We start from the raw sequence: 72,089 nt of genomic DNA on the forward strand, positions 1-72,089 counted from the left end.
CTATCGACTCATTGAGTATGGTGCCTGGGTTAGGGCGCATGCACGTGCGTGCACACACACACACACACATGTCACTTCTATATGTGGCTTACTGTTCTGAGTGTTGCAATTAGGGTTACAGAGAAACACACACAGCTTGGAGAAGACGAAGGAAGCTCAAGGCACACAATAGAGAGTGTGTTACTTAGTGTGCAATGGAAAGATGGATAGCCCTAGAGTGATGGGCGTATATACAATGCTCGGGGGAAATAACATCCTAAAGAGGGAAAAAATGCCCCGGCAGTCCTAGTGTGTTCACACACATCACTACCACATGTATATGGTAACAAATCCCCCCTGGAGTGATGCGGTGAACGAGAGCTGGCACATGAGTAAAGGGAAGTGCCATGCCCTGAGTACATGATCAGTCCACAAAGGGGAGTAAGCCGAAAGCTTTGCGGAAAGCTTCAAGCTTCTCACGAGACAATGCCTTGGTGAAAAGATCTGCAAGGTTGTCATGTGTTGGCACATAAGCCAAGCTGATCTCTCGTGCTGAGAGCCTCTCCCTGACATAGTGGTAATGTACCTCAATGTGCTTTGTGCGAGCATGAAAAACTGGGTTCCTTGCAATTGCCAATGCGCTCTAACTGTCAGTGTAGATAGTGTTGGCAGTGTCCTGTCCAACACCCAAATCATCCATAAGGCGTCTGAGACATACACACTCAACCGTAGCTGTGAAGACTGCCCTGTACTCAGCCTTACAACTCGAAGTGGCCACAGTAGGTTTCTTCTTGCTCAACCATGATATACATGAACTGCCAAGCATGAAACAAAAACCACTTGTGGACACTCGCGTGTCAAAACAACCAGCCCAATCTGAGTCCGAAAAAGCATGTAAGTCTGGCGGCAATGATCCCCCCTTGGGATAAAACAAGCCAAGATGTAAAGTGCCACTAAGGTAGCGGAAAATCCTCTTGACAGCCTGCCAATGCTTAGACCCTGGGCTATGCATAAATCTGTTGACCTGTGAGACTGCAAACTGAATATACCGGCCTCGTGTTGCATACATAAATGAGGTAGCCAACAGCAGTTTGGTAAAAAGTGACATCAGCAGGATCTCCGGCATCATGTAGACTCAACTTCAAACCTGTTTCCATGGGAGTGGCAATAGGTTTGCAATCCTCAAGTCCAAACTTACATAGCAATGTCTCTATGTAACTTTTCTGACACAAGGCAATACCACCATCACATTGCTTAAACTGTATGCCCAAATAATGATGCAACAATCCCAAATCTTTCATCTTGAAAGTAGCATTCAAATCAGCCTTAAATTCAGCAATATGTCTCTCATTTGGTCCAATGATCAGTAAATCATGGACATAAAGAACCACAATGAGAAGTACATCACCCTCACGCTTTATATACAATGTGCTTTCTGTTGGACTGTTACGAAAGCCTTGTTTGACCAAATGAGTGTTAGCTTACTCATACCAAGCACGAGGAGATTGCTTCAACCCATACAAAGCCTTCTTACATGTGCACACTTTGTCCTCTTACCCTTTTATGACAAAACCGCGAGGCTGCGTTACATAAACTTCCTCAAATATGTCACCATTGAAGAAGGCAGTAACAATGTCTGATTGATGTACATCCCAACCAAAATGAGCTGCCAATGCACATAGAAAATGCACAGTAGTCATACGACAACTGGGAGCAAAGGTCTCTTCATAATCTATGCCTTTTTGTTGTCCATAACCCTTTGCAACAAGTCGACCCTTATGGCGATCAATCTCACCATCTGGCTTGCGTTTCAACTTGTAAACCCACTTTGTACCAATGGCCTTTTTGTCAGGAGGCAAATCACATAAAGTCCATGTATCATTTTCTATAAGTGCATCATATTCTGATTGCATGATGGCAGCCATCCAATTTTCTGAATTTTGTGCTTCATCAAAAGACAGAGGCTCCTCAACATCATGTAAGCTAGACACAGCCAAAGCATAACAATCTGATGCATAAGATGCATGGCGAGAGCCTGAACGAGTACGACTAGACAGAGGTGCATCCAATTTACTATCATGCAAAGTGTGCACCAGCCATTTTGGCATACCTCTAGCCTGCTCATTTTCAGGCCTTTCCTCATCAAGTACATCATGTACATATGCATCAGTAATAGGCTGATCTGTAACATTTTCAGAAACCCCCATAGACTGTACATTTGCCTCATTGGAATTTACATTCGTATTTCCACCCCACTGAAAAGAGGCAACAAAGTGTCATAAATGTCCTGTGAGCTTACATTACTGTCTCTAGTACATGACAGCAAAGGCTGAAATGAATCTTCCACAAACACTACATCCCGTGAAACCAGAATACGTTTTGTTTGCGGATGATACAACCTTTAACCTTTGCTTTCAGCACTATAACCAACAAAAATACATTTGACAGCCTTATCATCCAATTTTTTGCGATGTGTTTGTGGCACCAAAGCATATGCCAAACAGCCAAAAACACGCATGTGCTCAATAGAAGGCTTTCTATCATGCCATGCTTCATATGGAGTAATAGACTGCAAAGCTTTTGTAGGACACCTGTTAAGTACATAAGTGGCACACATGATGGCCTCAAGCCAAAAAGAATGCGGCAAAGCTTGACTTTTGACCATACATCATGCCATTTCCATCAGTGACCTGTTTTTCCTCTCAGCAACACCATTTTGCTGAGGTGTATAAGGCACTGTACATTGGTGTTTTATCCAACGACTAGCCAGAAATGCATTAAATTCATGAGACATATACTCCCCCCCTTGATCGGAACGGAGGGTGCCCATAGTACATTTCGAGACATTTTCAGCCATAGACAAAAATTGTTTGAAGCACATAAAAACTTCGGACTTCGCTTTAAGCGGAAATACCCATGCATTCCTGGAGTAATCATCAATGAAAGTCACGAAGTACAGGTACTTGCCCAAGGACGGATTTTGCATGGGCCCACAAACATCACTATGCACAAGCTGCAACCTGCATGTGGCCCGGACTGAACCATCCTTTGGAAACTTAGAACGCTGCATCTTACCTAAAATACAACCTTCACAAACATGTTTGACAGGTGCTTCAAGAGGCAGCAAAGAAGCAACCATATCAGATTTCTACAAACGTAGCAAACTGGAAAAATTCAGATGACCAAAACGTGCATGCCAAAGTTTTGCATCTGAAATAGCCCTTGAATCTGCAACAACATTTGCAAAATTTTATCCACACTTGTCATACAAAGTGAGCTTATACAGCCCATGGCACAAAAGGCCAGATGCAACAATTTCATCACCAAAACTAAGATCATGAACTGTACATCTGTCATCCACAAATTTGACTACAAGTCCAAGTCTAGCAAGTGCGGATACAAACAAGAGATTCTTCTTGATCCCAGGTACATAAAGTGCATCAACAAGTGTGAAGGAACTGCCATTTGCAGCAGTAAGCACAATCTTTCCAACTCCCTGAACCGGATAAGAGGCATTGTTGGCACAAGTGACTGAATTTCCATGAGGGGCAGACTCGAGAGAGGTAAACAATTCACGATGTGAGGCAATGTGCTTTGTAGCACCACTGTCGAAATACTACACATGTGAATCTGCAGCAACTCACAAGCATGCATCATGGACAGCAGGATTGTAAGTGCAATATGCACTAAAAGCCCATTCTGCATCAACATTAGCATTACAGTCTCCTTTTATAGAAGACTCAACAATGGCTGCATTTGTAGTGGAACCAGCATTTGCAGTGGAACCACCATCTTTCTTCTTAGCCTCTTTGGCCTTCAACTTAGGACACGACTTGATTAAGTGATCATTAGCTTTACAATAATGGCAACGCATTTTCTTTTTTCCCTTATCACCAGAATTTCCAGACGAAGTGTTGCCAGCAGAAGCACTAGAACAGAATTTTTGCCACTTGCAGCAGAACCATAAGAAGTGGCTGCATTGCTGTTACCACCCTTTCTTTGAGAAGCAATAAAGCCTGTTCAACTGCACGCTGTCTAAACCTGTTTTTTCTAGAAAGTGACTTTTGCAACAGCAATGTGAATAATGCATCAAACTTGACAACTTATGGATTTCCTTGGGTCATAAGTCTCCAAGTACTAGCAAAAGTATGGTAAGAATCTGGTAAGGCATCAAGAACAATCTACACAAGGGAACTGTCTGAAATGACTTTACCTGCATAAATAAGTTGCTCATTGATAACCAGCAAGAAAAGTGTCCATATCATCTTCCTCATGCATAATCTTCGACTCTAGCTCTTTACGCAGCAAAGCAATTTTAGCCTCATTGCGACTTGCATAAATACCAACAAAAATATCCCAAGCCTGTTTTGCAGATTTTGCTGAACGGATGTGAGGAACGATGGTGCGCTTCACAGACAACGCAATCAATGCATGAGCCTGTGCATCCTTTACATCCCAACGAGCTTGTTCTGCCGCAGGCAAAACAACTCTAATAGCAGCAAGACCTGCAACATGCTCAACATCGCCTACATCCTCAGAACCAGGACGTACATCAATGCCTTGCACAATGTTCCAGATGCCCTTTGACACAAGAACATGTTGCATCATATAAGCCCACATAGGGTAGTTGTCCCCATCCAACCTGTCCTCAACAGCAAACATCTTGAACACATTTGTGTTGTTGTCAGCCATGGTAAATGCTGCACCTGATGTGAAAACTGCCCGAAAATAGGAGAAACGGAGTGGGAAAAACACGTGCTATATAACATAAATCGTAGAAGACTGTAAGGCACCTGTTATGCAGAAATCGACATTGACAGAAGTGCACAAAATGACGAAATTTCCTGTGCAGTCCTGCCTGTAGTGGAAACGGAGGTCGAAATGAGCCTGAATCAGAAATCTGAGCAGACTATGCTCTTTGAGCTCTCCCAAAATATTAGTCGACCTGCGAATGCTCGCCAAACCTCACTGTAATCGGAGAAAGTGAGTAGGCGTTTGTTGGAGCAGCTGGCGACTAAGCCCGGGAGGATGTAACCTGCTTTGATACCAATTGTTGGAATTAGGGTTGCAGAGAAACGCACACAGCTTGGAGAAGACGAAGGAAGCTATAGAGAGTGTGTTACTTAGTGTGAAATGGAAAGATGGATAGCCCTAGAGTGATGGGTGTATATATAACGCTCGGGGGAAAAAACCTCCTAAAGAGGGAAAAAATGCCACGGTGGTCCTAGTGTGTTCACACACATCACTACCACATGTATATGGTAACACTGAGAATGGATATTTCATGATATTTAACACTAGATGGATGGTAGGTATAAGCTAAAAAGGTTTTAAGTACCACATGGATAACAACTGATAGGTTTGTTGACACGTGTAATACGTATTCAAGGCTAACGAATCTGTTGTCTTGTTTATATGGATGCAGGTGAGGATTCTATCTTTACTTAGGATCTTTTTAGCTAAGCTGATGTCCATCACTGTGGAACCTAGCCTCTTTCACTTCAGAATAAGTTGTTCTTGACTATCTTATGTACAAAACACTAGAATGATACTTCATTCTCAGTATGATGTACAAAAATGAATCAAAGACTGAGTTGTTTTTGTGCTAATCATCATCCTTTGTCTAAAGCCAAATGTTTTTTGAATTGTTATGTTCTTTTTTGTATAAGAATAAGTCTAAAAATAGCAACACACACATACTCACACAGTAGGAACAAGAAACACTTACTATCTACCTGCACTCAAAGACGTGGACTCTTGCAATGGGCATTGGCAATGCTACATTTCAAGTGTCAAGCTCTATTAAGAAATGCGAGTGTAGGGGCAATAGGTGCGTTTGGTGGGGGTGCTAGTAATTGGTTGGTTGCATAGCTAATTGCGGTGCAATCAAGGTCCTCAATTATCGGGCTCATGTGTAGGTGTGTCAGACTGGTGCAGTTTGTTAAACTTAGCCCATTTGCGCAAAGTTGCACCACTATGCATGGTTAACCCCCATCCATCTGTGTGAAACCCTACCCAATTTATAAATGGGGGTCATCCTTGGCTTATGTGAAATGGGGCATGCATGCCCTTAAGAAACATATACTTGATGCTGTTACAACCCCATCATCAAATTTTCATGGTGAAATTGTTTGCCTTTTTGGCTTTCTATGCTCTATGAGTGCCATAAGTGTTCAAAAGAACATAAAACAATTTGGACCATTCTATTATTCATGCATTCCAAAAAAAAAAAGGATTCCTCTTTCCCCCGCCCCTTCCCTTCTATTTCCCCTCTCTATGTTCCTTCTCATGCGCTAATAATTCTACCAAGCAAAACATTTTTGGCTTGTAGAGATGTAAAGAGGAGGCGATAACATTGACAAAGAGGGCTCCCTTATAGGACTGCTAACAACGTCTTTGGAGGACAACATCTTTGTTGGGGGGTACTTCAACCATCCCCTACACAAGAGAAGCGCCATCTTATAGCTTGCAGACGGTTTGCAGCAAGTTAAATTTCCCACAAGTTGCGTTGCTATTGCCAGCTCATGGAAATCTTGTGCTGTTGCGTTGCTGTTGCCAACTCATAGAAACCTTGTGCAACGACCTACCATTGAGGAGTTTATGGGGGTCGGTGGTTTGTGTAGTTTAGGGCCCTCCAACATGGAGGGGGTATGGGGAGCCCTCAAAGTGGGGTGCATCTTTGAGTTTCTCAATCCGTGGGATGTTGACTGGCCGTTGTGAAATTGTGAGAGGAGCAAGTTCAAAGGGATTGGCTGAGTACTTGTCCTCCGTGATCCAGAACATGGGTTCGAGTGCGGCTAGGCGACCCTGGTAGTGCTTGTGGATGCTCTCTTGCAACATCACTGGGCGGGAATGCCCCTATTGCTACATATTTTTTTAAGAAAAAAAGGCGGCAAGAGTTAAGAAATGAATGATAGCGTGAATCATGACTTCATTTCAAATATTTCAAATGTTTGCAGTTTGATGAATGATCATGTCAAGTTTTTGAAGCCGCCCAACGTTTTAATCTATAAATGCTTTCACACTTTTCCTTTTCAAGAGCAGGTAGCGGAGGGGGATTCGAAAGCACAGTTTTAACCATCGCCAGCAGGTAGCTGCGAGAGGCGCTAACATACAAAGCATCCGACAATCCTCGAATACAAAAAAAATAATTTTAGAGGGAATCTTTTCCCTCCATTCAAAGACTCCGCCTTCCTGGACACTCATCAGCTTCATCGCAGGGAGCGAGAGCAGAGCGCCCCCAAAACACACACACACACACACACACACACACACACACACACACACACACACACACACACACACACACACACACACACAGACTGAACTTCAAGCTTCATAGCCTCTCCTTTGTCCCGCATTGCAGTGCGCGCCTTTTCCCTTTTCATCTCGGGGGCCTTCCGACCTCGGACCCATTTCCCCTCATGCATGCACACAACGTGGGTTTCTCTCTTCATCGATTTTCGGGGGCAGCAGATACGGACCTCCACAGCCAGAATTTCTTCACTTCTATGCTGGCGGTATGAAGCTGATTAGCGAGTGTATTACGTTGTTCAAGACGTAAAATGCTTCCCCAGTGAGCATGCTATTGCCAACAACTTTTCCATGTGAAAGTGCCGTTTACAACAAAGTTTGCATCTGCACTCGACTGAACTCTGGGCGGCGGGCCAACTCGTCTTCGTAATGTTTCTTTGAGAAGATGAATACCTCGGGCAGCAATATAGGTAAGATGGAATGATCCCGTTCTCGTAATTGTTAGTAAGCTTAGCAAAATCCACGTGATTGTAGAGCTTGGCTCAGACAAGGCCCTCATCACTTTATGAATCACTTGCTTTTGGTCACGCATAATTTTGCCCTTGTCTTTGAACATGATAGTATATGCATGGGCCATTTGTGAGAGTGTGTATCTACAGAACCGGAATTGTTTATGTGTATATGGTAAGAGTTGATTTCCATGTATCAGCATTTTGTAATTCCATTCTGAGTGTTCTCTTGGGTCTGTAAGCTGAGCAGATCCATATTTTTTATTATGAATTTAGGCTGGCTTCACATTCACATTGCCAGTCTCAGAAACCATAAACTAAATTTACTCAAAGACTGTATGCCACTTGATGTCGAGGTATGATGTTTTATGCAATTTTTGTTTGCTGTATGCGAAAGTGAACAGGTTAAAGTCATGCTAAAGGTGCCAATGTAATTCATGCATTTGTGGCTTGTTACAGATGCTGTCGACCCAGACATCGGAGATTTGGAAGATTTCTTAAAAAGGCTTGTAGATAGCAAGGCTCTGCATATGGAGTTGAAAAGCTGGCTGGAGGAAAGACTGTCAACCAAAGTATTTGATGAACCATTTAAATTGGAAGAACTTTACCAGTTTGATCATGCATTGGAGGGCACATCATTTTCTCAAGTCTTGAGGATGCCATCTGTTTTAAATTCAGATCCGTCTTTGGTAGCAGAGGCATGTCTTGCTGTTGAAGACTTCTTATATTCAGCTGCCCAAGGTCTATGGAGCACTTTCTGGCACAACGAAAACAATAATTTTCCGTTTTTTGTTGCTGGTACGCACAAGATAAATGGTCCACATGGAGGTCCTTACTGTGCCGCTCTGGTGGAAAGATCAGATGAAAAGGGAGATGACATGTTATGGGAGCATATTTATGAATTTGTGCTGGTAGGAGATGACATTGATGATGGTGCACTTTATGGAAGCTTTCCTTCTTCTACCCAAGTAAGCCAAGCAGTGTTCTATGCATTGCAGCTTTTGCTTTCAAAAAAGCTCTCTCAGCTAAGATCCCACACTACTTCAAATCAAAATGTTCTCACAGCTTTTGTTCTGCTTGTACACTTTCAAGGTGGAAGTGTTGTTAAAGTTAAGGGTGATGTAAGTAAATTGGAAACAACAAATGCTCAAGTGTATCATAGTGCAGCAACATGGGTACAGCAATATGCCAATCTCACGGTTTCTGCAATCGACAAAGTGTGGAATAAGTTTGGGAGTGTGAATTGGCATGATGTTGGGGCTCTTCAGATGGTTTTGGCCACATTTCATTGCATGGAACAGTGCAGAGCCCCAAAGACTTCCATTACTGAATTGTCTGCTCAGCACAGTTTTCGCTTGTTGCAAAGAGCTGAGCAAAGACGTTTGGAGATTAATGGAAGTGGTAACAACCCTGTTGCAGCAGCTTCAGTTAGTGAGATCCAGGAAGAAATTGAGGAGATACAAGAGGTTGATAGTGGGAGCACTACGAAGTTACTCACATTCTTGAAGATTGAACCAGGGACTGTTTTATGGCTGGAGGAATCTCATGAGAAAAAAGGCTTTGAGGTACATGAAGACCTCAGTGACAGCACACACTCTATTTACACTGCTGTTGCTTTGGATGATGAATCAAAGGAGCTTTTGAACGTCTATGTTGGAGCTCATCCTGGTCAGCTGGAGCCTTCTTGGGAGGACATGGGCACATGGTATCAAGTTCAACGCCAGGCGCGAGTGCTGAAGGTAATGAAGCAGAGAACACTCTCAAGCAAGTACATACATACATTAGTGCATTCTGGCGAGCTTCTACATCCAGGGTTATGCACAAAACAATCGCTGAAGGGGCGCTGTGATCACCCTTGGTGTGGAGTTCCTGTTCTCATCACCTCTCCAGTGGGGGAGTCTTTGCAAAGGATTTTCTCCAGGGATGGTATTCTTCCACCCATGGAACTTCTCAAATGTTGTCATGATTGCCTCTCAGCTTTACGAAGTGCTCAATTAGTTGGCATACAACATGCAAACATTTCTCCTGATCATGTTGTACGAGTGAAGGAAGCTAGTTGTGATAGCTATTATGTCTTGGTTGACTGGGGTCATGCTATTTTGGAAGAGAAGGACAGCCCTGGAACCAACTTGAAGTTTTCTTCGAGCGATGCTCTTCAAGAAGGAAGGACTTGTCCTGCCTCAGATATTGAGAGTCTAATATATGTGCTCTTCTACCTGTGTGGAGGCATTTTACCACAGTTTGATAGTATAGAGTCAGCTCTGCAATGGAGAGTGAGGGCATGGACTCGAAGGGCCATCCAACAGGTGTTAGGAGAAGCATCAATAGTTCTAAAAGCCTTTGCTGATTATGTGGATAATCTATGTGCCACACCATATTCCGTTGACTATGACATATGGTTGAGAAGGCTTAGCAGGGTTCTTGGAAGAGAAGGATCTAGTAGTCTTCAGCATGATTAGTAGTTTGGTCAACATCATATCACAAAATAATTCGTACACGTATTCAGAAGAATTATACCAATAAGCATGGAGCCATTCACACAACTAGCGGTGCAATCTTGTTCAAAGACCTCTGATTAAGGGTCAAAGCCATGAGGGATTGGGCCAAGATGGAGAAGTGGTGTGTGCTTCCGGCAATAATTTGAAACAGGGAAATAGAAAAATTAAAATATAATGAAGGGAGAGCTGTCGCAGGTATCAACCTTAGTCCTTTTGTTTAATTGACAATTTGTCTTCATATAACGTGCATTAATACTAAGAAGGGTAGTCGAGAAAACAGAAAGAGGAAATACATGAAGTGAAAAAGTCAGTTGCCATACATAAAGTCATGATATTAATATCTGATCTGATGGGTAGTGGGTGCATTAAGGTGGCTCTTTGCATTTGTGTCTTTATTATGACACTTTTGCAAGTAACATCTGTCCCTTACCAGTAACACAACAGTTTTCTGTTCCCAAAGATACTGAACTCACTGCTAGCGTGTACTTGTGTGAGACAATAGGTTTAAATATTGTTAAAGTTCTTGAAAGTAATACTATCAATCAACTTTTGAATGCGAAAAGATCATATAGATATCTGCATGTATAAGAAGACATATACCTACACGTAAGCATGTATGTGCGTGTTGGTCTGTGATCTCAAGATGTTATAATTAAAAGAAGAAAATTTCTATGTAAAAAAACGTTGTATCTGTTGTTTCACCTGATGTCCAGTAGTGGCTCCAGTATCTCTCAGAAGCAAGGTAGGGAGTGAAAGTTGTTTTGTGGCTGCGACCGGCCATCTTTGAGGTACACGTACCTGCATCAGGACTTTTGAGCCATGTATGTGCCCGGCCGGGTAGCTTGCTAGAGGCTGGACCCCTGTTCCGAAGTCTTTATTGGGCTAGAGTCTGTTTCTGCAATTTGTACATGTGTCATTTATGCTGATGTGGCATGAATGTCCCAAGTGACACATTAATGCTGAGGTGGCATACTTATATGCCACAGGGTATTTTGTTTTCTGGGGCCTCCCTTGATTATTGGGTCCTGGGGCTCTATGTGTGGGTTGAGCATGTAGATGGGCCAACCTTAAAAATTGTATTATCAGTTGTAGACTAGTATCAGTGTTTTGAGTCTCGCCCTTCCTCTCACACATGCTCTGTCCTCCCAACATTTACCCTCTCACTTTCTCTCTGCGTGATCTGTCTCTCTCCTCATTGTCCTCTCTGTATGATCTCCTTGTTGGCTGCATTTCATGCGTGCATGTGTGGGAGTATTTTCGCAGAGGTGATGGCTTATTGTGACCCGTCCATTCAGTCCTAGACAGATATCTTCAAGGTATAGGTGGCTGTCTATTGATGGGCCGATTTAGATTGAGATCCTTGATGAATTGTTTGTGCTCATATGGCTGTTCACATTGAGAGATGTTTGCCATCATCAATTGTTGCTGCGTTCATCATTCAATTCATCCTTTCTGCTGCCACTTTGACATGGTATTAGAGCCACGGTGTGCTCCGGAGTTAAATCATTGAGTGGAGCTTGTCGGAGGTGCTGAGTTTTTGTGACAAAGATGAGTGAATGCTTGTTGCTGTTTTTCACCTGTTCATGGGTCGATTCTCTGCTGTTATGGGCTGATTTGGAGTACCTCTTCATCTCTGCTGGTTCTAGCCTTTTCACATACCCAAATACTCTTGAATCTTTGGATCCAATAAATGGAAGATGTACATCAAAGCGGCAGATAAACCAATTAAAATTCCTACTCTTTTGCATCTTTGGATAGACAGACAAATGAATGGTGATGATTATGCTATATGGTGTTGACCATGATGACGTTCTTTGGTTCGTAGGAGCTTGGAGGCTTTGTTAATAGGTAGTTCAAGAGGCCGGTGGGCAGCATTGTGAAAGTGAGTCAATGCTCAAATCTAGGCATTTGTTATCCTCACTACTTACCATCTGAGAAGGATGCGAAGATGATTTGGAAACAACTTGCTTCCCTTGCTTCCCTAGACGATCGAGTCTCTTCACTGAGGCGGCTTGCTTTGGAGGGGTGTTTGGGGACCTTGGATGCATTGAAGGTATCCATGGCGGATCTCATTAAGAAGATGAAGCAGCTGCAAGAAAGATACTTCCTTGCGCAAGCAAATCAATTGGAGGATATGACCATCCTACTCTTGGCTCAATGGCCTACTACAATATCCACATTTTTGCTTGTCAATTGATTATGAGTGGGCATCTCAACATCTCAAGGGACAAGATTGTACTTGTGGTATTGGATGTCACGTGCGCATTGGTCTTGAGCCTCGTGGACATACTACTGCTACAGGTTAGTATCATTCCTAGTTAGGAAAAGCCTAGGGATCTAGCCTTGCACATTTGTGAGTCTCTCAAAGGACTTGCATGCCGAGAAAGATCATTAGAGTGCATACCCTCTCGCACAGAGCCATTCATTTAGGCATGTGAACAGTCTCTAAAGTCACTTAGTTCATTTATTACATAAAAAAACCCTTTTTTTAAGTGGAATCTTGAGGTCTAATGACTGCTTTACTCCCCCTTCGGACCCTATACACATCTGGTGTCATCTCTCTTTGCCTCTCTCTTTCATTGTGTTCAACTTCTCACAAGTGAAGTAAAGGAACCTTGTGTTGTGCAAAGTACTAGTTTTGAGTTGAAGTCCTTAAAAGATTCCATTGTACCTAATATTGGACCTCGAGGAGTTGTTCAATGTAGCAAAGAGGTCAAGGTTAGAAACCTTGATAGGTTTTGTCATAAACTACTGATGTGTCAAGCCATTGAATAACGGAGCCAACCTGCAGATCCCGGTTGAGGGGCCTAAACCCTAAGAAGAAGCATCAGAAGAAGCAGAAGAAGTTTTACCAACTTGCAAAGTCTTATCGAGTGGCCTATTTTCTAAGAGGAGCTCCCGTTCGATGGGGCTCAAGTGACCTAAGACATCAAACCAAAGGAGGACACACACATAAAAGGCTCGCGTAATAAAGTGATGACGTGGCAAAGGTTGTACGAAGTTTTTGGATTTTGCACTAACCTGATGACCGTGGCAGCTTGTACGGATTTTTGCGTTTTACGTCGATGATGTGGCAGCTGTATAGATTTCGGCAAAACATGTTGGTAGCTTTTGGTGCTAGTGATTTTGGGACCAGATGCTTTTGAGATGGAAGCTTTTCATGTAACTACTTTTGAGGTTGAAGCTTTTTATGTAACTACTTTTCATAGGCCAAGGGCTCATTCTTTGGCACGCTCCAGCATGGAAGTGCACAGGATGGAGTACCGGCGTTGTACTGAGTTCAAGCAATATAAAGAAATACTGAAAGGAATGCTAGCATTTGGGGCCAATGCTCTCTTGGGGTGGCACTCCGCCACTCCCCGTCTCGTGTGTCGTGCATCTCTTTTAGTTCAATGTTATTTGAAATGCTTAAAGTTGTTCAGCTTGTTCTTTTCCGTTGGCACGTGCTGCTCGTCCTCGTGACAGTGGTATCAGAGCTTCAGGCGTGTGCTTTTCTGAAAGCATACCGGTCTTACCAAAGAGCAGACAGAGCAAGACGAAGCTAAGGGATTTCACAGAATTTTTCCTTTAATAAAGAATCTTCGACTCTCGACCCTGGACTTATTAGCCATTGCCACCCTTACTCCATTGCACATCGGGCGTGCTCGTCTTCATCGCTCTGTCCTACAAAGCATTAGCCATAAAGATCACTTGCAAGAGAAGGATTAAGGATTTTTCAAGCTGTTGTTTTTCTCAGAGGCAGTGCCATGCAGTGGTGGATGTCTATAACTACCAAGCCGCGCACTCCAAGGACTTGGCAAGTTTTCAAGAAAATTTTTGCCCGATGTTACATGCCTTCAAACATCTTTCTTCAGAGTGCAGCTTTTGGCAGAGTGGGGTATCTTGTAATGCTTGCCACGGTAGGTGTCTCTTCTCGAGCTGATAACCTTGGAGACCTAGTGTGATTGCTATATCCTGGGACTACCACCGCCATAGGAATATTGTCTGTTGAGGCATGTTTCAACTATTCAAGATCTCCTGGACCAAGTTGTGGTTGGCTACAACCTTATGGAAGAAATCTAACCCTAATTTTGGTGCAGGTTTCAGGTCCGAAGCCCAATTGACTTTCGAGTGCAACCGACGTCGAGAATGCTTTTTCAGCAGTTCTCTAAGTTCTATTTGAGAACTTGTTTGGTGATCTTGTTTGAAATTTGTTTGAAATGTTGGACGAGATTGCCTGGGTATGTAATTTTAGTGTATCAAGACACCTGTTGGAAATCAACGCGGTTTGGGTGTGATGGCTAATTTTACTACGCTAGAAAATGAAGAGCTCCAATCTGGAATGAGACTCCTTATTGGATGAGATTTTTCTGGGAAGCGAACGACCCAGGATATCAAGAGCTCCAATTTGGATCGAGAAAATTGATTGTCCTTCGGATTGTCCCTCGAAATGACCCTCGGAAATTTTTTGAGCTAACTTGAGTTGTTTTGCAGGTATGTTGTAATCACGGACGATTACTTTCTTTCAAGAAGGGGGGATGTCACAAACTGCTGACGTGTCAAGCCACTGAAGAACGGAGCCAACCTGTAGATCCTGATCGAGGGGCCTAAACCCTAAGAAGAAGCATCAGAAGAAGCGGAAGTAGGAGAAGAAGTTTTACCAACTTGTAAAGTCTTGCCGAGTGGCTTATTTTTAAAGAGGAGCTCCCACCAACTTATGGGACCCCGTTTGATGGGGCTCAATTGACCTAAGACATCAAAACAAAGCAAGACACACATAAACGGCTCAGGTAATAAAGTGATGATGTCGTAGAGGTTGTACGGAGTTTCCAGATTTTGCGTTGACCTGATGACGTAGCAGCCTGTACGGGTTTCTGCAAAACGTGCTGGTTGATTTGGTGCTAATGATTTTGGGACCAGATGCTTTTGAGTTTGAAGCTTTTCATGTAACTGCTTTTCATAGGCCAAGGGCCTTAAATTATGAGCCAAGGGCTCATTCTCTGGCACGCTCCGGCATGGAGGTGCAGAGGATGGAGTACCGGTGCTTTATTGAGTTCAAGCAATATAAAGAAATACCGAAAGGGGTGCCAACGTTTGGGGCTAGTGCTCTCTTGGGGTGGAACTCCGCCACTCCTTGTCTCATGTGTCGTGCATCTCTTTCAATTCAGTGTTATTTGAAATGCTTAAAGTTGTTCAATTTGTTCTTTTCCATTGGCACATGGTGCCTGTCCCCGTGATTGGTTTAACAAAATGCAATTAGAAGGTTAAAGCAAAGAAAGGCAACAACAACAACAAGAAGGCAGATGTTGAGCGAGATGCTTAGAAAGCGGAGCGAGGTGTGTAATACGCGAGGTGTGTAAGCTGGACATGGAGGTGGTTTTTATGAAACATTAGTCTTTGTTTGAGACCTTAGTACCAACAAGGAGGTTAGAGGGGCAACATTGGATTAAGGAGCTCTACAAGCTCTGTGCTTTTCTTATGAGAGGCTCTTTGAAACCGGCGAGTCACTTGACAAATGCACAAAACACGGCAACATTATTGAACCGATCCTCAAGCAACAAACTGAACTTGGAATAAATGGCAGACAAGAGAGATAGAGGGGGCGGAGTTCCTTTCTAAGTACAGGTCCCTCACCCTCAGCAAGGTGGTTCGGGTGGTATTTCTTTATTTCATTGATGATTCCTCATGGCTACAAGTGTTTTGTGTGCTCAGACATTGTTGCTAAAATAGCTATAGCTTAAAATCAAATTCTGAATGAATTATAATTTTATGAATCATTAGATAAATGGATTCATAGATTGTGCGTCATTCGAAAGGAATGATTAGAGTACTGTAAAAGGGAGTATTTGTTGGACCACCTGAGACGGGTACTTCTGATACGTAAAATGGTGATAAGAGTATTGAGAAGGGGTATGTAACCTTCCGGAACGGACATTTTTGATGCGTCATGGGATGGGTGTCTGAGAGCATCGCTGTCATGTGCACATCTAACCCTATGTGCATGTGGACAAGGTGTACCTACTTCTAGGGTTTAGGTCAGCCTAGGAAGTGTTTTGGCACCCTTGTGAGCTTGTACGTAGGACATGTGTCCAGGCACTTAGAGTAGCTGCATACCCTCTAATTGCACAAACCATTAGTATTAGCATCAATATCCAACACCAAGCATAAGCATTTTCACCGCATGGAACTATTTTCCTGACCGCACGTGAACCACCTCATATAGGTGTTTTTTCAATTAAAATGACCTGTCAACTTCCCAAATCGTGGGGCTGCCCTTGTGCCTGCTTGACCTAACCTGTAGCACCTATTTAACCAGCCCCTTGGGTGCTTGAAGAAGCCAAAGGAGCAGGAAGAAGAGCCTCTTAGAACCAACAGTACCAAGTATCTGGTGATGGTCATCATCACCAGCGTTTTCTCAGCAAGTACCCCAGTGTTTCTGTTCAGCGTTTTCAGCAACATCAGCATTTTTGCCTTTCCCCTGGTGTCCCGCAGCAGTACCTCAGCGGACAGCCATAGCCTCGTTGCGGTCACCCTTCCCGTTGCGGCCAAGATAGCATTTTCAGTTTCCAGCCAGCCCTACAGTCAGCGTTTTTCAGTTTTCAGCCATTGTAGTCATCGACGACAATAGATCAGCCCTTAGCCTCGCCGCATTTGCAGTACCCCATCAGCATCTCTAGCGATTTCAGTTTTCAGCCCATTAACCTCGCAGTTTCAGCCTTGACCGCAAGTACCATCGTCGTCGTCAAGCATCTCAACATGTAGGACTATTGTATCAGCATTTGTGCAAGTAATAAAGAAAGTACTCGCTTTGGCACTAGAGCAAAGGGGCTCTTGAGGGTGGTTGGGACCCGACATGCCATGTCGTCTATCTTTTCTCTCTCTGCCTATCTCTCTCATTCATTGTCTTCATTTCAGTTCTCTTTTCAAGTGAAGTTAAGTAACCTTGTGTTTGTGCGGACTACTAGATCCGAGCTAAATCTTTAAACCCTTCCGTTGCACTTGACAGTTGCTAAGGATTTGTTTTGTAAGTTCCATAAGTAAGAGATTGAGCCATGAGTATTTCCATTGTGCCACAAGGTGGGTGACAAGAGCACCAAGACAGGATTATTCCATGTTCTTTAAGGTACATCGTCCTTGCTTGATTGGATGCATTGACATCCGTCAGCTGAGAGGCCTCACAATGAGCTTTGGGAAGAATGAGGTCATAATCTCTCACACCTCAAGATAGGGTAGGAGCTAGGCTACATTCACTCTTGCAAGAGCTTAGATGGAAGTGGTCACTTCATATGTATATCTTGGGGTACGTGTCTCTATGGGATCACTTGCCATGCGGCAATCCCACAAACAATGTCGTTGACTCTCCATAGGATGGCCATAGGCCGCACATGGTACCGAGAAGCCGCTGTGTACCAACCAACTCGCAACTGCTGTAGCCTTGTGCGCTACCAGCCATTGAAAAATAGTAACTCTCCTCGGTTGCCTGCTGTCCCACAATCGCTCCCAAAAAACTGACAGGAACTTAGCCGTGAGATCCTCCTCGTGCCAGTGAAGTGTAGTAGTTGTGCGAGCCTCTCTCTGTGATGTCAGAATGTGTCGCCCCAAACGAGCTGTGTACTAGAAAAAAGGAGTCCTTGGGGTGGTTGGTTGAAGAGAAAGGATCCCGCCAGAACCACTCTCCTGGGTCCCACTGCACTCGAGTCTCTTGTCAAAGGACGACTCTCCCACGCCCAAAGCCGCCAGTGTCCTGACTCAAGATCTACTAGGTCAGGATTGATGACGAGTCCTCCCACAGATGCACACAACTCTAATCCTGTGAAAATAGCACTTTGCAACTTGTGGTGCCTCTACTGAGACTTTGTGAAGCCGGTCCTCCCCCTGAATCTCGAAAAACATGGGGGGTTACTGTCTCCGAACAAAGCCCTAATTGCAATGAGGACCTCCAAGCGTGTGAAGGCCCCCATCCACCAAGGAGCTGCGGCCTCTAGAGGGGTGTGCCACTCAGATGGATTGACAATCTTTCTTCTACCACTTGGCATATCAAACAACACGCCTCTACTGTAGCCACTAAATTGTGAATGGAGCTTAGTGTACCCGCCGAGAGCTTGACTCCAATGGACATACCATCAATATTTATGATGAACAAGAAGACTCATTGTCGATGAACAAAGTCAACTACACCTCAAAATTTGATGTCGGCGATTACCCAATGAAACTCCCTGCAAATCACTGCTTACCAAAGTCTGGAGGCTATTTGGCTTACAACAACTTCTTGACATACCCATAAAGTCCACTACTTGTGCGTCTCTTTCAGTTGAAGACGCTAGGATAACTGATGTACAAAAAGAAAGGGTTTTTTTTGTGGGGGTGGGGAGCAATGTGAATCAATGGTACCCTTGTTGTTGGTAATTGGCAAACAAGTGCCTTTACTGTGCCAACTCGAATGGTATGAACCCAAATGCAAACCGGAGGGATGCTCGTAGTGCGGATAGATGGCTATGCCAACGTAGATGTCCATGAAGGTCATCTCTTAGAAACATGGGACGGGGAATAAGGATGGAGAAAAGGGTCGGGTTTGGGACGACAAAAGTCAGTGAATGGGGTCGATGCATGGAACAAAAAAAACAAAAACCACTTTTTTTGGTGAATTGTTTGAGCTACACAAATGTCACGTAGAGGTAACAACTCTTTAAACATTGAAGTACCAAAATAGATAGAAAACATGACTCATACTAGCAAAATACTCCAATAGTACGTTAATTGCATAATGACGGATACAAGTAGATTAATACATGCCTCGAGGGATCCAAATGATAAAGGGGCAAAAAAGGCTAAAGCCTAACTAGGGAGGGGGTGGGGGGACACAATGTTACAATGACACATCAAGCTCCAAAAGTGCTTGCCTCATCAGAAGGTGGAAGATGAATCTCAACATCCTTTTAGTCAAAGTCATCAAGGTTGAGATTAGGTTGTGCCTCTGTCGCGTCCTATGAATGCTCATGGGTGGAAGTGGCCTCATCCTGTGCCATCTCCCAATCAGTGAAGAAATCTGCCTTCTTTGTTAGGCTCTTGCAAAGCATGCACAAGTAAGCGCTCATAAATGCCATATCATTGGGCTGTGCACCCTAAGATGGTTCCGCTTCCTAGTGCTGTGTCTTTTCCTCTGTTTTTGTTTTTTGGCTGTTTTGTTTGGTTGGGTTGTTGGACGTTGGCTCGCTGTTCCCCTCTCTGTACTAGGTTCTCCATCCTTTTGGTGTGTCTTTCCCTCCTTTGTTTTTTGCTGTGGTTGTTTTGTTTGGTTGGGTTGTTGGTTGTTGGCTCGCTGCTCCAGGTTCTCCATAGTGGGTTGATAACATGATTGTCATCAGAGCCTCTTGCACTGTCTTCTTGGAGTTCCCTCCCTAGCTCTAGTTTTTGGGAGCCACCTTCAGCAAGTGGAATGAGCTCCTTGTCTGCCCAAGTGCAACATTTTGCTCGGCATCTTGTGGCCTCCTGCTGCAGTTTTCTTGGTGATGCCAGCTGCTCCTCTATCAATTCCATCTTTGACTGCTCCCTCCCCTATGTTTCTCCATAGCCTATACTTTCAGATGGTACCAATTGGTGGGCGTTTGCTCGAAGAGCTACCGCCATTTGCAGGTGTTCCTTGCTCCATATCACCAATGGTGGCTTTTCGGCATACAGTTGCAGAGTGAACTGCTGGTGGGAGTGCCTATCTTTCAAAGGCTTCTGCCACTTGGTTTGCCACGGCACTTTTTACTCCCTTTAGGAGAGGTTTTTCCTCTGGCCTTTCAGTTCTTACAGTTACTATAGTTTTTGCCCATGTGGCTCATTGATGATTGTATACAGGGTTTCAGTCGTCACATTCGGGCTTGCTTTGTAACAGTTTGTACTTGCCCTCAGAATCGGCACCACGTTTTGAGGGATTTTCAAATAATAAAAATCAGCGCCCCCCCCCCACCCCCTTCCCCCCTTCTTTTTTTTGGGGGAGAGAAATGAAATGAAATGTTATATTAACACGTCTTCAAAAGCCAAAATGACCTATGAGACCAATGTGTTACAAAATGGTGAATCTAGTACCATGTCTGGGTACAAAAGAACTAGAATAAAGATACTACTACTAGAATCCATCCTCATCTGCACTTTGGATGTCGAGAGAGTATGGCTCGAATCCTTTGCTATAGTCTCCATCGATGCTATGTAGCCCCTCTCCTCAATCGTGGCGGTGTGGATCTCCGTAGCTCTAGTGCTCGGTCGATGTGTGCGGGCCGAGCTCTGCAGTGACGACTGCTCCTCTCGCTCCTCTCTCTCTCTCTGGATGGAGAGAGAGAGAGAGAGAGAGAGAGAGAGAGAGAGAGAGAGAGAGAGAGAGAGAGAGAGAGAGAGAGAGAGAGAGAGAGAGAGAGAGAGAGAGAGAGAGAGAGAGAGAGAGAGAGAGAGAGAGAGAGAGAGAGAGAGATATGAAATGATATATTAACTGTTTTCAAAATGACCTATGAGACCATCAGATACAAAGTGGTGAATCTAATACAATGTCTAAAGTACAAGTACAAAAAGTACTGAATGTAAAAAATGAAAAATGAAAGTTGAAAATGAAATGTGAAATGTGAAAATGTAGAGTAGGCCCTCAATGACACTCTGAGTGTCGTGCTAGAATGCCTCTGATCCTTTGCTGGAGTCTCCGTCGATGGAGTGTTCTCGTGTGTCTCGGTCGTGGTCATCTCGATCTCCCGAGCTTAGTCGCCCTGTCAATGAGGGTGCCTCTGGTATGAATGTGGGTACAACCCTGTGCTAGTGGTTGGTCTCCTGGCTCCCTCGATCCAAAGAAGTCTGTGATCTGTCTCTATGATTGTCGTACTCCATGTCTCCTCAGCAGACTATCTCTATGTCGGTGTAGCTCAAGTAGATATAAGCCAAGTCATCTCTGATCCTGATACCTCATGACTCTATCTAGGGGTCCAAAAACCCTCCCTGAATAAGCAATGGAAGCGCTCTCGTATCTCACAATACACAGTGCAATGGCATATGTAGTGTAGCTTTGTCTCTGGCTCTCTATCGCATAGCTGGCATATCCTAGACTCCGGTGGTATCCCTCTGAATCTACCCGTCTCAATCCCCAGCTGGTGTGAGGATGTGAGAATCTGACCAATAGCACATCGCAGACCATGAGACAAATGAGTGTCCATGTAGCTTGGACGAATCACAAACCCATCTTCCGAAAGTTGGAGAAGATGCTCTTTGTAGAAAGCCATCTTCGTGCCCAACTCCTGCATCGGCTCTACCCATTTCCTCCTGGTGTCCAACTGTATAAGATCGTGACGAATGAGTCTAATGATCTCCGTGCGTGTGACTGGCAGGGAGGGTGCATCCAGGGAATACTGAAAAGGAGGCAATCTATCCATGTTGAAACCATGCCTCTGAAACCATGAGGTCATCTACGCATACCAACATGATGCGTCTCCTTGCATCGCTAACTGTCTAGGGGACTCAAGTGCCAATCTAGTATATTTTCCTCTATGTGTATCCCATAGACTGTGCATAAAGGACATTGATCTCGTAAGAGCCTCAATCTCAATAGGAGGGGCGGCTACCTCCGCTCGAATAATCGCATGTGGTACGGAGGCCTTGGCTCTAATCATCCGGGATATCATAAATACCAAGGGTCTCTCCATGCTCCTCCAATTGTCATGATTCACCGATGGTCCCCAAACCTTGACCCCATAAAGCATAGTTGAAGCAACCAAATTATCAAAGAGCCATAGCTTTGTTCGTGGTTCTTGAAACTCAACCTGCGAACACATCCTCTCTAGCCCTCCCAATGCCGCATAGGCTCTGGACAGTCTAGTCTCTGTTGCTCTCCTCAGAGTAAACCTCGGTCTTGTGAATACCACCCCCAGGTATGTATATTCATCTGTGTACTCCACAGTATCCTGACCATATACGAGTGTAGGTACCGATCTCTTGACCCACTGTGGTGTGGTGTTAAACACCATAACCTTGGTTTTACCAAGGTTCAAAGACAATCCACTATCCTCTGCAAAGCTGTGCAATGCATCCAACTGTCTCTGCATGCCCTCTGGTGACTCTGATATCAACACAATATCATCAGCATATAATAATAAAGGGATCCATGTCCCTGCTAGCTGAGCACCTTTGTTGCCCTCTCTGTCAATGTAGTTAGAGACCTCATCTACATACATACAAAAAAGTGTAGGGGACAAAGGACACCCTTGTTTCACTTCAATAGTGGAATGAACAATGTCAGAAATCCCCTCAAGAGTGCGTACTTGGCCAGTCACTGAGTTGTATAAAGCCATGATCCCCCATATGATCTGTGTGGGTACTCCCAACTTCAGTAGCCTACGCATCAATCTGGCCCTCGGCACTGTGTCAAATACTTTGCGGAAGTCCACAAAGCAACAATACATCCGTCTTACATGTGCCCTCATTTTTTGCCCATTTACTCGGTTGCATGGATGCATACAACCGTGCCAATGTGTGCCCTATCATAATAGTATGGTAGTTCCCTGGCACCGTGGGGTCCCCTGCCTTGAAGAGAGGTACAATAGTAGATAATCTCCAAGACTCGGGTAGTCCCTCACACATGACACGGTTAAACAACCGCGCAAGAACCTCTGACAGTAAATCTCTAGCATGTATCAAGTGCTTTGCCACCAAACCCTCATGATCATATGCTCTCCTAGTCCTCATCCTGTCAATGGCGTTCTTCACCATCTCAGTGGTAAAGAAGGTACTAGTGGTTGGACATGGCTCTAGAGGGTCTGGTAATGGTGGTTGCCCATGTACTGTATATAATGATGCTGCATATTGACCCCAAATATCGGGAGAAGTAATCATTGGAGGAGGTGAGTGTTCATGGAACAGACGCCAGGCCTCACTTGAATCTCGACTCAAAAAGAGTTGATACAAATCACGTTCCATCTGGGCTAAAAAGGCCCACTTCTTCCGTTGCACTAAACGTCGAAGGGCAATCTGAGACTGTCTGTATGTAATGACTCCAAGTATAAGCTTTCTCTGAATCTGAACTCTCATCTCTTTGCACTCCTCATCATACCAGCTATTTTGAGGCATGTTCCCAGAACGTCTTCTCTGATCTGGTTGAGTGTGTGGGTATGCCTCTGCTGTTGCCCCATGCAAGATCTTCGTCAATAGAGTGGTGATCTCCTCCACTGTATATACAGGCTCGGCTGCCCACATCCGCCTGTAAATCTCCTCCACATAGATTGAGTCAATCTCTGGTGTAAAAGTATACCGTGTGTGTGCAATCCTCCGTGGTGTCTGAAAGGCGCTATATTGGAAAGAGACTGAAAAAGTCAGGAGAGCATGGTCCACTGCTACTCCAACAGGTCTAGGTCCCACACTGAGATCTTGAATACTAGAGATGAAGCTCGGTGAAGTCATGACATAGTCCACTGTATTGGCCCCATGTCTGTGTGGAAAGCATGTGAATCCCCCAGACGAAGGAAAAATCTCTAGACATTAAGTATGGCCAAACCATGCGTAGTCGTCATCTCCATGAGATATCTCCCATACTCTGTGTGCTCTCTGTCCTGTGAGTGTCTGTCAAGCCCCATCTCCGATATATCCATCTCTCTAAGCATCTCCTCCGAGGTATCATAAAATACCGTTTGGGAGTTGGCCGTCCTGGCATTAAAGTCTCCCAAGAGAATGATATCTCCATCTCTAGAAAACTCCCATATGTCAACATCAAGTATAGAGAAAGGGGATTGCCCTCTAGGTGAGGTATAGACTGATGTGCTAGGGGGAAAGTAGCACACAACAATGTATAAGAATCTGCTTGTCTCAGCTCTCAGTCTCACCCACATGTATCTCGCCTGGTCATCTCTCCGGACAATTTGTAATAGCGGCTGCAACTCCTCCCTGAATAAGACTGCTACCCCTCTTGAACCTTGACTCCCATGTTGGGATCTAGTGTCTGGCCGACAAGCTGTCTCCCATGAATAACCAGTCACACTTGGCATCAACTGTCCAGATTTCTGATGTGTCTCTGAGTAAAAGACAATGTCTCTATCTCTGAAGCTATCCTCAAAGGCACCCACATCCAGCCTATATGATCCATTACAATTCCATGCTGCCATCCGGAGTGTGGTCCCATACGTCTCGCACCGTCATGTTGTGCGTCTTTCCAAAACCACTTACTTTCCCTTATAAAGGCAATTTTTCCCTTCTCCCTTGCTGCTTTAATCTCTGGCATCAACTCTTGCATATGTGCTATTTGTGCTAAAGTAAGGTCATCCCCCATAAATATCCCACTTTTCTTAAGTGCTGGTCTCTTCTTCAGGATTTCCTTCCTTGTTTCCAAAGTCGGGAAACACAAAATAAGTGCTTTCTCTTTGACGTTTCCCTTCTCATCTACTCCCTTCTTTCCTACTCTCCAAGCACCTGTGTGCATAGGTTCCGGGATGCCCATTCGCTGCAAGAGTTCCTTCACTTCTTCTTCTACATTTTTGGTGTCTTTGATACCAGTAATACGCACATGGAGGGCTCTATTCCTCCTCTTCTGTTCCTCCTCAATGGTCATATTGATGATGGTAGAAGTCTGTGCGGCTTCTGGCATCCGGGCCTTCCCTTTCTTTGCACCTTCAATCCATTTTTCTGCTTTGTCAACCTTTTCCTGAGTTTTAAAAAGGCGCTCCGCCCATGAGGAAGCCTCTTTCGAGTTTTGTTCCTCCCCTTCGCGCAGAGTTTTCACTTGCTCCTTAATTTCTTCGAGATCCTTTAGCATCGAGGGCTGATTTCCCCCCTCCATTTTGGGCATAATTTTGCAAGCTGCAAGTTCCCCTTTAAGCTCTTCAATCACTCTATCCTTTTCCTTCATGCACTTTTCCACATTGGTTTTCCAAGATTCAAAGCTTGCAATTGCCTCATCCAACTTTTTCTGCATAATACATTCCATTACATTCACTCCTGCCCGCATTAGAGCCTGCATCTCCCCTTTCACAGATAGATACATCTCATCATGATTACCAAGCATCGCTTTATCCAATTCTTTCCTCATATTTGCATACATAGAATTCTTATAACTCTCTGCGTTTGGGTACATCTCTTTCCTAATTTAATCATCACTTGAACCCTCTCCATCATTAAATCATCTTGGACTCTGACGGTTTTCCTTGCCCGTGGAGAGCTTGGCGAGAGTATACTATCTCTGTTCCTCCGCTTGAATGTCGCTTTCATTTTTTGTGGGGTGGTGAAGCCACTTGCATCACCATCCTCGACTGGTTGGTCCATCCGAGAGAGAAGAACAGAGCAAGCACTGAGTCAAGGCCCTCACCCGCTGCCACTGGTGTTGACGTGACAGAGCAATGTAAGTTGTTGCAGCCTCGCCTTGCAGAGGTCTCGCCCTCGCCCTGGTTGGCCTCGCCCTCGTCACCAAGCCCTCGTCCTCGCCCTGGCTGCCCTCGTCCTCGCCTTCGCCCTGATTGGCTCGCCCTCGCCCTCCTGGCTCGCCCTGGCTGGCTCGCCCTCGCCCTCGCCCTCGCCCTGGCTGGCTTGCCCTCGCCTTTGGCTGGCTCTACTCGCCCTCGCCCTTGGCTGGCTCTTCTCGTCCTCGCCCTGGCTGGCTTGCCCTCGCCTTTGGCTGGCTCTACTCGCCCTCGCCCTTGGCTGGCTCTTCTCGCCCTCGTCCTTGGCTGGCTCTTCTCGCCCTCGCCCTTGCTGGCTCGCCCTTGCCCCTCGCCCTCGCCCCTCAGTCAGAGAGAGACACTCTGTTGAACCAACCGTTCCGGACGCAATGACGTTGCCCATTTTGCCAAATTCAGAGAGAGAGAGAGAGAGAGAGAGAGAGAGAGAGAGAGATTTGATAGATTTTATTATCGTCCTCGGAGGTCAAATATGACCTATGGGACCAAAGTTACATGTGATGTAGTATGTGTATGGCTGATGAGTGACTCTCGATGCTCCAAAATTGTAGTGATGAGAGTCCCAATGGAGAGCCCACACTTTGGCTGGGAGAGGAAAGTGTGTAGGTCTAAGTTATGGCTGAAAATGTGAGAGAAGCAAGTTCGGATGTGATCAAAAGCTGAGCCTCTAGTAGTGTGTGGTACTCAGACTCTCGAACTTGCAGTGAGCATAATGTGCACAATCGATTTGACTCTTCTCCATTGCCCCAACGCCCTATCTCGCATCGAAGGAAATGGGAGATAAGCCGAATTGTTGCGATAGTGCGTATCGCGGACAAGGGAATAGGCTCAAGCATGTAAGTGTGAGTACGGTTTCCTCTCTCAGCGAAGAACATGGTTTTGTAGTTGGGGGCAATATAGGTGGTGTAATGTATGAAGCGTGACCCACCGGATTTCTCCCAAGCCGTAATACATTGGCGTTGTAGAAAAGCTTCATTCACTTGAGAGTCAATTGAAGCATCATGTAGCAAGTGTAATGCATCCCATCTCCCAAACCACTTCTTTATGTCTTGCATCCATCCCGTGCTCAAGATCTTGCTTTTATGCGTCTTTTGAACTTTTTTGCTTGCTTCCCATGCAATTGTAGGAAGTCGATGGGAGGGGTTTTGACGCATCTTTATCATGTACTCCACAACCCTTTCCATGCCCATAACCTCAATTGGAAGAGATCCCGACTCAAGAAGTAGGAGCATATATGGTGTTTGTGTCTTAACTTGGAGAAAGTTTGTAAGAAAACGCTTTTGGACATTCTCAAACTCTTTCCAAGTAGACTTTGAGATGCTCCCGCCCCACACTTCAACTCCATAAAGAAGAACCGGTGTCACCAATGCATCAAAAAGATACTTCTTGAGAACCCAACACTTGATGTTTCCCGCATTACACATGTTCTCAAATGCATAATATGCTCTCTTTCCAACTTCCAAACGACGCATAGCACATTCATGCCGCTTGTGATTGGATGGAACCTCAAGGCCAAGGTACTTAAGCTCTCAACAACTTCAAGTGTCTCGTTGTTGTACACAATGCATGGCTTCTCCTTATGGTTGGTTTTCACAAGCATAACCTTTGTTTGGATTCATTTACAATCAGCCCACTATGCAAGCAAAAGTTCTCAAGGACAACCATAAGTTTTTGTGCATCTTCTAAAGTGTGTGCTAGAAGCACTACATCATCCGCATACAACAAAAGCATGATTACCGCATTGCAAATAGTGACCTCTTCAATGCCTTCTTCTTGCATAAAGTCAAGTACCATTTGTTCCAATTGATCGATGCATAGACCAAAGAGAGTTGGTGACAATGGACATCCTTGTTTAACCCCAATAGTGCTTACAAAAATTTCTGAAATTTCTCTTCCCATGCGCAATTGACAAATCACCTTCTCATAGATTCGAGAAACCGCAAGCATAAACTCACTTGGCACTTGGAGTTCTTCCATCCTTCTCCACAAATTGTTACGTGGAATCATATCAAAGGCTTTCTTAAAGTCCACAAAACAACAATACAATCGCTTGCCTTTCAACCGACTTTCCTCCATGAGAACACGAAGAGTGACAAGATGATCAATGGTGCTATGGCATCGACGAAAACCCGCTTGTCCCTTTGCACGCTTGTCATTCTCTTCAGCCCAATCACTCAATTTCATCTCCATTATGCACCCAAACAACTTTGCCATAAGAGACCCAATCATTATAGTCCGGTAGTTGCTTACATTCTTTACATCCCCTCCTTTATGCAAAGGCTTAACCCAATTAGTACTCCAATCGTAAGGCATACCATGTTGAAGTGCAAGGTTGAACATATCACACATCCACTTATGGGTAAAATCTCCTGTCCATTTGATCATCTCCGGCTTGATACCTTGAAGATCTCCCGCTTTGCGAGTGGCCAACTTTTCAAGCCCACCGCATACATCCTCAATAGTAAAAAAAGACGGCATACATGGGAGTGAACCATAAAATGGCATTTTTTCAGTATTTTCTTGCTCATATAATTGCCTACAATGTGTGTACATATCCACTAGACTCAAGTTACCAAAATTCTCAACCCGCTTGCCTCTCAAGTTTTTCCAAAATCTTCCACATGCATGTGCCTTTTCTTGGACTTGAAATTCTTGTTGCTTTACTTCCCATCTTCTTCTCTTCTTTTGAATCAATGCCTTGTATGTATGCAAATGACTTTGATAGTTGTCTTTGTCCATAGTTCCATCAAGCTTTATCAAGGACTTTCGAGCATCTTGACATTCTTTATCAAACCACCTTTTGCGTGATCTATCTTTGTTGATACCATGGAGATGCTTTATGGCAAAGCATTCTTTCGCACAAGAACAAATAGCTTTCTTGAAAGCTTCCCATTTAGTTTCCAATGGTGCATCACATTGAAGCTTTGTCATCCATAATTTTTGCTCAACCATTTCAATGTACATTGGTGCCCGTTTGAAATCCATACATAGTGATAACTTCTCTTTCCTTTGGCTGAGATTATCATGCTTAGTTGCTTCTCCACATGAAAGGTCAATACATAAGGTGCGATGGTCGGATTCCGGGGTCCATTGACCAAACATAAAACTCTTTATGCGATACATGATGGCTTCAGAGAGTAGCATATAGTCAATCACACTATCCCCATTATGTCTTCTACATGTAAATCCATTGATTCCACTCCACAAAGATACACCATTGGCAATGAGCATACCCGTGCTATTACACATGTGTAAAAGTAACTTTCCATAGTGATCCGACTCTTTCTCATCCATTGAAGTACGATCATACAAGTGAACTTTCTCCAACTCCCTTGAAATGTATGGCATATCAAATTGTTGAGTATCGTGTTGCAATGTTTTTGTGCGAGCATTCATATCCCCAAATACAATAACATCACCTTCACCTTTGAAATAAGCAATGTCCTCTTCCAAATCAGAAAATGGTTGATCTCTATCCATGCAAGCATAAAAGGGAGAATCATGATGAGAAATGTAGCAACCGGCTACAAAAATAGGTGCTCTCTTTGGTGTCATAATTTTCAGCCATACATAACGTTTGTACTTGTCATCTTTCACAATTGATACAAAATCTTCCAATCCTTTCTTAACCATACATGCTAACCCTCCTTGTCCTCTTCGTTGCTTGAGATTCTTTGACCACATCAATGAATGTACATTGTAATCCTCCAAGCCGTTAATCCTTTGTGTATCATGCTCCCAAGTCATGGTGCATACAATTGGTCGTTCTCCTGAGCGAGGAGCTCCTTGCTTCCCCACTCTATGTGCTCCATAGACCATAACTCCGGACACGCCAAAGTGGGTTTTGAAGAAATCTTCAATAACAATGGCAAGAGAAGGAGGTGTCTCTAACTTCTCTTCGGGAATTCCACGAATAACAATGTTCTTGGAACGTCGCTCCCGTTCCTTCAACTCCTCCACATCCACATTCTCAACATTCTTTGTTTGAACCATAGCTTGCATGAGTGAGGAATTAGAAACCACATTGCTACCACATACATCAGCCCAAGACTTGTTTGTGCATACATTTTTCATGTCGCATACATCTCGGCTCATAGTGTCAAATTTCTCCTCTTTCAATACATGGTCATGCTCTACTTTGCTCATCCGCTCCTTCAAAGCATTCAAGTCCACAAGAGAGCGTTTACATTCCTTGACTTCCTCTTCAAGTTGCATCAAACGTGTTGTTTGCATCTCAAGTGTCCTCTTGAGATTCTCATTCTCAACCACAAGTACCCTTAGTGTGCCATTCTCCATTGCAAGTGCTCGTAAGTCTTCGCCTTGTTTGTTTACGGTCTCTTGCAATGATACCAAGTACGCCATGATCATGGTCTCCGATGTCGTTGGTTGGGTGGTTGTGTTGCTATCTCCACACTTAGGAGATTTTGGATCATTTTCCACAATGGTTGTGGACCTTGTTGAAGAAGAAGAACCCTTGCGAGCGCCGGAAGACATTGTATGTAAAATAGGAGATGAGAATCAATTTTGTCGAATCTGTTCACTTTGGAAATGCTGCTACAGAAACGCCTTCCATAACTCTGAAAATTTCTGTCTTTACATCAATGCGTAGAGGACTTCGTGCTCTTCGATTGAGGCTATAGATCACCCAAATCGGAGTTCGGATGAAGAAGTTATGATCAAAAGAGTGGACTGCTGTCTACTAGGTCAAAAAACGGCTGCACTAAGAGAGAGAGAGAGAGAGAGAGAGAGAGAGAGAGAGAGAGAGAGAGATTATTTACGCTTCATTGTTGTCATAGGTACAATCGAGACTAGATCAACTTGCAGTGGAAAATTTGTTGGTTAAGTCTCATTGCTTTTAGAGGTATAGTCCTGTTGACTTGTATATGTAAGAATGGGATATGAGGCTCTTTTCTTTTTGGGGTTTTTTCTTGTTTTGGTTTTGCACATGTACAGGTAAAATTGTGCCTATATTGGTCTTTTTTTTCCTTTCAGTAAGCTTTGCTGTTCGAGTGCTACCATTAGTAGGTGACGTCATCAAGGCCAATATGGTAGACTGAATATCATAGACCTGGAAATTTTGCTGCGATTGGCTTGCTATTGGACTAAAATTAGTACATTTTTTTCGCTGATGCTCTTTCGTTGAATTTGTACACCCATGGATTCTGGACTTTGCCTTATGGTCTCACATTAAATTTATGTGCACAAGTGGATGTTATTCTGCACACATGCATGTATTGTTTACATTACACTCACAGCAGTCTTTTTATTTTCGTAAGGGAGTTTTGCTATTCTAATGCTACCATTAGGAGGTGGTGTTATTATGCGAATTTGGAAGGCAATTTTATAGATGCAAATTATGCTGCCATTGGCTTGATAGTGGGCTAAATAGTAGAGCATTGTCAACTTTGATCTGATGATTTAAGGGGGTGTGTGTAGCTTGGACTCATATGGTTAAAGCTGGCATTTTCCAGTAGACTTACAAAATTTGAGGGTGAAGCGTCTAGTTGTATGTACATTGTTTTAGAAATTCTGCAATCAGATAGATAGTGCTAGTCTACCGATTAATATGCACTTCTGCTTCTCTCAAAAATCTGTTTTCAACATCACACAGTAACGGTTGTTTTACCACTTAATTTTTATGACCATCTTTATTACATAATGTGGTTTAGAGTTGCTTACTTTAGATGTCATATCACAAGCTGTCGGAGGCCGATCTTGTAGTTGCTGTTCTTGATTCAATTGTCTCACCACCAAAGGGAATTAATACAGACTTTGTGTTTGTGAGTGTCCAAGGCAACTCTAATCTGGAAAGCTCAAAGCTGGTAGTGTTATGTCTCTTTGATCTCATGAATACTTGTGTAGCTGACCGGATTCCATCTCAACGTGCATTGCTTCCCACATAGAGAGGGTGTTCCCGCTTCTCCTTATCCCCCCATGCTGCTTTGCTCTATTCACCCCATTCTGCATTCAGAATCTACAGCTGGATTTATTGCTTTCAAAAGTTTCCAATATACCTAGTATGATCAGTCCACTTGTAACCAGACTTTACATAGAAGCGCTTTCGATTCCCCTTAACTCTCCATGTACTTTTTTGTTCGACCTCGTCGAAATGATCTAAGGTTGAAGTTCACTGTGGTGCAGGGCTAGGTGGACATCTATCTAGCAGAGTTGGAGAATTGAAAGCTGCGAAGTGGTGGACCGCTGCTATTTTTTACAAGTGGCAACGACCTCTACCACCACCCAGTATCGGGTTTCCTCAAGTGGACTACTAAAACGAGCCTCTTTCTCCAGAAAATATGCACAGTTCAAGAAACCTAACACTGAATGCCCAATAGTGCTGAGCTGTAGAAATTGTTTAAATCATGTCACAGGCCGAGTGGCCGCCTCCAGTGTTGTATGTTGGCACGTCCTTGGATGTCATTTTCCATGTATCCCATAGCCCTGATATTAGGAGATTAGGCTTCTCATTCTTTTGGTTTCTGTATTGCTGAATAAAAGAGGTCAAAAAGCAGGTACAGATTTTTTTAAAAAAGATGGGTATTTTTAATGAAAAGATAGGAAATGGAGCCATTTTAGAGGAACCAAGCAGAAATAGGAGTTTTGGAGGCGATTTTGCATATCTAATCATTTTCAAATTCGGAAATTGCATCAGATTTGTCATGAAAAGGAGCATTAAAATATTCCAAGATTGGTATTTTTCAGATTTTGTCTTAGTGCTTTAATATATAGAATTCATTTTTTGAGGCTTGAAGGATTAGGAGCTTCAATAATGGTACACTTCTTAGCAAGGGACAAGAGGATGCATAAGCAAGATTCCAAACATATTCCACATTTTTGTCTCAAAAATTGGGTAATATCGTTTCCCTATTGGGTGTGTCTCACACTTGGCTCCTCTACCGTATTGAGTCTTGGAGACCCTTCCCCCTTCTGTTCCCTCCCACTCCGTCCCCTTTCTTTTTTCACTGCCTTGAAACATCTAGAACTGACTGAGGCTTGCATTGGCATTTCTTCTGACCATTCAATTTGTGGGTCGCTCAAACATTACAAAAAACAATTGGGGTAGGCCAGTTGTCTGTGGATAGCTTTTGTCTAGCAAGGAATGGATTGGTTGTAGTGAGCTCTGTGCAACAATGGCCACACAAGCTTCCTGCTAAAGAATGGCTCCCTCCGTAAAAGAAATTAAGTCACGTTGGATTCAGATGACTAGTGATATAAGTGCCAAAAGGAAAGTTATTTTGAGCTGGTGAAAGATGGTTGGCAGGTGAAAGCTTACCCTCATTAGCTTGGCACCATAGTTTTTTTAGGCAGAGTGTGTTGGAATGACATGTTAAATGCCCATGCTACAAGTTAGGAACATCTCACTCTCCGTTAAAGCATGTTTGGCCGACATCTGAAAGGTCCCCTTGCAAGGGTCGTGTAACATAGCCAAGCATGTTTTCCTTAGGCCTAGCAAACCGTTTGAAATTACAACTCACACACAGGACTTCGTGAGGTGGAGCATTCGAACTCGACAAGGTTGTCCAACCCATTATATAGACTTTGGGGAATTGTCCCTAGGGGCTACATGTCCCACGAGCTGTCAAGGGGGTGGGTTTGGACCTAAGACCTTGGACACAAGAGGCTCTTGCTCTATCAATTGAGCTAGCCTTCATTGACTTAATTACATCGTTAATGCCTTAAAAGTTTCCAAATTTTATAGAGTAGCTTTAGCTTTTGTTATAGAATGAGGGTAAGCTCTCTCTCTAGCTATCCCAGCTAGATAGCTAGCTGCTTAGTTCACACCTAGCAGTTCAGGATCCCATATTATTTTATTTTGTCATTTTGTCATTTTGTTACTGACTTTGTATCAGATCCACCACATTGTAAGTTTCTTGTCTCATAGATCACTTTGGCCTTTTGAAGACGTTAATATAACATTTCAGTTCATCTCTCTCTCTCTCTCTCTCTCTCTCTCTCTCTCTCTCTCTCTCTCTTTGTGTATGTGTCTATTTGAGGGCTACTTAAAACTATCGATGGTTATTTTCTCATGAGAAGTAAACTAAGAGCACAGTCCCTAGCTTACACCAAAGAGTGGAAAAATGGATAACTACACTAAAATGGTAGATACCCTAAAAGATAAGGAATGTCTTTCTTGGAAAGAAGTTATTTGAAGAGTTGTAGAGCAAGGAATTGAGTGACAAATACAGCTTGTGGCATTGCTTCAACTTGTGGTATGTTCCAAGATGTATTGACAACATGGCTAGTGCAGTAATAGTTGTGAGTCTAGAATGCCATTCTTTTGATTTAAAAACAAGGTGAGAAGCCATGAAGGTTTGCTAAAGTTAAGGGGTATCGCGAGTAGGTCTTAATGAGTGTTACCAATTACATGTCATTTTTATTGTGTTTTAGTATAAAATTGTATTGTCCAAACACACACATAATCACAAAAGCTTTATATGTTATGGCGGCCTACTTAAACAAATTAAAAGAATCACATTGGCATTTTTCATAGGAAAAGATAGGTCTAGTAAACTTTTAAAAAAAATAAAAATAAAAAAAACATCCTTTCACAAATTAAATTATTGCAATATCACACATAAAGGGATCAAATGCACTTCTTAATGCCTTTAGAGATCTTTGAGGCCTTTTTTAAGACATCAAATAAGCATGCAAGATCGAATTCTCCTACCCTAGTTGGGTCCACGCTTCTAAGAATTCATTAATTTTTCCATGAGATACCATGGGAATCTTCTAAACCCAAAGCAAAAGGAGGGCTACTAGTGCCATTACCTCTCTGTGCAAACCCCCTCCCCCTCCGCATCCAGAGGTCGCATCCACTCTTTCTCCTTCGTGCTCAGCTCTGTTGGCTTGACAATTCATGGAAAAAGTTGAAGGTAGGCTTTGAGGGGGAATTCGTGACTTGCCCATAACCATGGCTTGCCCTTGCTCGTCTGCACATCATTCTTCCCTCGATTTGCAATGGAAAAACCTTCCCTTTCTCCCCTCCCATTGACGTGAGAGATGTGCCCTCGTTCTCTCTCTCCTTCTCCTCCACATGCCATCTACCATGTTTTTCACCTCAAGGCCAAATGGAGCATTGTAAAGTGTGAGCTTTGTCCTAAGGTGTGAGTCAAGGAGAGGAGAGTGGATTTATCCCACATACTGTCGAGCAAGGCTGTAGAGGTACTCAAAGCTCATTTCTTAAATCACTAAACAACAACTTCATTTTGCACTACATGCTTGTCTATGGTGAGCTTGTGCTAAGCTAAGTCAATACTCAAGATTGTGTTTATGAGTCCAAGCTAATCCTATTTTGGAACCTAATTCACTTGAGTGATAACCTTGCTTACACACATTCACACACTTGCACCATGTTTCTCTTTCATGCACCATAGCTAGCACAATCCAATTCCTAACATTTGGTATCAGAGCTTTAGGTTATGCTAGCTAGGTTTGCTATTATGCATTTGCGTGTTTGTACGATTAGCATTCCTTAATTATCACTAGCTAGATCCATTAAGTTTTCTCTTCTATTGCTTATCATGCTCAACACTAACTACATTCTATTCTTTTGAGCTCCGTTAGTGATGGATACGTACTATTGAAGTGCCACTACCACCATTGATGGAATAAGAAAGAACGGATGTGATTAGAGCTTCTTGCATCATTAATTAGGCCACTTATTAAACGGGGTTCCACTCAAATAATGCGATTCTTTCGCAAGCAAAATATCCTTTTCTAGCTTCCATTCCCTTTCCTTACTTGTGTGTGCTACAAGCCCTTCTCGAGACTCGGCTTTCAATTGAGCCGAAGAATGCCAAATTTGAGTTAAAACTCAACGATTAATGTCCCAATTGAGTTTTGCTCAATCTCTGGAATTTTGTGCAGAACAAAGCCACAGGGGCATTGTGTGTGTGTGTGTGTGTGTGTGTGTGTGTGTGTGTGCGCCTAAGAGAGCATTCAATGCTCATCAACTTTTTCCCACACCATCACCCTCCTTGTGAGCCTTGCACGTGGTGGGAACACCCTATTTTTGGGGGCCTTTGACCTTCTTTAAAGGGCGGCCACACTCAAATCCGGCACCCCTTGGGCGGACCTCAAAGAGGCGCTCAATTGTTTTACATTCGGATTTCGGGTCCAGCCCCGGCCAGCCGTTCGGTCGCAGGGCAGTAAAACCGACCGGCGCCCTCCCATTGCGTGCACAATCGGCCATAGCCGCTTGCCTACCGCCGTCCGGCCACGGAATTCCCCCGCGCGCTCAACCTGTTTTAACAAAACTTTCGGGTCCGCCCCTACGGGGCCCCCCTTCCCACGGCACTGGCTTCAAGAGCCTCAAAGCCTTCAATTTTATAAGCTCACCCCCTCACAGGGCGCATTTCCACGGGCCGGAAAAGCCAGTCACAAGCACACCAAAGCCTTCAAAGCCTCCGAGCACCCCAAGAGGCCCAAAGGTCCCAAGCTCAAGTCACTTTAACCCCTCAAGCCTCAAAGTTTTTGCAAAGCTTCTACACCGAGATTCAAAGGCGGCCTCAAGCAACTTTTAAAAGGGAGCTCCAAAGACATCCAAAGCCAACTTCGAAGGTTCATTTCAGCCATCAAAGAAGAACTCAAAGGTGTATGTGAAGGGTGACTTCACCTCGAGTGAAGAGGTACTTCACATTGAGAGAAATTTTTATTAAAGTGACAGTAAAATTGAAATCTTGCAACCAAGCACAAAATTTTGCAAATAGATTTTTCTATCATCAATTGTGCACCGTGTAAAGAGGCATACACTGGCTAGGAGAGTCTCCTAAGCTAAGACCCCTCTAATGGCGCAAATGGGGGACAAGGGAATAGAGAAATTCAATGGGGAGGGATTTCACACTTGGCAAACGAAGTTAAGAGGCTACCTTATGAAAAAATGTTTGTGGTCTGTCATTAGCACTACCCTCAAGCAACAAGCCGAACCCGATGGAGTGTACACTAGGGCATCTACACTCATAGCAAGTGCACAAAATTTGGCCAAAGACGAACAAGCATTGGGAATTATCATCACTTCTTTGCATGATAACTATGTGCATTTCATAGATGAATGTAAGCATGCACATGAAGCCTGGCATGTCCTAGAAAGTAATTTTGGAGCTAGAGCCAAAAGAAGCAAAGTTAATTTTAAAAGACAGCTTTACAAAGTTACTATGCTTCAAGGGGAGGACATTGCTAGCCTAGTGAACAGGCTTAAGAGCATTGTCACACAACTCACTTACATTCAAGTTGAAGTACCAGAAGATGACAAAGTGGCCATACTTTTAAGTGCACTTCCACCTTCTTATGACCACTTAGTCACAATTCTTGAAGAAAAAGAACCAGCACCACCATTCCAAGATGTCATCAACTTAGTCCAAGCAGAAGAAAGAAAGCAAAGAGGTTCACTCACCTCATCAGGAGGAGTTTTTATTGCAACATCTTCAAGGGGAAGATATTCACCATCAACATCAACAAACGGAAGAAAGTGTTATGAATGTGGAAGAATGAAACACATAGCGAAAGATTGCTACACAAACAAACCTTGCAACAAATGTGGTAGGAAGGGACACCCTCCTTCTCGATGCTACTCAACTGGAGGCAGTAGCAGTGGAGAAAACAGCAGCAGTAGAAGCAATAGCAGAAGCAACGAAGGCAAGAGACCTGACAAAGGATCAGCTCACATAGCAGAAGACAAAAAGGACGAAGACGAAGGTAGCGTTTGGGAAGATCCATTTTGAAGATGCAGACTCTCTACTTGTAGGGGAGGACTTTTTCCTGTGTGGATACCAGCTTATCATCCTGTGTGGACATCACCATCCTTTGTGGATCTTTCTTGTGTGGATTTTACCATCCTGTGTGGATATCACCATCCTTTGTGGACTTTATTCTCCTGTGTGGATATCACCATCCTGTGTGGATTTTGTTAGCCTGTGTAGATCGTGCACCTTCAGTATCTTGTCTTAGTCCAAACCTCAAGGGGAGGATTGTAAAGTGTGAGCTTTGTCCTAAGGTGTGAGTTAAGGAGAGGAGAGTGGATTTATCCCACATACTGTGGAGCAAGGCTGTAGAGCTACTTAAAGCTCATTTCTTAAATCAATAAACAACAACTTCATTTTGCACTACATGCTTGTCTATAGTGAGCTTGTGCTAAGCTAAGTCAATACTCAAGATTGTGTTTATGAGTCCAAGCTAATCCTATCTTGGAACCTAATTCACTTGAGTGATTAGCACGGCCCAATTCCTAACAAGCATCTCATGAGATCATGCTTAAATAGACCAGCTTCTAAGATTTTGGCCACTTATGCTTATCATTAACTATTTATAAGCCTCGTCTTTCCAAAGCTTTCTTGGCTCCTCATTTCTACGACTACTCTTCTCAACGTTGCTATTTACTTGGTCTGATCCTTCTGTCGTAGTCAGATTAGGAGGCGGGGGGGGGCTCATCATGATGAGCAGCTGGCGATGGACGAGCGGGTGTGGAGGTGCCTGCTGGAGGACGTGCTGCTGAGGGTTCTAGCGCTTCATACCATGTGCAAGTTATGAGACCTGGGTCCTGGTGCTCCTGCGCCATGCCCCAAAATGGTGGGTCAACAACGTCAATAGGAGTAGCTGTATTCGATGGAGGTGGAGCTGCCTTCCTCACGGTGCTTCTGTAGTGCATCAATGCATGGGTAGCACCGGAGGCCTTATGGTCCACTACTCTAGAGACGCACACTCTTTAGTGGTGTTCACCCTCTCACCAAGGCCACCAAGTATGTCTGCTGCCCATCTTCGATCAGTGATCTTGCTCCGAGAGACTATTGGCATGAGCGAGAGACGACAATGCTGGTGGATTCCTCGTCTGGCATCTACCACCTCGTTGTCACGACTCGCTTTATCAAAGCTTACTTGGAAGTATTTGATTACAAGACCTGCTGGAAGGCTTGAAATTCACATTCCCTTGTGTAAGGCAAAGTTGGATAGGGCAACATTTCAAAACCACAACAACTTCACATCATCACTGTGTACTGATCACGACGTGTTTGTGTTGAATGGGAGTCGTATTCAAGCTTCGGTCTAGACCGAAGCTTGGTGTCAATTGTGCTGCCATGTTGTCCTCGATATTCTAATTTGCATCACTGGATGTGCGTGTCAAAAAGTTTTGAGCCTGTAATGCGGATCGCGGATCCCGGACTAAATAGGTGCCCTAGGCTTTGTGTTGCCACTTAGAGGAGCAGCTCTGTGTTTTGTTAACAAGTGCACATAAGCTCCCAGTTTGGTTTGTGGGAAAGTTTTTAATAGCTCATTGCATCACGACAATTGGGATGTAAACACTCTTTCCACTCAAAGGAGCAGCAATGTGGCTTGCTGACCAGTGCAGACTCGCTCCTCTCTCTCTCTCATGCAAAAATGGAATGGAATCACTGCTTATTTGATGTTGTAGTAGCTGACTCATGTCTGTATATTATCTCAAAAATTCCCATTAGAAATAAGTCAACTATGTCATCATGAGCGCCTAGAGCGACAGAGGCTCTCTTTATCGACGACAGCTCATGGAGCGGCTCACCTGCAACCGATCAGCATCGTCGGCTTCATCAAAATCTACCAGCAGAATACTAATTACACAGAGTAAGCTCTAATTACGTGAGCCTAGCAAGCTTCATCAATAACTATGATAAATCCAGCTATTGAAGCAGAGTAAGCTCTAATTACGTGAGCTTAGCAAGCTTCATCAATAACTATGATAAATCCAGCTATTGAAGCAACTTGATTGCAGTAACTTTCGATTTCCGTTGATCATCAAGTTGGAAGGTACTTCGGATGCTTGCCGACATGATAAGCACTCTCAAAGATTAGATATTTCGTGCGGTCAACCCATGGCATAGGTCTGTTCAAGTGCTACTGAAACAGAAGATGTTAGATTCAAATCGATGATCAATTGGCCTAATCTGGAGTCGAATCACCAAAACTCATTGCCTTCGCAGGCCCATTCAACACATTTTTTTGTTGATGCTATGAGACTATTGGTAATGCAGACAATAGAAGTTCCTATCCTAATCGAGCCTGAAGAAAATGTCAATGTTGTTGTCGTTGGATCCTACAGAAATGTTGAAGGAGTTGTAGCATTCAAAGGTTTTTCTACTGCAATTCTATTGAAAGATCACAACTCTCCCCTTACTGTTATATGTCAAGGTGATGCCTGTGCAGCAAGAAGGGTAGTGGACAAAGGCGGCTGTCATGTTTCGTCTATGGATGCGAAGCCCACCACCTTGTAAGACAAGGGACCGGTGTGGAGGCATACATGATGATGTCCCCTTGCTCCATCACCACTGCGAATTTTCCATAGGAGACCTTGCTAAAAGAAACGCTGGCGTTCTCTTGAAGGCCGTATTTGTTCTCCAGCCAAAAGCCAACCAAGCACACTGCTGGTCCCACAATACGAGGAGGTCACCTTCTACCACCCTAACACATATATGGAAAAATTAAATACAAGGAGATTTCTAGTTGGGGGCTCGAGGGAAGGGCATCGTTGATCTTTGCAGTACTTTGGCCGTATGCCGAATCCCCTTGAAGGCATATGGCACTGCCTTGGTTGACATGCATGTCTGAAATTTCGTCTCTTGAAATGCATTGATTGCGGGATATACCCAACAAGGGACTGGGCCACGAAGCTCTGGCTCATTGGCTTTAGGATGCAAAGTGAGGGCACTTCTCGCAGTACGTAGGAGTCCGATACGTCTATGATGTAGAACATAAAGTTAGATCTGCTTCTCTTTAAGTTTAATCTATATCCTGCATCTTTTCTATTTGTCTTAACGTGTGTTTTATGTTTGACAGGGAGGACATATATTCACAACAGTGGACTTTTCAATTGCACAAGCGCGACATCAACTCGACAACACTACAAGGTTCGTTATCAGTATCCAGCAATCCATGACTATGCGTTTGCTTAGCGCAACACATAAACGTTACGGAACAGAGCATGGCTTCCGTTTCTTATATTTTGTGGAGAGACCACAGTGCTAGCTCTCCACCATACTTTTGTATGGCACCTCTGCATGACGTGCAATGTATACTTTGTAGTTTCAGTCTGTGACGTTTCATTGCAAGACGATATGTTTAACTAGTCACATTGCTTTTTTGTAGCTTGACTCAAACATTGTCCACCGGCTTGCACAATCGGATGACATTCGTACACGATTATCAGGTCGGTAGCGTAGCTCATGTTTTATAGTCTGTTAATTGACTCTGCTTGATTGAGAATAAGATGGGTGTCTCAAAGATGGTTCCATGATTTAGAGACTAAATGGTCGATATTACTAGGTTAAATGGTGCAATCTGCAAATAACTACCAAGGTAGGTTAAGTTGCAACCCTTTTGCTCAATTCAATTACCCTCTTTAGTAGCTCTTTGTCGTATATGGAGCACTCTCGGACACAACTTGCTTCTTCCCAATGCTCATCAAGTCCCAAGCTGAGCTATTATTGGTGCCTATCAATAGGTTCTACTCATTTCCTTGTGTCACCACAACAAAACCCAAGGCGACAACAATCACAACCAACTAACCAGCTGCGCTCCAAAATTTGTCAGATTATGTACGACAAAGGCCCACCAAGCAAGACTAGTTGTTCTTCCAAATGGAAAACTTGTACATCTTGTATTCATCTACAAACTTTCTCATGGACTCTATCAAACCACAAACACAATTTCTGAATGTGTCACTCCTCTTTGCGGCGGCAGGATCCCACAACTCCCTCCAAATCTGCATAATGATATCCCCTAATCTCCTAAATGCTTCATCGCTTACATCGTTCACCGACTCCTCCGTCTCGTCATCCATTGCTCACCTGCAGTTCATACATACATATGAAGATATTGTTATGTGAAATATAGCATACATAAAACTCAATTGCTAGACATTATTTATACAATACAATGCAGTAGTGGTTGCCTCAGCTTGATGCAATAATGACATATACTCATCGCCCATCTTTGGTAGCCTTTCATCATCGTCAACAATCACACCATCGCTTGCTTCGTCATCGCTGATAGTTTTCTCGATTGTGGGACTTGTAACGGTTATCTTCTTACTTACATAGCAAAAAACAACCCCATGTATTTGAGGAACAAAACATTGGCTAAGAGAATTAACTTTCACTTACCTCTCTAAGTCTTTCCAACGGGATGTAAGTTTGCTCTTGGTATGGAGTAATCCATGTTGATGAAGGATATCATCTACCACTACACAACATTTTGTGCAATGTACCCAAGAAATCATTTCCAAACCGATGCCATATGTGGAATCTCCAATACATTAACGCACGATTGAAGATATTGTTATGCGTCAAGAAAACGCGGCTCTCATCGTCATGCACTCCATAGAAACTATACAATTCTATACGTTTGTTCATCTTATCCACAATTATGTTATGCTCTACTTTTTGGAAGTGGGACTCTCCATCATCCTTTAAACACTACCCAATGATACCTTCAAATGTTTGTAAGTTTTTTTGCCTCAATGCTCGACAAAACACATTTCTCTCATACGGATTGTCCTTATCTCACTTAGATAACTTTTTAGGTTTTTATTTATAGCAATAAGGGAGGTACTCAATATATGCATAACCATTTGAAAGTGCAAGTGAAACACACTACTCCCTCTCTCCACTCTCCACTGAGAAAATACCAGCTATTGTTTCTTTGTTTAGGAACTCAAGCACTTGATCTAAAAGGCTGATGTTTACATGTGCACGGCCTATAACTTTAGTGACACTAACTTCCATTAGCTTTTTGGGTTTCTTCCCATCCCTTTTACATTTCTCCTGGCTCATTAGTGCAGGTATCCCTTTCTTCTTAGCACACAACTGAGATCATTTTCTAATGGATTTCTCCTCTTTTGCGGTGGGTGAGCATGGTCTTCTACGATGCCTCGTGCTACGCTCTTGAGCCGCGCCATTGTGCCTACATAGGCAATACAAATTTATAACCATGCAACTCTTTGTCTCTCTTTGCCTGCCCCCCCCTCCCCCCCCCCCCTTTTTCCCTTCTCTCTCTCTCTCTCTCTCACACACACACACACACACACATTTATGTTCCCATTTGCGGCACACATGTATGGAATCAATGTTGGCAAAAAACCAGTACCTATTGTATTTTTCGATCACATTTTGGCCTATCCCATGGTTGGGACCCGGTGGCACTTAAAGCTCAGGCTCACCCTCCTCACCGACACAATTTTCACTCTGAAATCCAGACAATTTCAAACATTTTGCTGAGTCGCAGGCTTGCATACCGTGCACACATACGCTTGCATTTTTAAAACACTGCCCCTCACCGCACGCTCTCTCTGTCTCTCTCTCTCTCTCTCTCTCTCTGCGCTGCGTCTCTCCGCCTTCCCGTGCGCACATCCTGCACTTCGCCACAATCCCCTCTTCCCTTGATCCCACCACCCCTTAGTGTCTCTCTCTCGGCGTGGTAGCCTACAGCTGTGCTCTCTCTCTCTCTCTCGTTTTCCACCTCCCAGCTCGGAGCAACAGCTCCTCAGCGCTTTTCGCTCTCGGCCTCGCATGCTTGCCCGTGCAAACATCACCAACCCTGCTTCCTGCTTTCATGCACATGTGCACACATACAGTCGCATGCTCTCTCGCATAGCAGCATGCACACATACTTGAGACGCTTGTTGCTTGCTAACCTCCTCACTACGTTCATGCTCCCAACGCAGCCTATACCTCCTTATATGCACCCGACACACCTCCCCCCATCTGCCCCTTAAATGGCAACCAACACGTGCTCATGCTGCAGCCATTTCCATCGCTGCTCTCTGCCGGCTGTTGATGAGTTGCCTAGATAGCTGTATTGACTTGCGTGACGGTGCCAGTGTTAGAAAAGACCTGGGTATAGTGTATTTCAACCGGCTAAAATCATAAAATCCCGATTAGATTTTGAGCTTGCCTTGAAGAAAACCGGCAAATTTACACAATTTTTGATGTAAATACCGGCAAAAGCTTCAAATTTTACCTAAAACCGGATAGAATTTTTGGTTTGCCCTTATTTTTTTCAGTTAGGAAAAATGTACTTCCCTAGCCCTGCTTGCGTCACCATTGACTTTTTGCCTTCCCTCGAACGGTAATAATCACCTCTAGATTCCCATTAACGATTTTTTAAAAAGGCCTACTCCTCCTGCGGCTCGTTCTATATTATTCTCATTTACTGGGAAGATTCGTCCCCTTATGCCGGGCCTCGCTAATATTTACCTTCTGTCAGGCCTCGTCAACACTTCAAAAGGTCATACCTCGAGGTTCGAACTCACACAGATTCCACCGACGAAGTTTTACAAACCTGCTATAGCCAACCCAACACCTCTGCAATGCTGCCTTTAAATAAGAAAAAAGATAATCGACCCTCAGCTCCCATGTGTGCGACCCCTCATGCTCTACTACCTCTCGCCTCACTGACGCCTCGCATCAGCTATCGTGCACCGTTGTGAGTGCTTTGTCTGCACAACTTCACCTCCCCTCTAAACGCATCTTCCTCGATTCCATTTTTTTCTTGATTTTCTCCAACCGGGTACCCCCTACTTGGGGCTTTCCATTCTTTCAATTATTTTTTCATGCTTCCCTTTGCTGAATATTATATAAATTAAATGGGCACATGCATCCCTTCGTGTCTAAAACTGATTTGAAGAGGCAAACATATCCAAATAGGAGTACTACAAGGCACAAATGAAGGGGGAGTTGGTTCAAGGAGCCAATACCCCTCCTCCAATCCTGCCATCATCCTCTCAAGCCTGCATTGGAGGCCAGGGATGTTAAAGGCTGATGCGAGCTCCATGTTTTACACTGGAGCACGTTCAGGAGTCGACGTTGTGGGGAGGTTGGTATCTTGAGTGGTTCGAGCAAAGAGAATATTATATAAATTAAATGGGCACATGCATCCCTCTGTGTCTAAAACTGATTTGAAGAGGCAAACATATCCAAATAGGAGTACTACAAGGCACAAATGAAGGGGGAGTTGGTTCAAGGAGCCAATACCCCTCCTCCAATCCTGCCATCATCCTCTCAAGCCTGCCTTGCTCTTTGCTCGAACCGCTCAAGATACCAACCTCCCCACAACGTCGACTCTTGAACGTGCTCCAGTGTAAAACATGGAGCTCGCATCAGCCTTTAACATCCCTGGCCTCCAATGTAGAGGGTCTCTCTCTCTCTCTCTCTCTCTCTCTCTCTCTCTCTCTCTCTCTCTCTCTCTCTCGTTTGCCTATCCATTGATTATATGTGTATGCATGTGAGCAGTCAAACCCAAGGTTTACGCTCTCACTTTCTCCTATTTTGCGAGTAGGTCTTAATGAATGTTAACAATTATATGTCGTTTTTATTGTGTTTTAGTATAAAATTGTATTGTCCAAATACACACATAATCACAAATGCTTTATGTGTTATGTCAGCCTAGTTAAACAACAAGTTAAAAGAATCACCATTAGGACTTACTGGGGTCCTTCTTGGGCCCTCTAAATTGGATACTTAGCGAAGTGCTTAAAATGCTAATGAAGGTTTGATCAAGCTGATGACATAGGCGTGAAAATACATATTTGCATTTCTTCTAAAAAGAAAATGGGTATGTTAGCAACAAGCTAACTCAGATACCATTTTTTGGAGATCTCATTGTAAAAACATTTATTATTTTGATGAATCGGAAATATTGTAACTCCTATTTTTCGGATAAACTTTGTAATTGATTAGTCGGGGCTACAAGCTTCCAGATTGTATCAACCTGTCCTTAGTTAGAGCTCCTAGACTATTAGTTTTGACCACCAAAAACCTTGGCTAAGGTATAAAAGTCAAATTTTGTAAGTTATTTTTAAGTTTTGGATAATGAAATACACAGCGTGAGCTAATGACGCTCACTTCTCTCCTTCTCGCACTTCTTACTCCTTTCTCATTTGTCACATTGCAGTCGCGTCTATTGCGTTGCAACCACATGTAAGAGCTCTACGTATTGACGTAAGCATTTCATGATATTTTGTAGCTTTTGGTGTCCCTGACCCGCGGCCTAATTTCATCATAAGTAGGAATTTACACTTTTAAATCAAAAACTAAATATAGGCGGGGTATTGGGACATCATTACTAAGCATTTAGATGCATTTTGGGTCGAAAACGACTAGGTCAAAATTCCATTGTTGTTAATAATCACGATTTTTGCACTTGACCTCAAGTAGGATTTGAGACCATAAGCATGTGTGCTTAGGTCTCATAAACATGTCCTAGGATTTTTTTTTACGTTTGGATGTCATTTGATGCTGTAACAAATGTAATTTGTTTGTCGATGAGCGGTTAGCTTTTGGTGATTTCTGTCATTTGAGTGTAGCTTGAGTTAGCTGCAAGCTGTTTGTTGTTTTCAAAGAGATTGACAATCTCTTGTAGCCTCTATGCACTAGTCAAATCAGCTTCATCCCATGGATTGATAATTATATTCGTGGTCCTCGCTACGTTTGCAATAAGATAGGAGTGAGGTTAGACACCCGTCCCACATTTGGTACCGCTGCCGAGGATTGAAGAGACCTAAACTCGAGAAGACACGAGCGTCTTGTGAAGTTATCCTTTAACTTCTTATAGGATCTCCTACAGTAAAAACTTTCTTTAAGAAACCGCATAGCTTAAGATTGTCGTCTTTTGCTGTGTAGAGGTAGCTTGGAAGTAGAGGTACTTGCTGAGTGCCTTTAGGATTGTAGGATTGTAAAATTAGACTAGGGTTTTGAGAATGATTGACGGATGAGACAAGTCTCAAGATCAAAGCTCAAAAAACCATAAAAGACAAGAAAACGAGTGTTTGTGGACACTTTCCACAATCCCACTGCAGTAGAACGTAGAAGTAGGGTAAGTAGATTCCGAGGTGGATTTCAAGACATTGCTCTCTCCGAAAGAATCAACTGTGAGTTGTTATTTGAAGTTACAGAATTTCAGGTCTACGGCTAGAAATAGCACGAAAAGACTGCCAACCACTCAATCCGACTGGAGAGCATACTTAAAAGTTGTATGAACCAGTGGGTAAGCTCAAGGACACATTGAGGTAAAAATTTCAAGAGTTTGCAAAAACTGTGATTATTTACTTTTTCTTGACATTTTAGGCCAAACTAAGTTTTGACTTGACTTAGAAACTTAAAATAGCTCATGAAAAGACCGTCCAGTGAAAAAGTTAAAAAAAGTGTTCGTTTTAGGCCTAAAGTAAATAATCACAATTATTTACTTTCTGCTCAAAATTGACCAACATTGATACAAGAGACTCTATGCATGTATACAAACAACTTTTGTAAAGGACCATAGAATTTGGATCAACAAATTGACCAAAAACTGATTAAAAACTAAAGTCTGTATTGACTTTCGGGAACTTGAGTGTAAATCGAATTTTTTTTTGTTCAAACTCAATGAAACTTGATTCATAGGCTTATATTGATGTGATAGACATGTGTATATGCTCAGTTGACAAAAAAGATGCAAAAATTTATCAGAAGTAAATAATCACGATTATTTATATCTATCCTATTTTTCAACTTTTTTTGACCAAGTTAGCATACCACTAGTTTTACCATGTTGTAATAAGCCCATAAATCAAATTTGGTAAGATTTGGATCATTGGATTGGAAATTGGGCCAAATTTGCAAAGTGAGTCACAGATACAAAATTGATGACCATTTGAATCAAAAATTGTCCAAACTTGATGAAACTTGGCTAGGGGGCTAAGTTGAGATACTTAATAGATCTTTGTCAAGATTGTGACAAAAACTTGCAAAAAAATAACTAGAGTAAATAATCAGTGATTATTTACATCTGCTACAAAAATTGATAATCTTGCACATTTGAGTATACCACAAGGTTAAGCATATCAAGTAGACCACACAAATCAATTTTGGTGAAATTTAGATCACAAAAGTGAGACTTAAGCTAGATTCTTGAAAACCGAGTCTGCAAACACAAAACAATCGATAAAACTTAAACAAATTTTGCCCAAACTTAGTGAAACTTGTCGAGGGATCTTAATAAGTTGTATACTTGGCAAATCAAGCCAAAAAGTGTAAAAAATTGAGAAAAGTAAATAATCTTGATTATTTACTACTGCTACACGGTGAAAGCGTGGTTTGGTGGTACAAAAAAAGGACCTATTTTACTTCTACCAATGAAAAAGTGGGGATTGGTAATTTTTTTGTAGTTTAGGTCAAAAATTTTCGGACCTTGTGTTTTTAGATTCATCTTTTGAAGATCTATCCATTGATATATAGTATGATAGGTAGTTTTTCATGTGACATGTAGAAATTGTAACTCAAAGATTTGTCAAAGGTGCTGTCAAGGACAGTCCTTTTTGTACCACCAAAGCATGCTTTTAGCCTACACAGAGACACCATTTTTGACTTTTGAACTTGTACAGTATTAGACCCACATAATACAAGGCCATTGGGCAACGTTGGATTCAATCGGATCCAAATTGGTATATGTTCACTCAGTTTTCAGGTTGCAGATTAGTCCTTTGACTTTTTGCAAAAGTAGAATCCGAAAGTCTCAACTGGTGACCCATATAACTCGATTTGAAGTGATACACCTAGACCAATCACAATAGCTAGCAAAAACTATACAGTCTGTGTGAAAGAATAGCTAACTTGATTAAAATTGATACAGGAATCAGGTTGCAGACAAGGAATCGACAGCTCGACAGAAGTTGCAATCAAGTCAAGTGGAAGAAATTGACAACAAGTCAATCCGACAGTAAGTACTCTATCCAGGGCTTCACAAGTCTTTATGAACCTTAGATCTGGTCGTATGCTAGGAAACCAAGGCATATTTGGAGAAACCTCCAGTAGAGTATCCATCGAAGAGAGTGTTAATCAAGGCGAGCACTTGGACACTATCCTTGAAGAAGTCTCAGACACTTTTTCAAAATCAACATCTGAAATGTCTTCGTATTCGACTCACTCAAAAACCAAAACGACAGTGCGCTATAAGCATATACTCTCTTTTTGTAAGACTAATTGCCATGGAGCTCAGGTTTATCTGGATCCCAACGAAGAGTATGCTATTCGCATTGATGACCATGGTATTGAGTTCGAAGAGGAAATTAGGGCAAACAAACAAGGAAAAATGTACATGGATAGAAATGCAACTCAGTATTTACAAGTCAAAAACCCTGACGTGATAGACAAATGGAGGTTAGAAGTAAGCATTACAATTCCACATATGGCAGCAAAAGAAGGACCACCAACTTTAGAATTTGAGGGATATGATCAAGTTGATTTGAAGCCTTTGAAACGTCTTCGTACAGATAATCCTAGGATCAGAGTCTATTGTTAAAAGGATAGAAATGTCAAAGATCTTCTGTGGACTTCGTATGCTAAATCAGGACAACTAACATCCATAGATCATCTATATCTTCAAGATCAAAGATAAGGGTTCAACAGATCTACCAACCTACCTGTTTAGGGATTGTTATAACAACAACTTTGTTATGATGACTCCTGAGGAGGTGGAACAAACCAAATACCAAGGGGATTGATAGGGATTGGATATTGGGCCAAGGACCAAAAATTATTCCAAGAGATGACCTCCACGAGAGAACTTTTGAGAGTAATGTTAAAAAACCAGAAACCACCTCATCACAAAGAAAACCGAGTGACACTAAGGCCAGTCCAGGGCTACATGAGTCACTATTTCCAACAGACTGGTTTGAAGGACTCGGAACAAGATCAACTGCCAGGAGATCGGGAGTTGAACCAAATAGACGTGCCAGACCAGCTGATTTTAAAAATGGATCAAAAAATACAGTGGATTTGGGGATCAATACAACCACTTAGCAAGCTTTAAGCAAGTGCTAAGAGTTGAATGCATATTCGATCTTCATACTCAATTTGAGGGGTTTAGAATAACATTAGAAGAAAAAGCATTGACATGGTTCCAAAACATTCCACCAAGGTCAATCATAGACTTTAATACATTAGCTCAAGGATTTGTAGCTGCTTGTTCCAAAACAGGGATCAAACACAATACGATAGCTCAAATCTACAACTTTAAACAGAAACAAGGTGAGTATGTTAGGGATTGTGCATTTCGAATGAAGCAATATATTGCAAGATGCCCAGAGCTAGAGATACCTGCAAAAGAAAGACTAGTATCACTGTTTCTAGAGGGAATGCTAAACAAAGAACTTCATGCTATACTGTATAGCATGAAGCATACAACCCTAGAAGAGTGTGTGTTGGATTCTATTGACTTAGGAGACAATTGTGATATTTTCAATGAAGAAGATGTTCCTAAGGATAACCAAAGTGAGAAAACAACATCCACCCAACCAGCACAAGTGAGAACGACTGCTGCTGCAGCACGGCTTTCAGCCATAGAAGACATGCTCAAAAGGATGAATGACATGAAAAAGTGATAGTTAAGTCCTGTGGGATTGAATATCAACACACTTTTTCCATAGTAGACTTTGGAAAAAAATTCAATGACGAAATCATATTGGGAAGACCTTTCATGCAACAAGTACAACTCATCCAAGATTGGGGAAACAATTATCTATACTTGAAGCAAGTGGGATCAATAACAAGGGCTAATCTAAAAGATCACACTTGTAGAGATGTCATGAAAATGCCCATACAAGAATTCAATTCAGTCTCTTTGGCTGAAACTAAGCTTCCATCTTGGTTGAACAAAGACAATCCTATTTGGATGTGCGGAGCTTCAAAAGACGGGAGCTTAAAACGAGAAGAATGTATTTTAGAAAGGGATTGCACAGACGAAGCTTATGTACCTGAACCTTTTTCAGAGTATTTGCTTGAGCCATTTGAGTAGACTCAAATTTTAGCGACAATGGATGTATGTGTAAACACGTCTATGACTACTCAATTTTGCAATAAAGATGGCTATGACATAATTTTCATCCAAATGATCTCAACCCTTCACATTGAAGACAAAATTCCGGAACCCAAGGACTTGATGAAAGCTCAACAAGTTTTTTCAGACCTCTACCATGATGCAACAGATGAGCTAGAAGAACACTTAGCTACCTCAGATGATTCAAGAATGGTATAGACGACTAAGAGACACTAGAAATTTGAAAGCTAGACCTATGCCATCAGTCTCCAGTAGAACATAGTTTTTGATGCAGATAGATGTACATGATTGTGTCAAGGACAAAATCATTGGTAGATATACTTCAAACAAAAATCCAAAAATGTCAAAAACATTGAGAAAAATGAGAAAGGAAACTCAAACAAAACCTAAAAACTAGGACAAGGATTCAACCATGACACGAGTTGAACGAAAAAAGAAATATCAAGAGTTGAGAAAAGCTCTAAAGGAGATATATACAATGGAAATGAAAACCGCTGAAGAGGATGGTAAAGATGTAATGAGTGTTCCATCCCATTACAAGAAATACACTCTTCAAGAATTAAAAATCATAGTCGAACAACCTGTTAGAGAACTACGAAAACAAGGCGAGTCCTATGAAGGGCCTGAAAACGACTCATATTAGGGAATGTGACCCCCCTTTCTACGCTTATACAACAATCAATGCAGAAAACTATCATTCCCCTATCTTACATATAAAATTTAGGTCTCACATGATCTAACTGAGTAAAACTAGTCAAAGAGCGTGTAGCATAATGAATGGCAACGTACTAAGGAACCACTTATATTGATAACTAGATGTACGCTCAATGTGTATTAGCTTGAATTTCAAACTATGTGCCTGTTCAACCTGCACTCTAGCTACTCGTCCAATTTTGACCCATCTAAATTACTCAAAAAACATGATTATAAAGTTGTGTTAGGTTCTCCGTGTAAATTTGCATCTATACAAACTCTTTATAGCTTTCATCCCTCTCAAATGAACTATAATCACAAAACAAGCGATTGACTCACAAGTTTGAGGGTAGACTCTTGTTGGAAGCCATGATTTTGAAACACAAAAACTTCCTCTCATTTTCCTCTTTTCTCACTCCCCCCCCATATTTTTAACCTTGGGAGATAAATTAATGGGGGCCTACCCATAACTTATATGCTTATGTAACTTGTAAACCCCCCCCCCCCCCCCCCCCCCCCCCCCCCCCCCCTCTCTCTCGCACTTACGTGGTGCGGTAAGTTTTCCATGGTGAATCCCCCGAGATCGTGATAGATTCTCTGCAAGGAGAACTAGAGGACGGGATGACTGTCATCACTGATCTAAAGAAAGTTGAAAGCTGAAGAGTTGAAAGAGTTGAAAGCTGAAGCTCAACAACATCAGCTAGCCAAAGTGAAGCAACAAAAGGAAATGGAGGAGCTAGGTGAACTTCTCACGAAGTTGTCAGACACCTATAAGACCAAGAATGAACAACTGACAAAGGTTACCAACGAACTCTTAACTACAACTCTGTCAGTTCAAAAGATCCAAGTACAGCTTGACGTGGCAAATGCTTCACTACAATACTTAGAAAACAAGATCAACAATCAGGCAAACTTCTTGTGATAGATACGAGAAAGTCCCGTAGTTGCCTCGATCAAAGGTATAGACGAAGTGTATAAAGCACTAGAGAAAAAGAATAAAGATCTTGAGCTAGAGTTAATGCTAGAGCAGTCACAACACAGAGACCTTGCATTAATGCGGGTACAAAGAGAAGAAGAGCTACTCAAGGAGATAGCAGAGCTCAAGAGAGTTAATCAGCTACTGCGAGATGGAAAGCAAGAGATGCAGGACAAAGCAGGTACATCAGAACAATCCCACATTGATTAACTCTAGAGAAAAAGAATAAAGATCTTGAGCTAGAGTTAATGCTAGAGCAGTCACAACACAGAGACCTTGCATTAATGCGGGTACAAAGATAAGAAGAGCTACTCAAGGAGATATCAGAGCTCAAGAGAGTTAATTAGCTACTTCGAGATGGAAAGCAAGAGACGCAGGACGAAGCAGGTACATCAAAAAAATCCCACATTGATATTCCCTCAGTCTCTTACGTTGAGATGGAAACATAGCTGACAGAAGGGCTAGGTGGAGAAGAAGACTTTCAAGTACCAATACCAAATGCAGATCAAGTGCCAATGGTCCAAATATCAAAAGTTGAAGAAGATGCACTTAAGGAGCAGCTTGCTGAGGAGACGGATGAGCAATGGGAAGCAACGATGGATTAAGAGTTGAGATTTCTTCATTCTGTCAATGTTACTCAACTCATTACCAACCAAATCAATGCACAATGGCATAAAAAATCACTGCCATATCCCTTGATCAAGGTAGAGCTGCTATGCTTTAGGTTAAGAAACAACTATATAAAGACATGCAAACAGGAGACGCAGATGAAGTCCACCCCAAGTGGAGAAAGAGCTGATTGAACAAGAATCCTAGATACTTGATTCTATTCACAAGAGCACCCACGACACTTCAAAAAGACCCGACTTTTTGTCTTGTACCAAGAGTAAGGACGTGGCAAGCACATGAGGCATTAACAAAGAAGCGGACTACATAGCTGAATTATCCGAGATTGCTAGCTCCAAAAAAGCGAATGCCGACAGAGAAATACATGGTGAAAACCCTAACAAGCGCCATGGCATTCTTCAAAATTTTCCCTGATCTTTCATGTGCTATGCTCTATAAAATTTTTTGAATGCTGCTCACATGCATTGAAGTTTTCATGAGCCAGAGCAAGCAGGAGCACCGTGGATGTCCTTCCTCGAGGGAAATATGGGTCTATGCTACGACCTAAGTGGCCAACCTCCCGAAGAATTCCTTTATGGCTTCTACGCCCGCTGCATGTTCTTGCCATCTCATAGTATGATGGCGTTTGAGGAAGCATTCTACACAGGGTTTTTCACTTTGCGAATGAAGATTTTTGGGCCAGTGATCAGAAACCTGACTTCAAGATTCGTAGGCTACTCTGCCATCGAGCTAAAGAACAGAGTCACTGTGCAATTTTTGCAGGTTCCAAACAAAGAAAGAAAGGTTACATATGAGAAAGCCTTACATGCACTTAAAGACCACCTCGCCAGTCGTCAACTCGAAGATTATTTCAGCCCATAAAGCTGTGTCAAGGGACGACATAGGCGAGGAGGGGAGGAAAGTTAGCAGCAAGCTAACTCGGATACCATTTTTTGGAGCTCTCATTGTAAAAACATTTATTATTGTGATGAATTGGGAATATTGTAACTCCTTTTTTCGGATAAAATTTGTAATGAGCTGGGGTGTATCAACCTGTCCTTAGTTAGAGCTCCCAGATTATTAGTTTTGACCCAGGTATAAAAGCCAATTTTTGTAAGTTATTTTTAAGTTTTGGATAATAAAATACACAGTGTGAGCTAATGATGCTCACTCTCTCATTCTCGCGCTTCCTACTCCCTCCTCGGTTGTCACATTGCAGTCGCGTCTGTTGCGTTGCAACCGCAAGTAAGAGCTCTACGAATTGACGTAAGCATTTCACGATATTTTGTAGCTTTTGGCGTTGTGACTCGCGGCCTAATTTCATCATAAGTAGGAATTTACACTTTAAAATCACAAACTAAGTATAGGTGGGGTATTGGGGGATCATTGCTAAGCATTTAGATGCATTCTGGGTTGAAAACAACTAGGTCAAAATTCCAATGCTGTTAATAATTGCGATTTTTGCACTTGACCTCAAGTAGGATTTGAGACCATAAGCATTTGTGCTTAGGTCTTATAAACATGTCCTAGAAGTTTCATTACGTTTGGATGTCATTTGATGCTATAACAGATGTGATTTGTTTGCTGATGAGCGATTAGCTTTTGGTGATTTCTGTCATTTGAGTGTAGCTGGAGATAGATGCGAGCTGCTTGTTGTTTTCCAAAAGATTGACAACCTCTTGTAGCCTCTATGCAGTAGTCGAGTCAGCTTCATCCATGGATTGACAATTATATTCGTGGTTCTCGCTACGTCTGCAACAATAAGATAGGAGTGCGTTCCACAAGGTCTCAATCATATCTAATCACTAGATCCTCTTAACTTTTTGGGTGTTAGTGCAACCCCACCGACCACTCCCCCACTTTTGAATTTGAAAATTTTTGTCACTTTTTCCTCCCCCCCTTTTGGAGGTGTTGCAAATGTCTTTCTCTCTCTACACCCTCTCTCTTGAACGAGTTTGGAGGGTTATGCTTGGGTTTAGGCTTCTCTTTTCTCTAGAAGCCATAGCATGCAGATGTGAAGCTCCTCTATCTCCCTCATTCTCTGCACCCTCTCTCTCTCTCTCTCTCTCTCTCTCTCTCTCGTAATAGCTCACCATAGCTCTTTCTCTCTCTATTGTACATTGGTGCTACACATCCTTGCAAGCTCCAACTCCAACTCCACCTCCATCTCCATCTCTAGCTACACCTGCACCTCCATCTCCATCTCCATTTCCATCTTTATCTCCATCTCCATCTCTAGCTACAATGGATATGTGAGACATAACCAACAAGCCTTCAAAGTTCAAATTACATGCGATTTGGAGCATGACTATTCCACGTTGAAAAGAAATCGAGAGAGTGCGTCTATTTTGATGGACATGCTACGATTGCAAAGGGAGGAAAGCCATTGACCTTTGGACGGATGGTGTGACTTAACCCCTTGATACATAAACACGTGCATCTCATCCATTCCACAATATCACGCAGCTCTTATGCTTTTCGGGTGACGGTTACCACATATTGTTAGGCTATTGCCAGAGGCTTTACACTTTTTACTTGCAAGAGCTGTCGACACGCAATCAAATTCAAACAAAACTAGACGTGTTTCAAGTTGCAAGCTTAGCTAAAAAGGAACAACTTCGGGCCTCAACCTTGACAACAAAGAAGCAATTCATGGTGCAAATAGAAAAATTAAGGAAGCAAATTCTTGTAGAGTGTAATGGAAATGGCCTATGAACTTTGAAAATAGCAGAAACAAGAGAATTAATGTGAGAATTTTCATGAGACTACTTTGAAAACAGAGAGGGTGAACTTAACTAGCGGTAGCAACGTAACCATTATACTTAATTAGCTTGGCATAAACAATACTTTTACAAGGGAGAGAGAGTTAGAGAACATGAGAATAGTTGAGGACCGGATTTATGTGGAGCCGGTCCCCCCTCCGATAGGCTTTTATATTATAGATTCTCCCATAAAGAGAGACCTAGTACAATACAATATTTGTGTTCCTTGTGACTTAGGTGATGCAATGAAGATGGGAAACTTCATGCATCACAAGCATAACATAATACTTTGTAAAAGCATTAACCATCCCCAACCTCAATCCCCAGGTCTCAAGCACCTTCGAAGGTGGAGAGAGCTAGCGGGAAATGAGGGTAGGGAAGAGGAAGAAGAAACATTCATAGGAGAAAGAAATAGTTCCTCACTTATTATCACTCTTCTTGCTTAGCATACATAATAGCATAGTAATGAAGATGGAGAAGATGGCAAGCTTAAGCATTGAAGCATGGATATTGGTTGGATATGCATCCCATATCCAAGAGTGTTGGTGTAGGCTCTCAACTTCTCAACAAGAAGCTTGGATAAGGAGATGGAGCTCTTGCACTTTTCACTTTGCACTTCACACAATGAGAGAGAGAGAGAGAGAGAGAGAGAGAGAGAGAGAGAGAGAGAGAGAGAGAGAGAGAGAGTGGGAGAGTATACCCTGCAAGCAAGCTCCTAGCTTCCTTGGTCGACCCCCCCTTGTAGCTCAAGCTGGAAGTTGATTGGACCCTACAAGCCTAGCCAATCACATGCATAGTGTATATCAATCAACCATGCTAGCCTTGGGACAAGTGTCCCCCTTTCCCATTTGAGAGAGAGGAATTGATAAATGCATAAAATATTAATTAAATTAGCTAAATTATGATTGCCAATTGGACCCCTTGAGAGGCCAACCAATAGGCTTTAGACACCTTATGAGGGCAACATGGAGAGGAACTTGACATATGTCCTTGTTGCTTCCTTGGACTAGGCTTGCCTTGGACTAGGCTTGCCTTGTGTGAAGGTGTGTGTGTTCTCTCTCTTGTCCCTACTTGTAGGGATGTCCCCCTCCTTGTAGGGATCCTTGTTGACTTTTGGAACACCTTAAGCCCCTCATGCTTGGAGAAGGTTCCCACCTCAAGATCAACTCTATCAAGCTTTAAGAAGGTTCCCACATCAAGATCATCCCTAACACCTGAAGCACGAAAACCACCTCAAGCACCTTAGTCTTCAAGCATGACAAGCACCTCAACCACCTTAGTCATCAAGCATGACAAGCATCTCAAGCTTGGGTCGGGTTTCCACCTCAAACACAACCCTAACTTGCCTAAGGTCAAATGAATTTTTAACACTAACTTTTGGAGGTCTTTAATGAAGCTAACCCTAAGGTCTTTAAGCTTCATTAGCTAGCCTTTCTCTTTGACATACCATCTCTCATTTGAACCCCGTTAACCTTGGCCCCGTGTTGAGATAGATCCATAAGCACATGTCTATATTCTAACCCTTGTTTCCGTTTATTTTCTACCATTAAATGATCATTTTAATATGAGAAAATCTTTTGGGTTGGTTAGATATTAAATTTTATGACATTACCTCTCTCTTGAAATCATAGTCGTTCTCGACTATGAGGTAGAAGAGATAAAGCCTTAGTCATTAGTCGATTATGACTAAGGCTTTATCTCGACTATGAGGTAGAAGAGATAAAGCCTTAGTCATTAGTCGATGTTTCTTAGCAGGTAGAGGATCCCTTTTCACCCTACGACATCATTCCAAGATGGATAACTAATCCAATTGGTGCTTGGGAGACATAGCTGTGGTAAGCATGTATGCTCTTTAGTCCATTTTATTCTCCCAAAGTAGAGTGACAAATTCTACTTGGTGTTTGAGAGACGTCGTCATCACAAACATGATTCTAAGCATGTATAATCCTTAAATTTGTGCACAATAAAAAGAAAATTAGTCTTATAAGACAAAAATATTGATCATTTAAAAGAAACATGTAAATTTGCTTAGTCTAATGTAGCATTGTAAGCATTGACAAGGTTCATACTATCCTTAAGTTGTATCCCTTGCATCCATCTAGCATCTTCAAAAGGATAATTTTTGAACTTAATAAGATATTATTGCATAATTTTACCATGTCGTACTCCCTTGTCCTCATGCCAAATGAGAGCTTTGGGTTGTAGCACCTCTTCTTGGTCTTCAATTTCTGGGGGTTCTTCAATAGCTGGTTCACTTGGTGGCTCTCCTTTGTAGGGCTTAAGTAGGCTCACATGAAAAGAATTATGTATGAGCCAATGGTTGGGCAACTTGAGTTGATAAGCCATGTCATTGATTGGCTTCAATATTTGAAAAGGACCATAGTATCTTTTTGCTAGTTTAGCATAATACTTTTGATGGCCCCTAGGAGTTTAGCATAATACTTTTGATGGCCCGTAGGATTTTTGCTCGTCGTTGCCTCAATTGAGCCTTGGGAAACTTGAGTAAGACTCAATCATTTTCTTTGAATGTTAAGGTCCTTTTGTGCTTATCAACAACAACCTTTTGCCTTTATTGAGAGATGGATATAACGTCCTTAATCTTTTGGAAAGATTCTTGTAGGTCACGGCTATACTCATCGACAATGAAGATATTGCCATGTACTTTAAGTAGCAAGGGACTTTTAGGTTTTCTCTCTATGATCTCAAAAGGTGCCTTTCCCGTAGTAGTATGGATAGTATTATTGTATGCATACTCTACAAGGGGTACATATTTTTCTCATTGTGAGCGTAGATCTACTTCTGTAACATAAGTCTTTAGTAGATCGAGTATCGTAAGATTGGCTATCTCACTTTGGCCATATGTTTGTGGGTGATAAGCTGAAGAAAAATTCAATCTTGTACCTAGATTTTCAAAGAGACCTTTCCAAAAATTACTTTTCATTCTAGGATCTCTATCTGACACGATGGATGTTGGCAATCCATGATGTTTGAAAATTTTAGATATGAAGAGGGTTGCCATTTGGTGTACCTTAATAGTCTTTTGACATGAATAAAAAAGTTTGCTTGCTTGCTAAACCTATCGACTATTGTCCATATTCTTGTATTCCCATGGATAGACTTGGGTAATCCAAAGATAAAATCCATGGATATTACTCTCCCATGTTGAATTAGGGATTGGCAATGGCTAGAGTAATCCAAGTTGCTTTCCTCTATCATACTTGGTCTTTTGACATACCACACATTTTCAAAAATACTCTTGTATATCTACTTTCATGGTTGGCCAATAGAAGTACGTCTCTACTCCTCAAAGAGTAGATTGAATACCTCTATGCCCCGCATAGAGGTATAGGGAGGAGCATGGGATTCATACATGACTTTCTCACGAAGGGAGTGGTAATACATAGCCTACTGCCATGGAGAAGATAACCATCCTACAAGGTGAATGGTTCTTCTTTTTTCTCCAATGCAAGGGTTGACATTATGTCTTTAAAGTTTGGGTCAGTAGCATACTCATCTATCATAGAAGATAGATCATTGTGAGTTTCTATGGACACTGCATTGACTCTTGGTCGTCATGAAAGTGCATCCTTGATTATGCTTACCGAAAATGTGAGCAATATGAAAATAAAATTGCAAAAGAAATTTTTCCCACCTCATTTGTTTGTCAAAAAGCTTGGTTTGCGTCATGAGGTACTTAAGACTTTGGTGGTCCATTCGAAAAATAAATGGAGGCCCCAATAGATAGTGCTTCCATGTGTCTAGGGCATGTAGAGCAACTAAAATCTCTTTTCCCTATATGCCCAAGACTCGTTCATTGGCATTGATCCTTCAGCTCTCATATGCTATGGCATGTCCTTCTTGAAGCAAGACCGCTCCAAGGCAATCACCACAAGCATCACATTGGACTTCAACTGGCTTTTAGAGATCTACAAGTATAAGGACTATTTGGGAGGTAAGCTTCTCTTTGAGCTTGTCAAAAGCATTTTGTTCTTTAGCAGTCCATAAGTACTTAACGTTTTTCTTTTTTAAGTCATGTAATGGTCCTGCTATTTGAGAGAATTTTGCTATGAAGCATCTATAGTATGCACACATACCAAGAAAGCTTCGTAGCTCATGTAGATTTTTTGGATTAGGCCATGCTTTTATTACCTCCAGCTTTGATGGATCCATACGGATATCATCTTGAGAGATAATATGATGTAAGTATTGAATCTCTTGAAGGAAAAATTCGTTCTTTTTTTGGTTGATAAAAAGCTTGTTCTCCCTCAAAGCTTGAAAAATTACTTGGAGATGTTGCTTGTGCTCCTCCAAGGACTTGGAGTAGATGATGGTATCATCAAAGAACACTCCAATGAATTTGCGGTAAGGTCTAAAGATTTTCTCCATTAAACGGTTGAATGCGGCCGGTGCATTAGTCAAGCCAAAAGGAATGACTAGATATTCATAAAGACCAAACATTGTATGGAACACGGTCTTTAGGATATCTTCATTCACTATCCTTATTTGATGATAGCCACTTTTAAGGTCAAACTTACTGAATTAGGTTGAACCTTGTAGCTTATCAAACCTACTTTCTACCCGCGGTACGTGAAATCTGTTTTTGATAGTGATATGGTTTAGCGTTTGATAGTCCACACACATGCGGTATGTACCATATTTCTTTTGCACTAAAAGGATTGGAGAACAAAAGGGAGAGGAGCTAGGCCTCACCATCCCTTTGTCTACCAATTCGTGTACTTGCCTCATGATCTCCTCTTGTTGAGCTCGGGAAACTCAATAAGGAGGCTTGCTAGGTGGTGAGCTTCCTGATAGGAGCTCAATTTGATGGTCATCATCCCCTTGTTTTGGAGGTAAGTCCAAATAGATATCATCGACGAAAACATCTTGGAATCCATTTAGAAATTTAGACAAGTCTAACTGTTCTTGATTCCTACCATCTTCACTTAATAAAACACTAGCGTCATTTAGAGAGTCTTTGACAAAAATCATGTACGTAGAGACTGAGCTTTTCATTGACTTATCAAAAGCAGGTGAATTTACAAGTGGTATAGTACGACTGAATTCACTAGAATCTATATACATTCTCTTTTCCCTATAGGTGAAGTAGATTCTCCTTTCATGAAACTTCATGGTGGCAGCCATGCGGTTGAACCATGGTGCCCCTAGGATAACATCCTCATGTTGGAGAGGATAGATAAAAAAATTTCTTTGTCGATGTAGCTTTGGACATGAAGCCTCAAGTTCCCAATCAAGGGAGTAATAGGGGCTTGCTATCCCTTGAAAGCTCCATTGGCAGCTACAGTATCTCCCTTCTCAAAAGCTTGAATGCCCAACTTAGTGGCCAACTCCATTGATATGAAGTTGTGAGTAGATCCACGGTCAAATAGGATGAATGCATCATGCTCCCTTACCTTTCCCCAAGCATAGGAGAGAGGTGATCCTTTGCAATGAGAATCCTCTTTTGGAGCTTCGATCATGGAAGCTCTAGGAGTCTCATTGCGGGCATTTTGTTTGGGGCAAGAATGATAGCCATGTCCTCGCTTCCCACACTTAAAACATTTGTGGTCCTTATAAAAAGCTTCAAGCTCTTCAGGAGAGAGTTTATTTTTACCTTTGTAAACTCCCTTCTCCTTGGACCAATTTTTGTTGCCGTTGTCGTTGTTGGAATTGCCTTGGGAAGAGTTTTGGACATTGTTTTTTCCCTTTGCATCATTTTGCTCTTTGTTTTCCATGGGCTTGGCATTCCTTTTAGCCCCCTTTTGGAAATTGATGCACAAAGCAACCATAGCATGGTGGATTACCTTGGTGAGAGAACTTCAGAGTTGACATACTCGGCCATTTCTTCAGGTAATCTTGCACATAATTGTTGCTTTTGCTCGGTGAAGTCTATCTTTTGAAAGACATTAGCCTTGAGATGTAAATCCCAAAACTTGTCTACATATTTGTGTTACCAAATACATGTGGTAGTGATGTGTGTGAACACACTAGGACCGCCAGGGAAATTTTTCCCTCTTTAGGAGGTTTTTTCCACGTGCATTGTATATACGCCCATTACTCTAGGGCTATCTATCTTTCCATTGAACACTAAGTAATACACTCTCTGTTGTGTGCCTTGAGCTTCCTTGTCTTCTCCAAGATGTGTGCGTTTCCCTGTAACCCTAATTCCAACAATTGGTATCAGAGCAGGTCACGTCCTCCGAGGCTTAGTCGCCAACATCACCAGAACACCCCTGGTCGTTTTCTCAAATTCCAACGAGCTTTGGTGAGTGTTAGTAGGTCAACAAAAAATTTGGGAGAGCTTGTAGAGCTTAGTCTCCTAAAAAATCCTTTTGGGCTCATTTTGACCTTCGTTTCCACTACGGCCATGTCTGCACAGACGATTTTGTCATTTTGTACATAATTTTTGTCAGTGTCAATTATTGCATAATAGGTCCAATAAAGTCTATTGCGGGTTGTGCTATATAGCACATGCTGGTCTCACTCAGTTTCCCTCATTTCGGGCAATTTTCACATCAGGTGCATGCATTTTCCATGGCTGACAACAATACATATGTGTTCAAGATGTTTGCTGTTGAGGATAGATTGGATGGGGACAATTACCCTATATGGGCTTACATGGTGCAACATGTACTTGTATCAAAGGGAGTCTGAATGCATGCGATGTTGAGGATGATCTAGGTTTTGCTGCTGTTAGAGCTGTTTTGCCAATGATTGAGTAGGCTCGTTGGGATGTAAGAGATGCGTAGGCTCATGCATTGATTGCATTATCTATGAAGCACACTATCACTCCTCACATCCATTCAACAAAATCTGCAAAACAGGCTTGGGATATTCTAGCAGGTCTTTATGCAAGCCACAATGAGGCTAATTTCTTTGCTGCGTAAAGAGCTGGAATCAAAGATTATGCATGAGGAAGATGAAATGGACAGTTTCCTTATTGGTGTCAAGGATGTTAATGAGAAACTAATGTCCGCAAGAGAAGTCATTTGTGACAGTTCACTTGGGAAGACTGTTCTGAATTCTTTGCCAGATTCTTACCAGACTTTTGCTAGTACTTGGAGACTTATGACCCAACGAAATCCTGAAGTTGTCAAGTTTGATGCATTATGCACATTGCTGTTGCAAGAGTCACTTTCCAGAAAAAACAAGACTAGGCAGCGTGCAGTTGAACATGCTTTTATTGCAACTCAAAGAAAAGGTTGGGAGCAAAAATGTAATCACTTCTTATGGTTCTGCTGCGAGTGGCAAAACTTTTGTTCCTAATGCTTCTGCTGGCAGCACTTTGTCTGGCAATTCGGGTGATAAGGGCAAAAAGATCATGCGTTGCCATTATTGTAAATCTAATGATCACTTGATCAAGCAATGTCCAAAATTGAAGGCAAAAGAGGCTAAGAAGAAAGAGGCTGGATCTACTATAGGGTCCAATACAAGTGCAACAATTGTAGAGTCTTTTGTCAAAGGAGATTGTGATGCTAATGTTGATGCAAAATGGGCATTTAGTGTAGAGTTCACTTATGGTCTTATTTTCCATGATGCATGTATGTTAGTTTCTGCTGCAGATTCACTTGTGTGGTATTTTGACAGTGGTGCTACAAAGCATATTTACCTCACATAATGATTTGTTTACCTCTATTGAGTCTGTCCCTCATGGAATACGGTGACTTGTGCCAACAATGGCAGTTCTTTCACACTTGTTGATGCATTGTAGGTACCTCGGATAAAAAAGAACCTTTTGTCTATATCTGCACTTTCTAGACTTGGTCTTGTAGTCAAATTTGTGGATGACAAATGTACAATTCATGATCTTAAGTTTGGTGATGAAATTGTTGCATTTGGCCTTTTGTGTCATGGACCGTATAAGCTCACTTTGTATGACAAGTGTGGACAAAATTCTCAAATGCAGTTGCAGATTCAAGGGTTGTTTCAGATGAAAAATTGTGGCATGCACGCTTTGAGCATCTGAATTTTGCCAGTTTGCTGCATTTGCAAAAATTTGATTTGGTTGCTTCTTTGCCGCCTCTTGAAGCACCTGTTAAGCATGTTTATGAAGGCTGTATTTTGGGTAAAATGCAGCATGCTAGTTTTTCAAAGGATGGGTTAGTTCGTGCTACATGCAAATTGCAACTTGTGCATAGTGGTGTTTGTGGGCCTATGCAAACTCCATCCTTACAAAATTACTTGTACTTCGTGACTTTCATTGATGACTACTCCAAGCATGCATGGGTATATCCATTGAAAAAGTAAAGTGGTTATATGCTTCAAGCAATTTCTTGCTATGGTTGAAAATGTTTCGAAATGTACTATGGGCACCCTCCGTTCCGATCGAGGGGGGGAGTATATGTCTCATGAATTTAATGCATTTCTAGCTAGTTGTGGGATAAAACACCAATGTACAATGTCGTATACGCCTCATCAAAATGGTGTTGCTGAGAGGAAAAATAGGTCTCTTATGGAAATGGCATGATGTATGGTCAAGAGTCAAGCTTTACCACATTTGTTTTGACTCGAGGCTGTCATGTGTGCCACTTATGTACTCAACATGTGTCCTACAAAAGCGTTGCAGTCTATGACTCCATATGAAGCATGGCATGATAGAAACCATCTATTGAGACATGCGTGCTTTTGGCTGTTTGGCTTATGGTTTACTGCCACAAGCGTAGTGCAAAAAATTGGATGATAAGGCTGTCAAATATATTTTTGTTGGTTATAGTGCTGAAAGCAAAGGTTACAAGTTGCACCAACCGCGAACAAAGTGTATTTTGGTCTCACGTGATGTTGTGTTTGTGGAAGATTCTGTTCAGCCTCTGCTGTCATGTATCAGAGATAATAATGTAAGCTCACATGACATTTATGACAGTTTAGTACCTCTTTTCAGTGGTGGAAGTTTGAATGTAAATTCAAATGAGGAAAATGAACAGCCTATGGGGGTTTTTGAAAATGTTACAGATTAGCCTATTTTACTGATGTAGATGTACATGATGTACTTGATGAGGAAAGGGCTGAAAATGAGTAGGCTAGAGCTATGCCAAAATGGCTGGTGCACACTTTGTGTGACAGTAAATTGGATGCACCTTTGTCTAGGCGTACTCGTTCAGGTTCTCGCCATGCCTCTTATGCATCGAATTGTTATGCTTTGGCTGTGTCTAGCTTATGTGATATAGAGGAACCCCTATCTTTTGATGAAGCACAAAATTCAAAAAATTGGATGGCTACCATGCAATCAAAATATGATGCACTTATAAAAAATGACACATGGACTTTATGTGATTTGCCTCCTGGCAAAAAGGCCATTGGTACAAAGTGGGCTTACAAGTTGAAATGCAAGCTCGATGGTGAGGTTGATTGCCATAAGGCTCGACTTGTTGCAAAAGGCTATGCACAACAAAAAGGCATAGATTATGAAGAAACTTTTGCTCCCACTTGTCATATGACTACTATTCGTTTTCTATGTGCATTGGCAGCTCATTTTGGTTGGGATGTACATCAATCCGATATTGTTACTGCTTTTTGAATGGTGACATTTTTGAGGAAGACTATGTAACACAACCTCGTGTTTTTGTCAAGAAAGGACAAGAGGACAAAGTGTGCAGATGTAAGAAGGCTTTGTATGGGTTGAAGCAATCTGTGCATGCTTGGTATGAGAAAGTTGACACTCATTTGGTCAAACGAGGCTTTTGTAACAGTCCAACAAAAAGCACATTGTATGTCAAGCGTGAGGGCGATGTACTTCTCATTGTTGTTCTTTATGTGGATGATTTGATGATCACTGGTCCCAGTGAGGCACATATTGCTGAATTTAAGGCTGATTTGAATGCTACTTTCAAGATGAAAGATTTGGGGCTTTTGCATCATTACTTGGGCATAAAGTTTAAGCAGTGTGATGGTGGACTGTGGTATTGCCTTGAGTCAGAAAAGTTACATTGAGACATAGCTATGTAAGTTTGGACTTGAGGATTGCAAACCTATTGCCACTCCCATGGAAAAAACTTTGAAGTTGAGTCTACATGATGCTGGCAATCCTACTGATGTCACTCTTTACCAAATTGTTGTTGGCTGCCTCATTTATCTATGCAACATGAGGTCGGATATTCAATTTGCAGTCTCACAGGTCAGGAGATTTATGCATAGCCCATGGTCTAAGCATTGACAAGCAATCACAAGAGGATTTTTTGCTGAGTGGCACTTTGCATCTTGGCTTGTTTTATCCCAAGGGGGGATCATTGCCACCAGATTTACATGCTTTTTCGGACTCAAATTGGGCTGGTTGTTATGACACGTGAGTGTTCACAAGTGGTTTTTATTTCATTCTTGGTAGTTCATGTATTTCATGGTTGAGCACAAAGCAACCTATTGTGGCCACTTCAAGTTGCAAGGCTGAGTATTGGGGAGTCTTCACAACTACGATTGAATGTGTATGGCTTAAATGCCTTATAGCTGATTTGGGTGTTGGCCAAGACATTGCCAACATCATCTACAGGGACAGTCAGAGTGCATTGGGAGTTGCAAGGAACCCAGTTTTTCATGATCGCACAAATCACATTGATGTGCATTACCACTATGTCAAGGAGAGGCTCTCAACAGGAGAGATCAACTTGGCTTATGTGCCAGCACATGACAACCTTGCAGATCTTTTCACAAGGTATTGTCTCGTAAGAAGTTTGAAGCTTTTTACAATGTTTTGGGCTTGCTCCCCTTTGTGGATTGATCCAATCCTCAAGGCATGGCATTTCCCTTTACTCTTCCTACTAGGACTTGTTCAACGCATCACTCCCAAGGGGGGTTTGTTACCATATACATGTGGTAGTGACATGTGTGGGACCATCGGGGCATTTTTCTTTATATAGGAGGTTTTTTCCCCCGTGCATTGTATATACGCCCATCACTCTAGGGCCATCTATCTTTCCATTGCACACTAAGTAATACACTCTCTGTTGTGTGCCTTGAGCTTCCTTTGTCTTCTCCAAGCCATGTGCATTTCCCTACAACCCTAATTCCAACAATTTGTGGATAGAATTTTTGGAGAGCATCTTCAGGCTCTACCATTCAGTAAGCACTTTGTCCTTTGCATCGCTTGCAAGGAATTACTTCATGATGGAAACTTGTAGAGGTTTCCATGTCTTTGGGGCTTCACTGTTGCCACAAAGCCTAGCCCACCATTGAGAAGCCAATTTTTGGAAGTGCATAGCTACATGGTGTAGCTTGGAGGACTCTGTGAAGCCCTCATCTCCGAAGGCCGCATCAAATTGATGGATGAAGGCCAATACTTTGTTAGTAGCACCAAAGGTGCCATCATAGGTGAGAAAAGAGATACTCTTTCCTCCCTCTTTGAATTTCTTGAGCTTTTGGGACCTTCGATAATGCAGGGTAAGATTTGCAATGTCTTCTCTTCTTATATTCTCTAGGAGAATAACTGTTGCTTTCATTGGAAGAGGAGGAAGGTGAAGAAGAAGGAGAAGTGGGTGACCTCTTTCTTGCTTTTTTCTTCCTTTGTTTCCTCTCTTCCCTTTTGTAGTGATAAGGAGGAGGACTATGGGTTGACCGTTTCCTCTTGGGAGGAGTTGGAGATCGTTTAGACTGTCGTCTTCGTGGAGCCACATCTTCAAAGGAACTTAGTGATTCGCTTCTTTCTCGTTCTTTTGATTCCTCCTCTCTTATGGGAGAGAGTCTTCTTTTGGGAGTCTCATCAAGAGGCCTCCTAAGCTCTCTCTCTTCTTGGAGAGGAAGGGAAATCCTATAAGCACGAAGTTGTTGGGTAACTTCAGCTTGCAAAGCAGGGTTGCCTATAGCTTTTTGCAACCTAGTAACAAGATAATTGACAAACATGGGGGCATCATCATTATCACCTTCATGTGAAAAATCAAAGTCGTAAATATTCATTCTACTCTCTTGGTTATTGTCAGCCATGCTAAATAAACTTATTTATAAATTACTTTGTGCTTTGGTACGCTCAAAAACCTTAGTCCCTACTCTTCTTTACCTTTGAAAATAAGTCCTCAAGTAGCCACACTCGTGGTTTAGACACTATTGATTGCAAAGACTAGTGGAGAGGGTCTAACATTGCTTGGTTGATTATGGTTCCTATTGAGATTGCTTGTAGCTCAACAATGGTTTAGCCAAAGGCAAGCCCTAAGAGACTCCTTTATTAAAACTATAGTTCCCAACGGTATACCTCAAACAAAGTCCTTTTCAACCAAGATAATAGATCCCTATCCCACTTACCCTATTGCAATGAACATATCCAACTTTTCATGGACAACTTAAGGTCTCTTCTTAAGTAAGAAAAGAGAAACCAATAGCTTTGATATACCAATGTAATGGAAATGGCCTATGAACTTTGAAAATAGCAAAAATAAGCAAATTAAAGTGAGCATTTTCATGAGACTACTTTGAGAACATAGAGGGCAAACTTAACTAGCGGTAGCAACATAACCATTATACTTAATTAACTTAGCACGAACAATACTTTTGCAAGAGAGAGAGAGAGAGTTAGAGAACATGACATCAATTGAGAATCAGATTTATGTGGAGCCGGTCCCCCCTCCAATAGGCTTTTGTATTATAGATTCTCCCAAAAACAGAAACTTAGTACAATACAATCTTTGTATTCCTTGTGACCTAGGTGATGCAACGAGGATGGGAAACTTCATGCGCATCACAAGCATAAAATAATCCTTTGTACAAGCATTAACCATTCCTAGCGTCAGTCCCAAGCCCAACACCTTCAAAGGTGGAGAGAGCTAGCGGGGAAGAAGAAGAAGAAACATTCATAGGAGAAAAAAATAGTTCCTCACTTATCATCACTCTTCTTGCTTAGCATACATAATAGCATAGTAATGAAGATGGAGAAGATGGCAAGCTTAAGAGTTGAAGCATGGCTCTTGGTTGGATTTGCATTCCATAGCCAAGAGTGTTGGTGTAGGCTCTCAACTTCTCAACAACAAGCTTGGAGAAGGAGATGGAGCTCTTGCACTTTGCACTTCACACAATGTGTGTGTGTGTGTGTGTGTAAGAGAGAGAGAGAGAGAGAGAGAGAGAGAGAGAGAGAGAGAGAGAGAGAGAGAGAGAGAGAGAGAGTATACCGTGCAAGCAAGCCCCTAGCTTCCTTGGTCGACCCCCCCTTGTAGCTCAAGCTGGAAGTTGATTGGACCCCTACAAGCCTAGACAAACACATGCATAGTGTATATCAAGCAACCATGCTAGCCTTGGGACAAGTGTCCCCCTTTCCCCTTTGAGAGTTATGAGGGCAACATGGAGAGGAACTTGACATGTGTCCTTGTTGCCTCCTTGGGCTAGGCTTGCCTTGTGTGAGGGTGTGTTTGTCCTCTCTCTTGTCCCTACTTGTAGCCTGTAGGGCTCGCCCCCTCCTTGTAGGGATCCTTGTTGACTTTTGGAACACCTTAAGCCCCTCATGCTTGGAGAAGCTTCCCACCTCAAGCTCAACTCTATCAAGCTTAGAGAAGGTTCCCACATTAAGCTTAGCCCTAGCACCTAAAGCACGAGAAGCAGCTCAAGCACCTTAGTCATCAAGCATGACAAGCATCTCAAGCTTTGGCCAGGTTCCCACCTCAAGCACAACCCTAGCTTGCCTAAGTTCAAAGCACTTTTTTACACTAACCTTTGGAGCTCTTTAATGAAGCTAACCCTAAGGTCTTTAAGCTCCATTAGCTAGCCTTGCTTCTTGACATAACATCTCTTATTTAGACCCCGTTAACCTTGTCCACATGTTGAGATAGCACATGTCTATATTCTAACCCTTGTTCATGTTTATTCTCCCACATTAAATGATCAATTTAATATGAGAAAATCATTTGGGTTGGTTAGATATTAGATTTTATGACATAAAGCAGAAGGTGACGGTTGACAACAATAAAGAAAACATCGATCGGGTTGTAGAATATTACACGTGTCTTTGGCATTCCACTCAAAATCTCAGATGATGTGTCAACCACTTTACTCACCTTCCTATGGGATTCAAAAAGACACAACAAAAGTGCAGGGCTATGGGGATCCTTGTTAAACTTGGAGGCGCTCATATGAGACGTGTGCACTAAACAAGGTAGTTGCAAGTTGTAAGAGTGTAGTTTGTTAGTAGAATTTTGTAATTGACTCCTTTTCCTTTTTTTTTTTTTGTAGAGCAAATGTGCGAAAGAATTATAGGTTGCAGCAGTACCAAGAAGTCAATCAAAGGGTCCATACTTTGGCACATAAATGATGAGAAAGACAATCTAAATATGATCTCTAATCGTGCACATGCTACATTGCGACAATCCCTTCAAAAACTTCTACTGAAGGACTTTCAGAATATTATTCCCGATTGCGACATGCTTATAGTGTGCGACTCAACCGGGATCAATGATTAGGGGTAAAAATCATTGTATACATGCATAACAGGGTGTCTACACAACAAGGGAATGGCCTAATCAATGCTACCAACCCCATATAGTATGGCTATCGCAAGAAAAACAAAAAACAACCACATTTCAACCCTGCTAAGTGGGTACAAGTGGGTGGATGGCAACATGCCAATTTCAGAGTTTTGTTTACAACAGGTTCAACAATATTTATGTTGAAGTAGAAGCCCTGCAACGAGCTATGATCCAATATTATGATATCACAATAGAGGAGATAGGTGGAAAAACTATATTTGTGTTAAAATTAGATGAATGTCAGGTTGTCAAAGGCCAGAGGGTGGAATGCACAAGCAGGGCATTGGTGGGAAAGGGGTTAGAATGTGAAGAGGGGCCAAGTCGCTTGGTAGGAGGCGGCAAAGACAAGATTTTTATGAGGTGCAACCAGAGAAGAACATATGGTGGCAAGTGGCATGGGCACTCCCACACGAGGACTATGACAGTTTGAGGTTGTATTTCAACCATTCAGGTATTCAAGAGGTAATAGATCAAAAATTTAATGGGGAACTCCTCAATGTCCATGGCATTGGCAACTTTGAAATAGAGTGGCACCTTGGTGTGGAAACTTGAAGGCCCTAAAATGCATGTTGGGCACTAAGGGTGGTGCAAATACTTTATTTCCATGCATTTTCTTTTGCCATGTAAATATGCCTAAGGACTCATTGGGGAATGGAACAAGGGTCAAAAGATCAAAATTTTGCAAGCAAGCAGGGGCTAAGAGCCCAAACCATAATCAAAAGGCAAGTGGGGGGCACGTGTGGTTCAATGGCATCATGACTTGTGACCAAAGCAAGCCACCATCTTGTGCAGAGGAGGATCCAGATTGGCATCCCATTCTTTCAATTCCCCTTAATTTAGTGCATGTGTGTTCCTTGCATTTGAGACTTAGAAATCTGGACAAGTTGCTAATGCTCCACATAAATTATGCATGGAACATGGAGCGAGAGTCATGGCAAGAGGAGTGCATTCATGCGCTTGAAACGACTTTGTCATCAGTGGGGCTTCACTCCGGTGCAGTAACCCTCTCAAAGGACCACAAGAACCCATCAACCAGACATGATAACCCTAGTAAGATATGTATGGGTGGGGCAAAGGCAAGACACTTGATTTAAAACTATGGTGAGGATCAAACCCATACTCCTTTTCAGATATGGAATCAGGTGTGTGACATAACAACCTACCTTGGCAATGAGACAACACTAGGACTGAACATAGCACATGTGTGGGAAGTATGCAATGAGATGATTAAGCTTCTTGAGTGGCCGCACCTTAGTGAAGATAAGTTACAATCATTCAAGGTGGTGGAAATTCACAAAGCTAATGGCTGATGCATGGGGCAAAACTCATACCACACATTACATGCATATCTTGTTTGCCGATAGTCCATACTTTCTTGATGAGTATGGATCCCTTGCACTCTAGAGCAATCAAGGGTTTGAAAGGTCACACTATCAAGCAAAGGTTGCCTATTTTAAGAGCACTCACGATGGCGGTGGCAAGATCTACAGCAATGCGCTTCACGAGATGTTCAATCGGTTCTACCGTGCGCTAACCGGTAGGAAGAAGCAAAGCGAATGGGGCAACTTGTTTCTTAGGCACCATATTATGAAAGTGGTGAGTGCAAGGATACCATGGGTTGAATGCACACGAGAGAGTATTGGCGTGGAGGAGAAATCAACAAAAAGTAGGGTGCATGTGGCTTCTCACATAGTAACGATTGTAATTTCCACTTTTTGGAGCATATTAATGATAATTTGTAACTTTTTAAAAAGTTGGGCCCCATAAATATCAAAGGGAGTTTTTAAAGTCTTTTATAAGTTTGTGAGTTCTCTCTACCTCTCTCTCTCTCTCTCTCTCTCTCTCTCTCTCTCTCTCTCTCTCTCTCTCTCTTACGTCTCCTCCTCCCTACTCTCACCTCCCACCATGGAAACTAGAAATCAAGGAACCAACAACCGTAAGGCCCCATTTTCCCAGCTCATGAAAGAGATGATGGATGAGTACTTAAAGAGTGTAACAAGGGTAGCATCAGTAGGTGCATTGCAGCAAGCAGTGGAGGATATCACTAGATCCCTCTTTCAAGACACCGTTTTGGCAATGGCACATGCTAAGTGTGTGGCTACTAAGCCCTCAGATATGAAAGCACTTCACCTACGTGGCGATGATTGCTTTTGTAAAACCTATATAGGAAAGCCATTG

General features: G+C 42.4%; 1 protein-coding gene across 3 annotated transcripts; it reads left to right on the plus strand.

Annotated features, from left to right (window-relative positions):
- The first annotated feature begins 7,027 nt into the window (after window positions 1–7,027).
- On the plus strand, window positions 7,028–31,896 carry LOC147450601 (uncharacterized). 3 transcript variants are annotated; one of them, XM_086519767.1, is made up of 5 exons: window positions 7,028–7,703; window positions 8,202–10,435; window positions 30,414–30,478; window positions 30,610–30,728; window positions 31,759–31,895. In XM_086519767.1, exons 1-2 carry the CDS (start codon window positions 7,679–7,681, stop codon window positions 10,199–10,201), a joined length of 2,025 nt encoding a protein of 674 aa, XP_086375893.1. In that variant the 5' UTR covers window positions 7,028–7,678; the 3' UTR covers window positions 10,202–10,435; window positions 30,414–30,478; window positions 30,610–30,728; window positions 31,759–31,895. The 3 variants fall into 3 exon arrangements, with proteins under 3 accessions (XP_086375893.1, XP_086375892.1, XP_086375894.1); XM_086519766.1 differs by lacking the exon at window positions 30,610–30,728 and having other exon boundaries at window positions 31,759–31,896; XM_086519768.1 differs by lacking the exons at window positions 30,414–30,478; window positions 30,610–30,728 and having other exon boundaries at window positions 31,759–31,892.
- The last annotated feature ends 40,193 nt before the right edge of the window (window positions 31,897–72,089 follow it).

The sequence above is a fragment of the Adiantum capillus-veneris genome, chromosome 9 (genome assembly GCF_014529385.1).
Source record: "Adiantum capillus-veneris isolate H3 chromosome 9, ASM1452938v2, whole genome shotgun sequence".
NCBI classification, from domain to species: Eukaryota; Viridiplantae; Streptophyta; class Polypodiopsida; order Polypodiales; family Pteridaceae; genus Adiantum; species Adiantum capillus-veneris.

Excerpts from the sequence above, each read along its gene's own strand:
- LOC147450601 (XM_086519766.1), top strand. The coding sequence starts at position 7,679 with ATGAATACCTCGGGCAGCAATATAG. Across the intron at positions 7,704-8,201 it reads TACCTCGGGCAGCAATATAG|ATGCTGTCGACCCAGACATC; the intron begins GTAAGATGGAAT and ends GGCTTGTTACAG.